The sequence below is a fragment of the Phalacrocorax aristotelis genome, chromosome 1 (assembly GCF_949628215.1).
Source record: "Phalacrocorax aristotelis chromosome 1, bGulAri2.1, whole genome shotgun sequence".
Taxonomy (NCBI): Eukaryota; Metazoa; Chordata; class Aves; order Suliformes; family Phalacrocoracidae; genus Phalacrocorax; species Phalacrocorax aristotelis.
Window position 1 is genome coordinate 36,861,422 of NC_134276.1, and position 72,089 is coordinate 36,933,510.

Here is a 72,089-nt window from a genome sequence, read left to right on the forward strand (position 1 = left end):
GGAGAAGAGCCACTTAATCTGGTAATGAAACAGTTCAGAGGGAATCATGCATCGAAACAGTGGGGAAGTGATTCAGTTGAGGAGTAAAGAAGGTATCTCCATGATTTAATAATTTTTTGCATCATTACAACTGAAGGAGCAATGATGGAAGAAAAAGGAAGATAGTCAACTTAAGGCAGCACCAAGACCTAAAAAACCAAAATTATATTTCTTAAACCAGTTCCTAAGTTAGCCAGATTGTATTATCTGTCAGTCCTCAAAGACACCAGACTTATTTGGATCACTTTTTTGGTGGCCAAGCACTAAAAGTTTTAGACAGTAAAATTTCAGTGCAATGTTATCCGAATGGGTGGGACTGTAATATATACTCTGAATTTCTGTCCAATGTGTGACTTCAATTTTATGTGTTCAGTCCAAGAAATAACTTCCCCTTCTTGAAGCGACTGCACTCATTTTTGATAAATATATGGCTATATGATAGAAAAAGATTCAGAAAACACAGAGACAGAGACTTTTGGGCTAAAACTGCAGACTGTTTTTCAATCATGTTCATAAAGTTTCCTTTCCTATTATCTGAACTTCTTCTGGGGGTTTCCCTGCAAGAAGTAGTGAGCAAATCCACTGCTTTCTGTATACATTCCACTTAAATAGAATCATGGACTCATAGAATCATAAAGGTTGGAAAAGATCTCTAGCATCAAGTTCAACCATCAACCTAATAGCATGTCTCCTAAACCATGCCCCAAAGTCCCATGTCTACACATTTTTTGAACACCTCCAGGGATGATGATTCTACTGCCTTTCTGGGCAGCCTGTTCCAATGCCTGACCACTCCTTCAGTAAAGAAATTTTTCCTAATATCCAATCTAAACCTCCCCTGACACAGCTTGAGGACATTTCCTCTTTTCCTATCGCTAGTTACTTGGGAGAAGAGACCAACACCCACCTCACTACAACCTCCTTTCAGGTAGCTGTAGAGAGCAATAAGGTCTCCTCTCAGCCTCCTCTCTCCCAGGCTAAACAACCCCAGATCCCTCAACCTCTTCTCATAAGACCTGCTCTCCAGACGCTTCACCAGCTTCGTTGCCCTTCTCTGGGCATGCTCCAGCAACTCTACGTCCCTCTTACAGGAGCCAAGTGCAAGGGCGTGATCACTTCCCTACTCCTGCTGGCCACACTATGCCTGATACAAGGCAGGATGCTGTTGGCCTTCTTGGCCACCTGGGCACGCTGCTGGCTCATGTTCTGCCGGTTATTGACCAACACCTCTAGGTCCTTTTCTGCCAGGCATCTTTCCAGCCACTGCTTCCCAAGCCTGTAGCATTGCATGGGGCTGTTGTGACCCAAGTGCAGGACCTGGCACTTGGCCTTGTTAAACCTCATACAATTGGCCTCGGCCCATTGATTCAGCCTGTCCAGGTGCCTCTGCAGAGCCATCCTACCCTTGAGCAGATCAACACTCCCACCCAATCTATCTAAATCTATCCTTAAATTTCATTCTTTAAGTATACAGCTGTTTTAATATAAGCTTACAATAGAAGTTGAAAACGTTATTGAGTATCAATAATTAAGTGAAAAACAATTGGAATTACATGGTTATTTTATTAATTTGTGTCTGGAATAAAATATTTTAAGCCTTTTGATACTGTAAGTCAGCAAATTTAAGAACCTGAACCCTCTAAAACTCAATTTGTAGTTTTAGAAAGCAGGCATTCTTTATTGCAGCACTGGGCGCACAGGGGATCGCTCCACCTAGTGTGTGTGCCAAGTTGCTCTACTACAGGAGTTCTATGCAATCAAAATATACATTCATTAATTTTCTAGGAAATAATTACCATATCCATACAATTCTTGGCATTCATTAACATATGCAAATGTCCATAACGCATGTGCACTCATGTTCATTAGTGGTCTTCCAGGGTCCTATGGTGGTCATCGATAGTCTTCCTCACTGTGTCCACTGGTTGAACTCAGTTTTTGGGCATGCTCAGTTCATTTTTGGCTTGGTTACACAATTCTTACTGGTACTAAACTAGCTTATTCTAGTACATTTTCCTTATTTATTCTATCCAAGGCTATAGCTTCTCCAGATTCCCTTCTATTTAATCACATATAGTGAATTCTAAGACTATCTTATTTGTAAAGTATTCCAAGTATTTCAAAACTTACCTATGTCCCTCCAATTAGAGGGGGCCATGTGTTCTTTTGAAGCCGGTACCAGGTTTCACTTTTTCAAATATACCAGCTTGTACTTCTGAAAAGGACCTCTTCTTTATTGGCAGCTATATTTGGTGCTAGAAACTGGATTCCTAAGGAAAAAAAAATCTAGCATGAATTCTTGTAGCAGCTGCAGCTGCACAGGTGTGCCTGGATGGAAACAACCCATTCCAACTGGTTCTAATGGACCCACCAGAGGACACTGCTGAGCTCCTCAGCCAAGATGGTGGTCCCTCAGAGAAAATGTATTTAAGAAAGGGCAAAATGCTGCATGGCAGTGAGAAATGAGGAAAAAAATATGAGAGAAGCAGCCCTGTGAGAACCAAGGTGAAAGAAGAAAGAGAGGAAGGATGTGTTTCAAGTACCAGAGCAGAGTTTCTCCTGAAGCCTGTGGAGGACCCCATACCAAAGTGTCTCTATCTTGACCCATGAGCATTCTGATTCTACTTTATACCCCTGGACTGTTGAGGAGGAGGAATAATTGAGCAGCTGGTTGGGACTCTGGCTGTTGACAAGGGCTAACCCACCATAACTCATCTTATTTGTCTTTTGCCACATTGAAGTAGAAAAGGAATACCAGCTATCCTTTTTTTTTTTTTTTTTTTTTTTTTCCACTTTGCTATTAATTTTAAATTCTCTTAGGCATGTTTTTGTGTTTTCTTTTATGTTATTTACATTCATTTTCAAGTTATGATCCTTCTCTAAACTTAATTCTACATTGTATGTGCATACAAATCCTTACAGTGTTAGATAAATGTAAATTGGAAACATATGAAGAGTTTTAGAACAGTTCTTGAAGGATCGGATAGCCCTTATATTTATAGGAAACTGACAGCACAGCACTAATTCTAAAACAAAACAGCTTTCCAAGCTCCTCTTCGTATAACTGTATATAAAGATATATTCATCTGAACTTAACAGTCTAGAATTACTTTATTGCTTTCAAGTTGGTAATAATTGCACAAATTATCCCTGAGCTGAAAGCTGTACACTCACTATACAAACAAGAGTATAATTCATACTTTGCTGCATAACAACGCCCTCAAAGTACATTTGTAACATCATAATACACTGAAAGATCTATTTTATATCCAATTCCTATTCTAAAACTGTAAAAAAAAATGCTTACCAGAAGGTGAAAAATAACACTCCACTTCCTAATCACTTGAAACCTGAAGAAGCATAAAAAAAGGGTTACCAGATTGATCAGGGAATGGAGAACATTTCATGCAATAAAAAGGAGGTTAAACAAGGTAGGCTGAAAGCTAATATGAACTCTTCAAGGGGACTGCTGTATAAACACTTCAAAGGAAGGGAACAGACATAGGCAAGAGCTTTTTTTTTTTTTTAAACTACAGGAGACAATGTCACCATGAGATCAGCCTGAGTATAGGAATCTGGAAAATCATAAAACTACCAGAGTAGTGAGGTTAAGTAGTTTTCTACTATAAATAAAATTAAAAATATAATAATTAGCATGTTATCTGGATAGTATATGAAAAGATCTATATAAAATAAGATGTCTATTCAAGTTAGCAAATCTTCAACTCCACAGTTTAAAAGTTTCTTTCTTTTCAACTCCTTTTGGGTTTGTAAATTTTTTTTAAAATCAGTAGTTCTTAATGTACACTGGCACATGTTCAGTCCCAGTGAATATGACACCCAAGAGAAGGGGTTCACAATCTGCCCTTAATTAATTTTTAAAACAGATTATTCCATCCTTAACAAAGGTTGCTCTCCATTCAGTCTCAGATCAGTATGCAAATTGTATCACACTTTTCTTTTTTTCCTTTAAACTACAATGCCTTAATTTAGCTGAACGTCAAACAAATAGATTTATTCTCCTGGAAGGAAGATGGATAATTAAATCTTCCATGAAAATGATTAAGTCTTATTAAAAAAAAATCTAGTGAGAAACATTTAATTGTAATTGACTGAAAGAGTGTTGCCTTAAGAGAATATAGATCAAAACATTTGGCATGCACAACTAAGATGGGCCAAAACAGAAAAATCTAGTACTTGGATAAGAGGTAGACGCCCACACAGAGTAAGTCACCTCTACTCTGCTGTGTGTTTTCAAGTGCATGACAGCAAATATTGCTAGGAATGACACTGCAAAATCACCATGATCCTATAATTCCAGTTCTCATGACGTGTGCCTTCTATTACCATTTCCCTTGAAACAGATTTATAAACAGAAGAAACAAAACAATACAAATTCTTATTGTCATGATTTCACTTATAATTTCTATTAAAATGCCCTTCTGTTTCTATGGCATAATAATAATATACTGAATCTCCTACACTCATTTTTATCCCCTTCTTCGCCTTTGCTGTTGGGCAGTGTCAGGCTACTGCTGCCCTGGGAATTAGCTTACAAAGGCTGCTTTATTGCTCTTCACTGAGCACCTTCCCACAGGGACCTTTAGTGTCACCTCAGTAATGCAACTAGCTGCCTCCAGTCCAGTGCCTGGAATCCAAGATTTATTTTTACCTTTGACTGGATTTCATTTTCTCATGATGTCACAAAACATTTTCAAAAGCTTGGTTGAATTCTAATTTTTATAGTGTTGCATATTCTGACTGGCATCAGTTAAAGTTTTGGTTTAGGGGAAGAAGCAAAGACGGGGAGTCTTTGAAAAAAAAAGATAAAAAGGGTAAATACTCATGTGCTGTCAAAAAAACCCCGGTATGTTTACTTTTAAATTGAACACGTATATAAAGTAATAGTGTGCAGACTGGTTCTAAATAAAGCAACAAGTTATAATGCCCAAGGCAAAAAGCATATCAGTTCCCTTCTCATTGCACATTGAGAGGGAAGCAGATCTAAGTAAGGGGAGCATAGAGGGATCCTTTTTAATTTAATTCTGAGTACAATCTGCATCAATTTTAAACCATTGAATTTAAACAACAGACATGGGAACCCAGCATTGGATTGAAACTGGGTATTTATTCCATAATACAGATGAGCATGCATATCCTTAGACAAGTTTTTGGATCAGTTACAATTAGTCTCTTGATCATGCCAGAAAGCAGATATTGGATTTGATTTTGATTTGGATACTGATATTTACACAAATCCACATTTGAATTAAAGATGACAAAACACTTCTATTTATCATGCAAGCTATTAATTTGAGACTTACTAATGGAAGATGCTGCACTGTAGGGAGAAGCTAGATCAATCTTGACAAGGCTGAGTCAGGATCAGGAAAGGTAAAGGCTTTGTGACCTTACAGTGTTGCTGGTTTTGGTTTTTCCCCCCTTTGGGTTGTTCATTTGCTAGATTTGGATTCATCTGATTTCAAATCACTTTTTAATGGGATTTGCATTATACAGGATGACAGATATCTATACACATATTATTCACTCCCAATGGTCCATAAAAGATAGTGACCATTAAAGAAATACTTCACTGCAACATTTACTTCATCATGGCATTTCTGATATTTAGAATACGTGAGGCAGAACTACACTTTTGTTCCTGAATAGGGATCAGATTTTTTGCCCCTTCCTCAGTTTGAAGGCACCTTAATATGGCCATAACTTCAGTAAGACTGTGACAGCTGCACAGTCACTTACCTTATTTCAGGGTCCTTTGTTTCAGAGGAGCAAATCAGCAAATATTTTCATAGCTTTTTTGGAACTGCTTCATTCTACCCTGAATACTAAGATTCAGGGCTTTCCTTACACTTTCCATAACCTTTACCCACTCTGTTTCCAGGTATGCAATACAGAGAATCATGCAATGTCCTGGTTTTCTCTCTATTTGCTACAGCTGAAATCAGAATTAAGAGGGCAGGGGAATGATACTAATTCTTCCACATGTCCAAGTCAAGGTGGAGACAAGTTAAGCATCTCTCTTTATATTCAGAATACTCCCAGAGTAAGCTCCTACTTCTAGTATACCTGAGGGTAGAATTCATCTCACTTAAATTTAAACACCTACTGTATGGAGACAGTGTGTGTGATCTTGATATGCAGCCTCCTCTTACAGTTAATGAAGAGGAACAGGCAGTTCTAGGGTGCAGTTCATCTCATTCAAAAGTAGTTGACTAAAATAGGACAGATAAACCATGCCTTAGAGTAACCTGTTTGTTTCTTTATTTTTGACTATAAAAAAGTTTAAATACCATCTCAGATGAGGACTTCTACATCTAAATAATTCCAGTGTTAGGGCACCTTTTTCTTTTGATCATAATTTTCTTCACTAAAGCCAAAAGGAAATTTGTCATAATTTCTCAAATGTATACATACTGCATCCTTTTGTTTCCATGAAGCATAGTTCACGTGCCTTTCCATAATGAAATGGTACCTACATAGTAATGAGTTTTGTTAAGCACATAGTTACTGACCATTTTGGTGTTTGACAAAAACAAAACCAATACGTTTATATTTTTACTGTTGTCCTTAATGCAGACACTACAGCATCATAGCCCTACTCTATAAATCTGTTTTAGACTTTTTCATTCTTTTTGTGGTAACAACAGTTGAACGGTCTACAAGAATGTTTATTATTCTATTTTAGTATGACCGAAAATGCCCGTCTTTTATATTTAGCCTGAAAAGTACCGCTGTGGAGTTATAGTCAATATAAAAAAGGGAATAATTTACAGAGGTGTTTTGTTCCTGTGTGGTAAAGAACATGTCACTTCAGCCCCTGATATGTGAAGGTCTAAAAGGTCACTTCTTTCCTTACACATGCAAGTTCCTCATAAAGCTAACATTTTTTTTCTGAATTCCATTAGCTTTTTTATCAAAGGCCTGCAGGTGTTTTGATGTATTCAACAAAAGATCTATTTAGCAGGCATAGTGGCTGAAAACATTAGGAGGGATTGAGAACAAAATTACTGAAGATGTGCTTCAATGCATTCTTTTGCTTCAATATATTCAATGCTTAACTGTGTATATGTTGTTTTTCCAATCCACAGACATCTTAATTAACATCTAATGGATCTTTCATGTTACATGGAAACCTCACATATGCTTGTTGTACAATTTTACTTGCACAATAATTCATGAATTCATTTTACATTAACCTCAGCAATATCCAAAATGTGATTGCTCATTTCCATTAAGTCAAACCACCTTGTTACAAAAGAAGTCTAATGCTACAGACTTATTTTATATGTTTTATTAATGAGATATTTATAGTACCAGGGGGGTTCTTTCTTAGGAGCAGTTTCCCCAGTCTATGAAGCTGGGTCAGCCTGATACTAGTGTAATGTTTGTGATTTCCTTGGTAAACAACCTATATTTTCTGAGCAGCATTATCAAGTTACATATTTATGCAAAATTTCAAGACATCTAAACTCATAATTTTTTCTCCTGATTGCTTTCAAGAAAACATCAAATAAATTTAGTATACATGAGGAACGCATTTATCTAAGTACTCCATAAAGATCAATACCTGAAACATGGCCATTTAGAGCCATCTCTTCTTCTTAGGCTCATATAAATCTGCTTATTACAGGGGAGTTCTTTCTAATAACTCCTGAAAAGAATCAAAACCTTAATGTACACGTTAAAAAGGAATGCACTAATAATGAATAATCTGCAATCCGTTTACACTACGCCTATTAACTTTTTTGCAAAATCATAAGATATACTCACTTATGTAAGGTGTACACATGTAAAAATTATTATTTAAAACATAATTCTGTCAAGTTTAAAACAAATTTTATAAATGTGGGTAGCATGTATTATGGCTCAGTTCTATGTTTTACCAAGTTCCTCTCTGACAACATTTCTGAAGCACTAGATATAAGGGATAGGACTTCATACGTTTAATGGCTAAAAGGACTGGGTAATAAAAATTAGTTTAACTTTTCTAACAGCCAGCTTTCCTGTAATAAGTGTAACAGGCTTTAGTTTGAAATAGAGAATATCTACTGGACATGGAGCTTATGCCATGTTTCCTCACAATCTGCTATAATGACTAATTAACCAGTTTAAAAATCTACAACTATTGCCGTTCATATTCTTTTGTTTAATTTTCTTCTGCTTCAGCTGCCAGCACTGGTTCTAGTTATGCTTTCTCTGCTTCATTAAAAGGCTTCTTGTACCAGATATCATCTTCCTCAAATAATATGCGTATGTCATATTTTCATATGCCTTTAAAATAATATATATATTTATATCACATTTTTGTTGTTTCCAACATCAGCATTTTAGAAGCTTGTCTAGATTACCTTAAAAATTGAACAAGGAAGTTAATGATCACTGTAGAAACACCAGTGACAGAAACATCATACAGAAAAATATGGGAAGTAATTTGGTTCTGAAGGAACTGAATTTGAGATTCCAAGTTGTTTGTAGAATAGATCAGACTTCTCAAATTATTTTTTTTAAGAAATACTTCTATCATTCTTAGCAAAAGAAGTAAAGGATCTGATTTTCAAATTATTTTGTTTGTCAGTATTTTCATGGTATTTAGTAGGTGGTATGTTTTTATTTGATTGTTGAGCCCTATATTTTCTGTCTAATTGGATTATGCTTTGTAGAAGTATTATTAATCTTGACAGAGCTTAACTGGAGATGATTCTAAAAGCTTATGCAGGAAATGTGTGGAAACAAAAGTTTGGAAGACAAAGACTCTTGATTCGGGTGATTACTATAGGTGTTTAAAGCTATTTAAGATTATTACTCTCCTCTGCTACTACAGATGGGTACTAGTATTCTGTCGATTTTGTGTAGTATCTTCTAATCCCACATAATATCTCAGATTCATCTAAAATGGATTAGATACCTATATGAAGGTAAACAAAGTGTTGAACTTCTAGATGGCTATAGATTGTTAAGAAGATTCCAAACACCTTTGATACATACTGCAGTATTTTGTATTTAATAGGCTAGAAATCTCAGAATGTTAAGATGATACTCTAAATGTGGATTTGACAGCATTCTAATACAAAGAAAAACACTGCTTAGAGTAGTTATAAATATGCTACATCACCTCAATTTTTAACATCACTGGGAAAACCACTGTGAACTACTGCGCTTTGAAAGTGAGTCAACAGACTAGCAACAATGAAAAATACATCAGAACCTCACCTTTGTACATTGTCATTTGGTATTTAGTGTTCATGATAATAGCCTTTAATTATGCTTCAAGGTATTTCACATGAAGGGTCAAGCATTAGTAATAAGAAGCCTTGCTTGCTGTGTTTGTTACTACCTTTTTGCTGATTTGAAGGATGACATTTACAGGTTTGTCAGATTTTAAGAGACATGAATTAACATTGCCGTCATGAAGAAAATAGCTTTGTTTGTTTGTTTCCAACATGATAATGGAATGTTCCATTATATAGAGTATTTCAGAAAACTAAATTATTCTTCTGAGGGGAAACAAATAAGTACCCAATCTATAGATACAGAACAGTGAAAAAACCACAGGTTTTCCCATTTCCAATTATGAGTGAGCAAGACAGGAATAGATGGGTAGGAATTAAGATCCGTATCATTTTGAGTGTTTTGGATAAAAGGCTTCATTTCAATACATCTCTGTCTTCATAGAATCATAGAATAGTTTAGGTTGGAAAAGATCTTTAAGGTCGTCGAGTCCAACTGTTAACTTTGCACTGCCAAGTCCACTGCTAAATCACGTCCCTAAGCACCACATCTACATGTGTTTTAAATACCTCCATGGACGATGACTCAACCACTTCACTTGGCAGACTGTTCCAATGCTTCACAACCCTTTAAGCGAAGAAATTTTTCCTAATAGCCAATCTAAACCTCCCCTCATGCAACTTGAGGTCATTTGCTCTATAGCTTGTTATTTGGGAGAAGAGACCAACACCTACCTCACAACCTCCTTTCAGGTAGCTGTAGAGAGCAATAAGGTCTCTCCTCAACCTCCTTTTCTCCTTTTCTCACTAAACAACCTTAGCTCCCTCAGCCACTCCTCACAAGACTTGTTCTCCAGACCCTTCACCAGCTTCGTTGCCCTTCTCTGGACACATTCCAGTACCTCAATGTCTTTCTTGTTCTGAGGGACCCAAAACTAAACACAGTATTCAAGGTGTGGCCTCGCCAGTTCTGACTAGAGGGGGACAGTGTTCCCCTGTTCTTCATACAAGCCAGGATGCTGTTGGCCTTCTTGGCCACCTGGGCACACTGCTGGCTCATGTTCTGCTGGTGTCTTCCTGCCGGTCCTTTTCTGCCAGGCATCTTTCCAGCCACTCCTCCCCAAGCCTGTACCATTGCATGGGGCTGTTGTGACCAAAGTGCAGGACTTGGCACTTGGCCTTGTTGAACCTCTTAGAACTGGCCTCAGCCCATCAACCCAGCCTATTCAGATCCCTCTGCAGAGCGTTCCTGCCCTTCAGCAGATCAACACTCCCCCCAGCTTGGTGTCTTCAACAAACTTACTGAGGGTACACTTGATCCCCTCATCCAGATCATTGAGAAAGATATTAAACAGAAATAGCCCCATTACTGAGCCCTGGGGAACACCGCTTGTGACCAGCTGTAAACTGGATTTAACTACATTCACTACCACTCTTTGGGCTTGGCCATCCCGATCATTTTTCACCCAGCAAAGAGTACACCTGTCTACTCCATGAGCAGCCAATTTCTACAGAAGAATACTGTGGGAAATGGTATCAAAGGCTTTACTGAAGTCCAAGTAAAAACATCCACAGCCTTTCCCTCATCCACTAAGCAGGTCACCTCATTACAGAAGGAGATAAAGTTAGCCAAGCAGGACCCACCTTTCATGAACCCATGCTGACTGGGCCTGATTACCTGCTTCTCCTTTACATGCCTTTTGATGGCCCTTCTTGAGCAAATGTAAGACTCACCCACAAGAAGGGCCAGGAGGAACATGCAAGGAACTACAGGCCTGTCAGTCTGACGTCAGTGCCAGGGAAGGTTATGGAGCAGGTCATCCTGAGTGCCATCACAATTTCTCACCACTCACCTACCAATGACCAGCCAGTCCCTGAGCAGCAGTCGCTGCCCCCGACCAACTCCTCCCAGTTTATATATTGAACATGTCTTCATATGGTATGGAATGTCCCTTTAGCTAGTTTGGATCAGCTGTCCTGGCTGTGTCCCCTCCCAGCTTCTTGTACACCTGGCAGGGTATGGGAAGCTGGAAAACTCTTTGACTAGTGTAATCACTGCTTAACAATAACTAAAACATCAGTGTGTTATCAACATTATTCTCATACTAAATCCAAACCATAGCACTATACCAGCTCCTAGGAAGAAAACTAATTCTATCCCAGCCAAAACCAGGACACGTACAGACCAACACATGTTCCAAAGACCCAAAATTCTGCCAGTGACACCAGGGTCAGAGTCAGGTATTGATCTGTTGGCTCTTCCTATTTCTTCCCTCATCATTCCCTGCAACTGGAAGGACAGAGGACAACATTACTTGCGCTCCTGATCCCCTAACCAGTCATTGCAAGGTTCTGAAGTCTCTCTTGATGCAATTTCATTGTTACCTACCTGAAAAATCAATAATGGATAATAAACTGAGGACCATACCAGGGTTGGAGGTTTCCTCATCACATCTGTAATCTGGGCCCCTGGGAGGCAGCAGACTTCTTGAAGAAGTGGGTCTGCTTGCATATTGGGCTTTCTGTTCCCTTCAGAAAGCAGTTTCCTATGGCAATAACTCATCTTTTTTTTTCTTTATGGAAGCACTTTTGACGCAGGGCATAGGCCAACTTAACCTCAATGACAACTGATGAACAATCATCCTTGTTATTGTTTGGTTCCACTTGCAGAGCCTTGTACCTGTTATGCAAGGGCACCTGAGAAGGTGGGGTAGTCACAAAGGAGATGCACCTGCTGTGCCAGGCAGGAACTTGTCACCATCGCCCCCTATCCCTTGAGTCACTGCATTCTCTTGGGTGAAGAGAGGATAGGGGACCCTCTGTATCATGTGTCCTGTCTGCCTGTTGGGTCTGTCCCAGGGAAGGTATGGTTCAGTTCCAGTAATATCTCTCTCTCTCAGAGTCCCTGATACTCCTCCACCTACTCACCTCCTCCAAGGGCTCTGTCAGTAAGCGGAATAGCTCCCCTACCTGGGTGCAGCTCCCACAGGTGCGCTCACTGCTGCCCTCTGATACTGTGTATGAGTGGGGCACACCCTGCAGCCTGACACCTAACACCTTCTGCCTTACCAAGTGTAGATCTTGACAGTAGTTTAATGCGAATGTTGTGGATGTTGCTACTTCTCATCATACATACTAGGAATGAAGTAGCTACTGTAATTTTATGATTGGCTTATATGCACAACTATATATGTATGTATGTATACATATATATGGGAAAGAAGGGGAAGTAAGGGGAAGCTTATGGTGTTTCTGGTCTATGTAAACTCAGAGTAAAATTCCAGATCATTTTTTCCATGCATGTTGGATCAGGCTTCTAACTTATCTTCCATAGCTACAGGGAAAACCTATATACTAAAAGGAAAATTAATGTAGGACTTCTTAAACTGAATATTGCTAATGTTGTTCAATGTTGCAATGTAGAAAAGGGATGACAGAAATAAAATTTGGACTATAATTCCATTGAGTCAAAAAGTGAATATTAGTTTAGAAATTAAAATAAAATATTACGTTTCTGGGTTTTTATGTTTCTGTAAAAATATAAATGTAACAAATATTTCCCCTGAACACCATAGGGTAAAAAACTTGAGGTTTTTTCCTTTTGGTTCATAATGTACAGAAAGGAGAGGAAGCTACCCAGTCACATCAAGCAATATATTGCTATTAAAACACAAACACTGAACAGGTTTATAAAACTTTTCCTGTGGCTGCTACAAAGTTGCTTTTTTTTTTTTTTTAAAAGAGATCTTTTACTCTGACAAATAAACCCCAATACACCCATGAACCCAGGAAAAAATATGAAGGTGTTAAAAAGAAAATCATTGTTCAAACAGGATGAGAAGTACCAGCTGTAGGTCATGCAAAATGACTGAGAGTTCATGAAATCTTATTAAGCAGAAAAGCTCATTACAAATAAGGCATTTTGTAATGCACCTCCAAGCTTGCTAAACAGTGAAAGGATTGACTGGGTGAAGCCCACTGTATCAAAAGCTGTTGCTTTACTTTTTCTCAAGGCTAATTAGTTTTTCCAAAACTGAGTAAATTCTGCTTTCCAGTTCAATTGCCTTGAAAGAATATTGAACAGAACATCCAAGAACCCAACTATCTCAATAAAATGTGGTGTTTCTCAAGATCAAGGTTGAAATAGAGTGTAAATCGATCATTCCCAAATTTAACCCTATAAAAATACTTGATCTGGTTTCCAATTAGAATAATTAAAACTCAAAAATCACATCTAGGCATCCTAAAGAAGCTTCAAACAGATATAAGAAAAATACCTTTAGCAGTTTTCTAACAGTCTTGGACAAGGAATTTCTAGAAGAACATGCACTTGAGTGAAAAAAAAAAAAACAACACCAAAAGAAAAGAACAAAGAACAACAGGAATATAGTATTTCATCATGAATATGTATGTGCTTTAGACTAAACAATTTTCTGCAATTTCACTGGAACAGAATTTCATACACACATAATTTTAAGTTCCGCAGAGTCATGAGTCTGTTACCGGAAAAAAGATTCAAAAAAGATTGGTTGTCTTTCTCAAAAATTCTAATGGTTTCTACAATGGAAAAAAGGTGTATGATGGAATATAAGAACTATTTTAAAAAAATCTTATTTCCCCCCCAAAAAAACCAGAAAAAACCCCAAAGAACTGCTATGCACAGTAGATGTAGTTCTAGAGATGAAGGGGTTATTGACTACTAATAGTAACAAGTGTATTGTTTGTTTCACAGTAGTACCACCGTTCATTTTCAAAGCACCCACAGACAGTTTGACCTTTTTATTCCAATGACCATTTGAGTTTAAAAAAAAAAACAAAACACTTTGAAATAGTCAGAAAGTATTATCACCAAAAGCACATCTTTTCTCACTGAGAAAAGTGATTTAAAATGTGACTAATTAAAAGCATTTATCTTTCTGCTCTCTTCTTTTTTTTTGTCCTTAACTACAATGCAATCATTTTAGTGACTGATGTCTTCAAATTCATGTGTTTAACTTAGTCATATGACTACAAATGGGTTAAGTACTTACTGGATAAAAACACTTCGCTGAATGTTAGAATATTATCATGTCACATATATGCATTCTTTTAACTCTTGTAGTGTTCGTCAAAAGATGTATTAAATTTTCCCTTGAAATACATCTGTAAAATATTTTCAAATATACTAACCTATACAGAATACCTGCAATCAGTGTATGTAAAATACTATTTCAGTATCATCATAAGTAAAGGTTTAAACAATTTAAGGTTTTAAAATACTGGTGAAATGGTTAATGCCCGCATGACTCTCTTAGCCTCTATGAGGACTCAATGGTATAAGCAACTTCCAGAGAACAGCTTTGTCTCCTGTGTATTTCTTTGGGTTTTTTTCTTATTATGAATCCCTTTATAGTCATAGCACATTTGGTATCCAGGAAAAATCTTAGCTTTCCCTTATTTAGCCATTGCTGAAAAAAAAATATAGGACTAGGAACTCTCTTAGTGAATCATAAAGTCTAATCAAGAGTCGTTATCAACATGTGAATATAACAGGATGTGGACAATGAAAGCATTATCTTGTTAAAAGTTACAGAAAAGGAGTTGGAATTTGCAATTTGGTCTAAAACCAAAACAGATATTTGATCTTGACCAAATCTTTTTCTAGGGGTCACTTTCATGGAGGAGTGGAAATTAGGCATGCATTTTAAGAGGATCTGTTTAGAATGTAAACAAAATTGAGAAGCAATTTATATGGACTGGATGCCAGATTTAATTAGTATTATTTTGCAGAAGATACAGGAATTCCAATTTGATGCAACAGAAGACAGAAATTAATACACAGAACTGAAATAATTTATTTTAAAAGGAATAAATAAGTAACACAAGAAGTTTCCCAGGGAAAGAGGTCACTGAAGGTACAATTACCAACTCTTACAAAAACTATGGTTATTCAAATGAACTTATCCTACTGCAGATTTTAAACAGATAAAGAGAATCTCTTTCCAGTGGGTAGCTCTTACTGAAGAATATTGAACATAAAAATAAGTTTATTTTCAAAAAAGAACTAGAAAAGTTCATAGAAGAATAATTCAAGGAAGACTATTAATTACATAGAAATCATATTAAGAAGCCCTTGAGACAAAACCTGTTTGACCTTGGAGAACACTCTAAGCATTATCACTACACATTTGTTGTATTCGTACGTACATGTAGGTGTGGCATTTAGGGACATGGTTTAGTGGTGCACTTGGCAGTGTTAGATTTGCAGTTGGACTTGATGATCTAAAAGTCTTTTTCACCCAAATTATTCCATTATTCTATTATTCTTCTGGCCACTGTAAGAAACAGGATATAAACCTACATGGACCTGCTGTTTAGTGTCGTTTAGTTGTAGCGTTAGCAGCAGCGTTAGCAGCAGTGGCAAAGCAAAGTACATCTATTACTTGTTTTCCAGCTCATACTACATTAATCCAGTCAGTTAATGCTAGGAAGATGTAATCAAGGTCTTTGTTCAGGGGAGTGCTTTACTGAAGGCATCACCCACAACACTAATTCAACCTGAATTCATTCAGACTTTCAAAATGATCATACAAGAAGTTAAACCAAAATAACTGGTATGATTTTATGTCAGAGTTTAATCAATTTATTTAAAAAGTTCAAGTACACTACATTTATTTCTTCAGGGTGTTCTTTCTAATCATATGTTCCTGACATGCTTCCATTTTTAAAAAGAGAGTTTTAAATTTTATCTTTTAATTATATTGCTTTTATTTTGTTATAAAACAAATATATTGAGGAAAGGATTAGTGGGAGCTATGGAACTTGTGGTGCTCCATAGTGTGATCAATCCTATACTCTCATCATTCAGAGGTACATATTAGAGACAATGTTCAATTACATGGAAATATTTATTTTTAAATGTATGGATTTACCACCAAGAACTAAAGAGACTTTGACCTTCAAAAAATATAGTGATGACACTCTGAATTCTGTAATGCAGTCTACACTCTAGAGTGCCCCCTTTTTGGTTTGCCTTTATAGTATTCCAGCGTCAGGATTTCATCTCATAACAACCATACCCAGTCAATCAGTTGAGATAACTTTTTTATCTTGTTAAGAAGTGTAAGAAATCTCGAGTGCAAAACTCCCAGCAGAGGCATATAAAGTTCATCCATATAGCACTGAGTGATCATAGTTCTGCCAAAAATAGCATAATATATTTGTCTATATTATGCTAATTATCATTAACTCCATAATTCCAAATGTTTAATTTTGATTGTTTAGTAGACCAGAAAATTATTTAATCAAATAATTAATGTCTTCTTAACAAGTTTTATTATTAGGTTAAAGCCTTCATCTGATCTGAATTATTATCAGGGTCTCTGGAAGTTTATCTGTTTGTAGAGTGACAAGAGTGCCTAAACCACCAAGCACTAATAACCATAGCTGTACTGTGCATTCAAGTATGCCAATAAGCTGTTTGTTTTTGATCAAGTACTCAGTATTCAGAAATACATTCCCTCTGGTATTTATGCCTGTTACCTCCATTCTGCTCTCGCTAAGATGAGCAGATTCCCATTATTTCTGCTGTAGGATGCCAGGTTCTAATTGCTCGTGTTGAGAAGGTAGGTAAAACAACCACTTCTCCCTAATGAGTTGCCCATGTCCATTTTTCCCAAGGCTGTGTTCAAGCGAGTTCTCTATTACTGATAGTAACAAGTAATAATATTAATACAATCAAACCAGGAACTTCTCACCTGGCAATTCTTCATAGTTGTAGGGAAGTAATTCTGGAAGGTTTATTAGCACTGATTATGAAATGTGGAAAGGAAGAGCAATCTCTTATGAGAGACAGATGTATCTATATTATTTTTCTTCATAAAGTGGACTAGCTCATCTTATTTTGTTCATGCTCAGATATTGATTATGTTGAACTAAATGACAATGGAAGAATTCAAAGAGGTATAATGGTAGAAGGTATTAAAAACTTAACTGAAGAAAGGTAGAGGGATTTGTATTGGTTTGGATTTTTTTTAAAAAAAGAGCTAGATCTGTTCAATAAAAAAATCGGTTTGTCCTCCGGAGATGGAAGCTGACAATACTAAGTCCATCAGCAACTCATTAAAAATATAAAAAGTATAAAATAAATAGTCTAATTCATATAATATATCATATAATAAATAGTCCAATGCATCAAGCATTGTAATTTTAAAGTGTAAATAAAATATAATTTTTTCCATTAATTTCTAGAAACCAATAAAAATACATTAATGTACATATATGCAAAATGAAATATCTTCCATTTACTATACAAATCAAGAAAGTGACATTTTATATGGTGAAGATCCTTTAAAAGATAGAAAACTGAAATCACAGAAAAAAGAACTATTCAGCTTTTCTTGTTCTTGCTTTTATTGTAAGTATTTGTATACTTATTGCATTTCATTCGGATGGCATTCATATCATACACAATTTTGACACTCCAGTCTCTAACTACCTACATTTTTAACACCTCTGGCACTACAGTGAAAAATCTGCAGTCATTCTCTTGTCCAAGATAGGCCATTTCAGGTTGAAACAAGAGAGTAGTTATAATAATATGCCATAATAATAAATGATTAACAACTCTACTCCTTCTAAAAGCTGGACGCCAAACCTGAGCTCTTCAATTTCACCATAGTTCCTGGCTGACTTTTATTTGACAATTTTGTGGGGGTGGATGGGACTTTTTGTTGTTTGGCTTTTTTCCATAAAACATTTCCTGTTGAATTTTGGAAATAACAGCTCAGGAATAAAAGTAATAACTATGAAATTATTTTGTGAACTTTCTTGAATGATTTCTAATCTTTTATACATCATAAGAGAAAGCAGAGCATTCCATATATATAAGTCCATCTTTCAAAGTTTAGTACTTTCAGTTCAATATTTTCCTATAGAAGATTATTTAAAGGTGTTTAATCAAAAAAGTAGAAGTCTGAGTTTTGCTTTCACAGTGACATTTTTTCCAACAAAATCTTATTGAAGATTATAAGTTCTCCTGGGATATTAAATAAATTCACTTAATTTGTAACTGAAGCAGATCTTTAATAAACTTACTTGCATCATCCTCTCTCTTCCTCACTCTTCTCTCCCCACTGAGATCTTATTCAGTATGTGTAAAAAAATTTTAAATTCCCCGAGCAAGACAAGCACATTAAACAATATGGAATCCATGTGGAAAAAATATTGTTTTTTTTTTCAATTGATACATAGACAATTACATAGGTTATTTAATTCAATTACATAGGTTATTTAATTCTAGCAGAACAAGTAAAAAATATTATTTAATCACTGGAAAAGCAGAGAAAAATTATTTCTGAAAAATAGGTTTTCTTTAAATTCTGCATCCTGATAACAAGCACAGAAAATGTATAAAGTGACCAGGATAAACCAAAATGCTTTATTGTTTTTTCACAGTTGGAGTTAATTTGCTTTCTTTTATTATTTTCATATGGATTAATTAATTACTTTTAGTAGCTAGATCTATATAGTATAACTTGGAAAAACAAATCTTGAAATTTTTTGCCAATTATTCCTGTAAATTGGTAAAGAAATACATATAATATGATCATCATATACAAAATACAGCAACTTAGCAAATTATCTCAGAAATCTGGATTTAATGAGACACAGATCTTCTGTAAAACTGAAAATATTCACAAATTCTGTGCAAAATCAGTGAAAAGCCTTGGTAGAAACAAAAGAGAAAGACACTATAATAATGTCTATTTTATTTTGACATTTTCAAATTAAATACATGAAATACAGAATTCCAGAAATATCAAAGAAGCTCCTTCAGCTTTTTCAAAATTTATTTTTTCCAAGAATATTTTTCCAAATATTTACAGAATCAGTGAATCACAGAATAGTAGGTGTTGGAAGGGACCTTTGGAGATCATCTCATCCAACCCCCCTGCTTGAGCAGGCACACCTAGAGCAGGGGGCACAGGACTGCATCAAGCTGGGTTTTGAATGTTTCCAAGGAAGGTTCCACAACCTCCCTGGGCAGCCTGTGCCACTGCTCTGGCACCCTCACAGGGAAGAAGTTTTTTCTCATGTTTAGCTGGAATGTCCTGTGTTTCAACTTGAGCCCACTGCCCCTTGTCCTAGCATTGAACACCGCTGGAAAGAGTCTGGCCCCATCCTCTAGACACCCACCCTTCAAATACTTATAAGCATGGATAAGATCCCCCTCAGTCTTCTCTTCTCCAGGCTGAACAAACCCAAGCCACTCAGCCTTTCCCCATAAGGGAGATGCTCCAGTCCCTTGATCATCTTGGTAGCTCTCTGCTGGAATTGCGCAAGCAGTTCCCTGCCCTTCTTAAACTGGGGGGCCCAAAACTGGACACAGTACTCCACATGTGGCCTCACTAGGGCAGAGTAGAGGGGGAAGATAACCTCTTTTCATCTGCTGTCAAAACTATTTTTAATGCAGCCCAGGATACCATCGGCCTTCTTGGCCACAAGGGCACATTGTTGGCACATGGTCAACTTGTCCACCAGCACTCCCAGGTCCTTCTCAACAGAGCTGCTTTCTAGTAGTCCAGCCCCCAGCCTGTACTGGCGCATGGGGTTGTTCCTGCCCAGGTGCAGGACCTTGCACTTGCTTTTGTTGAATTTCATGAGGTTCCCCTCGGCCCAGCTCTCCAGCCTGTCCAGGTCTCATTGGATGGCAGCACAGTCTTCTGGTGTATCAGCCACTCCTCCCAGCTTGGTATCATCAGCAAACTTGCTGAGGTTACACTCTACCCCTTCGTCCAGGTCATTAATGAATAATTTTGAACAGGACTGGACCCAGCATAGACCCCTGGGGAACACCACTAGTGATAGGCCTCCATCCAGACTCTGCTGCATTGATCATGAAGGTTTAAGCTCTGCCGTTCAGCCAGTTCTCTATCCACCTCACTGTTCACTCATCCAGCCCGCACTTCCTTAGCTTGCCTGTGAGGATGCTATGGGAGACAGTCTTGAATGACTTACTGAAGTCAAGATGGACAACATCCACTGCTCTCCCTTCATCAGCTCAGCCAGTCATGCCATCATAAGAAGGCTATCACATTGGTCAAGCATGATCTTCCTTTGGTGAATCCATGTTGACTACTTCTGATAACCTTCTTTTCCTCTACATGCCTGGAGATGACCTCCAGGATGAACTGCTCCACCACCTTTCCAGGGATGGAGGTGAGACTGACTGGCCTATAGTTTCCCAGGTCCTCCTTCTTGCCCTTTTTGAAGATTGGAGTGACATTTGCTTTCCTCCAGTCCTCGGGCACCTCTCCTGTCCTCATGGCCTTGCAAAGATGATGAGGAGTGGCTCAGCAAGAACATCTGCCAGCTCCCTCAACACTGGCGGGTATATCCCACCCATGGATTTGTGAAGATCCAATTTGCACAGGTGATCTCTGACCCAGTCCTTCTCAACCGATGGTAAGTCTTCCTTTCTCCAGAAGTTTCCTCTCTCTTCTGGGGGCTGAGATGCCTGAGGGCCAGCCTTAGCAGTAAAGACCAAGGCAAAGAAGGCATTGAGTAACTCTGCCTTCTCTGCATCCTGTGTCGCCAGGGCCCGCTCCTTGTTCAGCAGTGGGCCCACTGTATCCCCAGTCTTCCTTTTACTACTGATATATTTAAAGAAGCCCTTCTTGTTACCTTTGACATGCATTGCCAGATTTAGTTGCAAGTGGGCCTTGGCCTTCCTCGTCACATCTCTGCACATCCTGACAACATTCCTATATTCCTCCCAAGTGGCCAGTCCCTTTTTCCACATACTGTGAACCTCCTTCTTCCATTTGAGTTTCTCTAGAAGCTCTTTGCTCATCCATGCATGTCTCCTGGCTCCTCTGCCTGACTTCTTCCTCCTGGGGATGCACCAATCTTGAGCTCAGAGGAAGTAGTCCTTGAATACTGTCCAGCTCTCTTGTGCCCCCCTGCCTGCCAGAGCCCTATCCATGGGATTCCTCATAGCAGGTCTTTGAAGAGGCCAAAGTTGGCCCTGTTGAAGTCCAAGGTTGTAGCCCGAGTCATAGCCCTGCTTCTACCATGCAGGTTCCTAAATTCAACCATCTCACGGTCACTGCAGCCAAGGCTACCCCCAAGTCTCACATTCTCAACCAGCCCTTCCTTGTTTGTTAGGACAAAGTCGAGCAGCACATCTCACCTCGTTGGCTCCTCCACCACCTGCATCAAAATGTTGTCCTCGATGCTCTGCAGGAACCTTCTGGCTCATGCATGGCTCGCCGAGTTGCTTTTCTAGCAAATATCAGGGCGGTTGATGCTGGTGTACAGGCATTTCAGATAGGTAATTGAGCACACAGGTTTCCCCGGTGGGGTGTACGAGGACCCACCATAGCCATGCAAACCCTTGAGGTGGTTGGTCTCTTGGTTGCCATCGCATGAGGCTGCTACGGCACATTTATCACTGCGCAGGTTGTCCTGTCTTATTCCCCCATTGTGTGTGATGGCTTTAGCATTGCTAGTTTGCCTCCCTCCCCCCGAGTTCCTCAGTTTAAAGCCCTCCTCACCAAGTTTACCAGCCTGCTGCCAAAGATTCCCTTGCCCCTCCCAGACAGGTCGAGATCATCCCTCCCTAGCAGCCTAATGATGTTGAAGAACGTCCCATTGTGATAAAAGCCAAAACTCTCATGTGACACCAACCACGTAACCAGGAGTTGATTTTCATTATTTGCCTATTTCTCGTTGCCCATTTCTCTCCATCAGGTAGTATGGAGGAGAAGATAACTGGGCACCAATATTTTTCACTTGCTTTCCCAGAGCTTTCTAGTCTTGTCTAGTTCTGCCCAGACTCTGGCTTGCAGCGTCATTTGTGCCTACACGGAAGAGTAGCATAGGACAGTAATCTATGCTTTATGGCAAGTTGTGGCATTCTCTCAGCCACGCCTCGGATCTTGGCTCCTGGAAGACAGCAAACCTCTCGTGACTCCCTGTCAGAACGGCAGATGGGCCCCTCAGTGCCTTTTAAGAGAGTCACCCACTACAAGAACTCATCTCTTCTTTTTACGGTATCCACTCTGTGCCGATGGTACAGTTGCACCTTGTGGACCTTGCTCGTGGGTGGCTGCAGGCACTAAACCTACAAATCTGTTGTTGGCGGTGATACTGGGAGGTGGGGGCTGAGGCAGAGCCCTGCTTCTGCGGGTCACCAGGGTCCAAGGTGCCGCCTCCTTCTCAGCGGTGTCTGCTACAGGAGAGTGGTTCTGAAACCACCTATCCGTCTCTGCCTCAGTTCTACCAATACTGTGCAGCCTTCTAACTGCCTCCTGCAACTCAGCCACCTGGCACAACAGGTCTTCAACCTGTGCACACCTTGTGCAGGTACTTACCTTCACATCAGGAGAAGGGTCAGGGCACTCGTTGCAACCTACCGCCTGTACTGAAGCCTCCTTCCTTACCAGCTCCCTCTGGGTGGGTGCGTCAGACCTCCCTGGAGCTTTTGCCGTAATAACACTGGTATTCGCTCTGCGGCGAGCGCTCACCAACCCGGCAGAGGCCTAGAGAGCTTCGCCCTCCCTGCTCGCCCTGCCTGCGCGAACCGCCGCGCCGCGCCGCGCCCTGGCCGCCCGTCCCGTTCGAGCGCTCGTGGTCGCTCGCGCTCCCTGGGGCCGTTTAAACCTCCCGCGGTTGCTCGTGGCAACGGCCAGGCCGCGTCAGCCTCCCTCGCGAGAGCTGCCGGGCCGCCCCGCGCTTCCTCGGGCTGCCCTTGTCCCGGGAGCCCCCTCGCCCGCCCCGACCCAGCGCCCGGCCGCGGCGCTGACCGTGGCCGCAGCTGCGTTCGTCGCCGGCAATTCTAATGGATTATTTTTCAAAGGGAGTAATAAGAGTTTAAACTGCCAGTAAAACTATACAAGCAGACTGGAGTGTGTGTTCATATATTTCATATGAATGTATGTTCATATTATTCATTCGTATAATCTAAGAAATTAGAAAAAAAAAGTCAAAACGTAATTTTTATACGTTTGTCTCCAGTATTTCATTTTGGTCATAAAATTGAAATGTATATTATTTGAGCAGATTGGACCTGAAATGGAATTGTAGCATTGATATGGTTAGCCATGCTACTAAGAAATTTTTTTTATCCTTCTTATTGAGTACACACCTGTGGTGACATTAGTAGTCTCAGAAAATAAAAAAAAAAATAGTGTTACGTTATCATCCAATCCTTAACAATTAATTGCATGCATCAACTCTATGAATAGATTATTAAACTAATTCATAGGGTGTGCAGTGTAAAAACCAAGAAACGTGTGTGGTTATTCACATGTGTGGTTATTGACATAAAAATAATTAATGGTTTTAAAATAGCACTGTGAAATCTAACTTTTTTCTACTTTATTAATGCTACATTCATATACTATACCTGTTTCTCTCACCCTACTTAATCACCCACTCAATTTTTTTTCATATATAGCTGATGTAAATACTATATTTTGTGTGTATATGTGCTGTCTTTAGACACGTGTATTTATACAAATGACAAAATTTTATCAATGTATTGCATATAGATTTTTTATACTCTATATAAGACATAAGAGGACATAAGAGGAATGACTGCATAAGCATCCAATATACAGTCATACTGTGCAAGTAATTTTGCAAGAGAGAATGCTAACATTTAACTATCTATCTCATGTTTTACAAGGATCAACCCAATGAGAATTTTATTATACACATGTAGAAATCATGGAAAATAAGGAAAGACAATGAAAATACAGGAAGACCTTTAACACAAAAGTGAAGTTTGATTTTAGCTAACATTTGCTTCCAAATATAGGAAACGGCTTGACTCCATTCCAGAATAGGTGACATGTTTATCTTACCTTGTGCCCTCCTGTTCCCCAGTAGTCTTTGACTTACCATATTGTGACCTTTATAATAGCTTTATAGAGGATCAATCAGGCCAAGACAGAACTGTAATACAAAGAAGTATGCATTATTTTATATTGGCTTAAACTAATAGGCATGACAAGTAAAACACGGGTGATTGATTTCCTGACCTTTAAAGTGTTTTATATGTAAAGTGCATAAGTTCCAGCCATACAGGATATTTAATGTTAAAAATGAATTTTAATGTTTAACTGTATTTGTTATGTGCTGCCAGTGGAACTCACGTTTCATGACAGCAAACTTTACTATGTAATCTTTTTGCAATGGCTCTTATTATAAACTTCTCTGATACCTTTCCGGTTCTTTATAGTATGAATATCCAAAGAATAAGATATGTTTTAATAGCTATTCATTTTATGTGATTGTGTACTGAGTTGGAATCAAGCCAAAATCAAGTTCAGGAATTTTTCAGAGGCTAACTTTCCAAACAGGTACATAAACTGCTAACGTATCTTTGGGACTGAATATAAAATGACAGCACTAGAATTTGTGTGGGAGTAGGAAAAGTAGGTGAAAAATATATGTTTTCTTGTTTTGACAAAAATCAGAACCTGTTTCAGAAAGAAATTAATGATGTAACTAATATAAAGAATTCCTTGAATCATTATGTGTTTGTTCACTGCAGAAAGTAAGTTTTGAGCACCCACTTGTAACTTGTTTATAGGAGACTTGGCTAAGATTGTCTAGAGTCCACTATGGCTTGAAGTATGTAAAATGCTTGAGATCAATTTTGAAGTGTGAATTAAGGCATCTAATTTTCAATTACAATAAAAAGGTACTGACCTTCTTAAAATCAAACCTATTTATAGGATGTCCTGTCAGACGCTCTCAAGTTCAGATGCCTCTTCTATAAGTGTCTTCTGTTTGAAGATATCAAGTCCAAAGATGGTATCAACCTAAAATCACAATGAATGGAACCATCTATTTCAAGTCTGTATTTCAATGCTCTTTGCATGTCCTTCTTTTACTTACTTCTATATCCCATGAATCTTAACTGTCATGATGTTAAGTGCTTGAAAAATCTGTAATTGGCCCAACATGTAGCTACCTTGATTCTGCCTAGAGATAAAAATTTAGATCTCGTTATCAAGCAATTAACAAATAACTATCCTAATTTGCCTTTTTTTTTTTTTTACTAGCTAGTGTCATCAACTATTTATCCTTTATCCATTAAACCAGAGGAGTCTTCCTTTTGCTGAAAATACAGCAGCAGATCTTAAGAAGAGCTTTGGTGGATCATTTAAAACACATCTTATATAACAACAGCAAAAATAAATTACATTTACACACCTGAATTGTAGGGTTTTTAGCCACTAAGGCAAGCTGTGGATGCAGAATAAGATTGCATTTATATTTGAAAATAAAAACCGTTGGCATTTATGCAAAAGGGAAAAAAAACCTGATCAACATAAATATTTGGGAGACTGGATTTAAGTGTATTTCCTGAACTTTCTTGTCATTACTTTGTGCCAATATTCTCATTTTTTATAAAGGTGTATTACCATGTCAAGCTATAGGGATTAGCCTTACTGCATAATTATACAATATAAACATACAGTTAACAGTTCTGATATTTAATTGGTGACTAATTCTTAAATCATAAATGCTAGAAATTGTGTTAAATTAGTTGATTGAGCACCCCTTCCTAGGAGTAATTGACATGTCTCCCTCCTACACAATGGTGAAAGAATATACAAATAGCATGTGAAACCTTAGAGTTCCTGTGCTCATTCTGCTGGATGACTAGATGCAGAAAAATAAATCCCTGCAGGAAGCAGGGTGAAATTATCATTATTTTCTTCTTTCTGAACCTTTTGCAACTTTCTTTCTCCTTTGCTTTCTCTATTTTCTTGTTTTTGTTATTTGAAGCATGTTCTAGTAAAAACAAACAAACAAAATCAATAACTCCCTTCCTGAAGTCTTGCAGGATTTGATCAGAAAAATTATTTCAATTATTATTCCTTTAGAAGTGGAGAAGACATGGGGATTTCTTACTTTGACATGCATTTTCTACTCCCTACTTGGAAAAATGAGACCTCCTAAAATTTCCTGTTGCAACTGTTAAGTTGTCCTGTCCAAGCTATCTTGTCCTCTCTAAGATCCTGGTCTCTTTCAAGACATCATCACTCTTCTCATAGCAACTGAATGCTACCTTTCCAAAGATGAATGTGTAGTTGATATACTTGTACATTGCCAGACCTTCTAACAGGATATTGAGTTAACTGAGTATCCCTTATCATCGTTAACTGAGTTTATTGCTATCTATAACTTTCACATCTTACTAATAAGAGTCATGGCAGCGATTTTATTTCTAGAACAGTTAACCTGAAGGATGGTACTCCTCAAAATGACGTAGTTGGGTGTAGTTTTGATTTGAGATTAATACAAGATCAGAATGCCCAGCTGTAAGCATCTGAACAATGCAAGTCTTACAGTTAACCACATTTTTCTTAGCATTTCTGTCTCTGTTAAATTAAATTCTTTAACCAATTCACACTTGAGTGTACGCTACAGGATAGGATCTTTGATTTTACCATCTTTAAAGAAATATCATGAAAAGCACTTTAAAAATTACTATCATTAGGTCACAAAATGTATGATTGGGCAGGGCAAATCTTTAGTGCCTCTAACCATAAGTGACAGTAAATAATGCATAAAAGGACTGATGTGTGAGGAAAAACTTTAAAAAAAAAAAAAAACAAAGAAAAAAAGAACAAAAAACTATAAGGGATCATATCTGTTGTTAAAAGATCTAAGTCTTTAGAAGGATATGAAATCTTGTACCTATTCAAACATTCGAGATTACTGTCATATAACTGATACTTCTCCACACATGATGTGGTTTCATAAAAGAACAAAGAAAACAGTCATGAAAGAATGATGAAGACATTCAGTGTTTCCTCCACTGTCATTAAGATTCAAAAACCAAATCAACCTGACACTGCCAATCATTATCAAACACAAGATTCAAATCACACTAATAATAAATCTTTAGTTTTACATTTATATGTATATATTTATATAGCTGTAACACGTCTTTCCCTTAATACAAGATTTTGGGCAAAATAACTCTAAGGAATTATTGTGTGTTTCTTTGTTTTAGTTGAAATTCTTAATGAAGAAACTCAATTTCAGGAAACTGTATGGTAGTACTTATTCACTTTACTAGTGCTGTTCAACACAACATTTTCTGAAAAATTAGAATTGACTCAGACATTTGTTTTGCTGCCTCATCAGAAGACTTCTAGGTCATGCTGTCATGAGCTTTAAAAGAAAGGTTGAATATTTATGACATATACACATACGTCATGTGTAGTACATGACATGAAGTATGTGGTGTATGCTAACCTTCTTATCATCCATGTACACCTACATATGCTCGTATATATACATGTGTATATATATGCATGTGTAAATGTATGTGTGTATATATACAATATATACCTATATATATATGTCTATATAAGTGTGTGTGTGTGCATGCAAGCTGGTGTGGTACATGCACACATAGTCACACTTATTACATATATCTTTTTATATCCTTCCACAATTCTTATTTTTATCTATTGTCAAAGCCTAGCTGCGAAAAATATCACAGAAGATATTTTAAAAATATTTTTCGTAGCCCAGCTTCTTCAGATTCAAATGCCTCATTTAAGAGTCTTAGACTTTACCTTCTTTGTAGTATTAGGTTTTTTAGTTGTCATTCTACAGATTCTAGCACTGCATTTCTCTCTTTATGAGGTTTATTATTATTTTTACTTGAATATATTTTAAGTCATGCAAAATGAATTTTACAACCCTGGAAAAATTCACTCGTTATTGATTACAAATATTACTACCAGGTACTATTGGAGAATAATAATTCTGAGGAAAAGCTGGAGAATAACCTCAGCCAGTGAATTTTTAAAATAGTTTTCTTCAACATGTCATGTGAGAAATACCTATTCACTATATCTAAAACATGTTTTCTGTAACAAGACTTACATTTGAAATACAGCTTATTTCATGACTTTAAAAGTTAGCATGCACCAACTGTGCAGTTTATGGCAATCAAGCCATTGAAAATAAATACTGGATTTCTTGAAGGTTTTTCACCTCTCTTTCTCTAAAACTTTAACTACAATAAAAAATTAAACAAAGTAACTATATCTAAGCAATAAAGATAAAGCTAAAATCAAAGTTCATCTTTGTGCTAACAGTATTACAGTTGAGAAAATTTAAGATGAATGAGCTAGTCATTCAAGAAAAAGAAAGAAATAAGTACAGAATAATGCAGTATTGGAACAGAATGATCTACCCAAAATCATGTAAAAGGGTGACATTGATCTGATTAAAAGGGGAAAAAAAAGAGTTTTAGTGGTTAGCTATGCCTGAGCTAATTATGATAGGCTCCATTCACAGTCAATGGAGAGAAATAGACACTTCCAGGTATGATTCATTTCACCCCAAATGAAATGTCTAAAATTGATCAGATTAGCTGTGCCCTAAAAGAGCCTTCTCTACTAATCAGAAAGGGCACACACAGAGACTGGCTTAGCTGGCAGTATGACAATGTGGATGGTCAAATATAACTAAAATGTAACTTGTCAAATTTCTGTAATACGTTTGCACTGTTTTCCATATATCTGGTTAGATCCTATTTTCAAGAATGTTTTAATAGGAGTAACAATATAGAACAATTTAAATGGAGTTGAATGGACCTGGATGAACAAATCCTATTGAAGTTTGCAAAGATGAGAGTCTGTCTCCTTAGGAAATCTCAACTTCAAAAGTAAAAGACATCCTACAGACACAGTAATTTTGAGTATTTTCATCTAATTCTCATCCCTTGTAAAAAGGTAAACACAACAATAAGAGGTTTAAGCAATTGAATACTAATTTAACACTGATTAAGTCTCTCCAGCTGAATAAAATGGCATTTAAAATTTAGAAAGTTGTGCCCAAGACACTATGTTAAGAATATGCCATATGTTTAGTCACATAATGTAACTGACATTTACAATAAGCGCAGTTATACTGATTTCAGCAGATACTCTTGTAAACTACATTTAAGAACACTCAGTGTGCCACAGTTTGATAGAGAATTGAGTCCTTTTGTTAATTGCTTTGGGGTGGGGTGGTGTTTTTGTTTTGTTCTTTTTTTTCTGCTGTTATCAAGATGCTATCCTTTTCAGTGTCTGTGTCTATCTAGAAGTTATCACCATGAGATGTGAGTGTACTAGAATAATAAGAAACCATTGATTTGTAGCACAGTGTGGATATTAAAAAAAAAATAATAAAAAATCATCTTCAAAACTGAGTTTACCATCAACATGCCTAAAATTTGCAGTCCTTGAAACTGGATGTATACAGACGCTGTCCTTCAAACATTCAGGGCACAAAGGAAAATTAGAGTAGCTGTAGAAAATATTATGTTAATTTAAAGTCTTGCTTAACTCCAGGTGTTCGAGAATGTCAATGTATTAGAAAATGCTGGTGAAAAAAAGAAAAAAAAAAGCCTTTTCAGGTACTAACTAGGTGCTGCTTTGTTCATCTTTAAAGTTTACCAATTTTTTTTAGCTTGGTTATCACAGTGAATACCAGGTGGGCTGGTTTCAGTCACGTAAACATAAGTTAATAGGGCCATTAATGACTGCTTAGAAATTCTTGTGGCTTCCAGCTTCTGCTGCTGAAATATGTGGGCTTGCTTAATTCACACTTGCCATATTTGCCAGCCCCATGTCTTAGATCACTGTAAATGTCTGTGAATGAAGCTGATGATAGGAAAAAATCTGTTTTACCTAAAGGTTACCATCTAAAGTCAGGCACCTAGTCTAAATTTGTCAACAGGAAGAGAATTTAATTGTGCAAACTGTTAACAGTCAAAATCTCATTTATGGGCAAGGAGGAATCACCTTAGGAATATAATAAATAATTTATTGTTAGTATAACTGAAATTTTAACAGTCTAATCCAAGAATCATTATTACTACAGATCTAATTGTTACAGAGACAGAAAGAACAGTTCTATTAAAAAAAAATCTCAATAAATGCCCATGGTTTACAGTTGTGGGGTCTCCAGTGTTAGCCTATACCCCATCCCTTGTCATCCTATAGCTGTGTTCCTTTATGGCACATCCTGTGTCACCACTGCTCAAGGCCTCTGCTGTAGTACCAGGCCTCTATTTCTCCATGCTATCATTAGGTTAGAATCGTGAAATGTTGGTGGGACTGCTTATAAGATATGCAAAAGCAAACCAAATTGTCTGGTCAATTAGAAAAATTACTGTCACAGATAAACCAAGAGAAACAAATCTGCGCAGGTCAAGAGAAGATCAGGCAGAGAAGGTCCAACAAGCCTGAGACCCATGCCTTTGTACAAAGCACGTGTCCTATTACTAGCAGCATCAATAACCATATTTCAAGCTACAGGGTAACAAAACAGGTTTCTGGTGCTATTTCAGGTACCAAAGAACATACTGCTTCCCTCCAGCTGTCCATTTTAGATGCCTAAGGATCTCTGAAAATGGAGATTTGGAGGCCAGTTAGAATACTGGTGATGACAGATAAGACACAATCTGCGCAAGAGCCATGTTCTGGAGATGCAGTTCCCTAACACAGCCAGGATGGCATAATGTGCTTATGTTAATCCTTTTATATATACAATCAATGAAGAGAGAAAGCTCTTCTGAGATACCAATTAATCCCAACCAGAGATAAATTTAATGTGAGGAAGTGACTTATGACAGTCTGCTCTCTTATAATTATGATGGGAGAATACACAGCTAACTTAGACTTGGAAACCTAAATTTAAGCCAGACAAATTAAAAGTGAAAAAAATAATCATTCATGCTGCAATAGCACCAAACATTTCTGAGTTCTCCTTGATTACATGTTTGTCCACCCCTATTCCAACCCTTCAGGATAAGATATTTCTCTGTTTCTGAAGTCAGATATCCATGCTAAACTGGCAAGAGTTGATAGCACAGCACAGTGCCATGCTAGTAAGTCTACTGGTCTTCAATTTGTTCCAGAAATAGTCTTAATGTCTTGTTGGCTACTGTCTGTATAAGTGTACCCTCTCTTTTTAAATATAAAAAAACCCTCACGTGGTTACATTTTTCTTTTAAACAGAAACCAAAAGTGTGAAATACAGACTTTAACTATCACACCTCTTAATTAATTTTCCTTTTTCGTGCTCTGTGAAGCAACTGTTTCAGTTCTAATTCCCTCCTGTTCCTCACTTCAAAGATCTTAGAAAATAAAACAAGTTCTTAGGCAGGTGGGTAGTTAAACTAAAGCATACTATATGGGTTGCAGATAATGACATTCAAAGAATTTCCTCTATAATCCTAAATGGCTGATCAGGGAGTATATATGGAGGGGAACTGATTAAATAATGAAAGATATCCTTCAGCTAGTATGGTTAGAAGAACTGAATTAATCATAAGTTATTCTTTTTGAGTTCAGCAAAGGTACTGGTCTAGAGAGCTTGCATCAAAGATCAGCACTCTTTTTGGGCTCTCTGAAGTCCCTTTATTGCGTTATGGTTCTGAATTGCTTGCTAACTCTCTTTTAACTATAATGACGATAAATTCTGGTTGCTCTAAAGTGGGTTTTGGGTCAGTTCTTAAACTATTGTTATGGGATTGTGGATTGCCATCACCAGGGACACATACAAGCTTAAAAAACAAAGAGATCTGATGACTGCAAGACATATTTTGAGTGCCTTGAAGATTCTCACTGCAATAATTAGTTGTATTTGATATAATAAGCCAAGTGGCTAGTTGCTTTTCTGCACTAATTTTTTGTAGCTTTAAAACCTGAAGACAGCCTGAGAGATTTAACTTAGAGAAATTTTACCTTAAAGAGCTTTTTTTTTAATCTGAGCAACCAGCATTATATTATGATCTTGGTAGCACCTCTAGAAAATGGATTAATACTCCCCAATTTATTAAACAACTCATGCTTATCCTTTGTTTTATTCATCTGATACCTAAAAGAATCACTCCTAGATATGCTGACTCACTCTTTCCCATCTAGCATTGGATCCAGTACACCTAATTCTTGCCCAATTTAGGGTTTACATGTGGAAATTCATTTATGCCTCCAGTAAAATCTAAACTAGTAAGTAGGCCCTTCTAGGATTTACTGACACTGGTACTTAAGTTCTAAAGGTGTCTCCCAGCCTCTCTTGGAAGTTTCCTGAGAACGTAACTTCATATGCTCATATGCTTTATTATGTGGAGAAAGGCACAGGAATAATCATTTGCATACTAACCTAGCAGTAGGTATTGCCCAGAAAGTCAGAGAAACTGGTTGTGCATCTGCTTTAATCTAAAGGAGCATGAAAACATTTTTTATGTCCTAAGAAAGTACCACACCCACCTTACCGTAGGATACTCTTGGTGGCAACATTCTTTATTCCTCCTTCAGAAAGCAAATAATTGTGAAGCTAAGAATGCAAAAATTTAGATAGAGAACAAATACTTTTAGGACAACTAATTGGAAAGGGACAATGAGATTTTGTTTCTACTCTTAAAGTTTGGAGGTGGGGTGTGTTTGTTTTGTTTGTTTGATTGTTTAATTTAGGAATATTGTAATATTTAACATATATTACCATAAAATAGTTAAATGATACTTAAAGTAAGTAGATAGGGTATTGTCTTGAGGCTGAGGTGATCATGGTATTGGCTTATCAGAAAGTGCATATTTCAGTGAAAAGGAGTGGTTAAAACAGAAAGGAAAAGGAGAGAAAGAGTTAAAATTCAGCATGATAATAGAGGTTTCAGATGAATAAGGACTTTGTGTAACTGGGTGATCTTTTAAAGACTGATAACTGAATTCTGAAGGCTTTGTAATTCTAAAAGATTTGCCTTGCAGAAAGAAGCAGGGAGTAATGCCTGGATTATATATGCCAACTGACTGTATCAGGTATCGAGGAAGGCAAGGTCTACAACAGAAAATAAGAGTCTATCTTAACGGAAGTTACTCAATCACTAGAAAACAATGTTAATTGGTCATACGGCTTTTATTTTTTTTGAAATATATTTTGACATTTGTCTAATTTTTTTTTTTTTTTTTTTGAAAGCTGTTACATAACACTTGGAGAAAAGGGGAACTGAGAGGAGAAGTATTGAAGAAGGTATTCTATTCAGGACATTGATGAAAGCCAACTTAATTTCCTTTTTGAAATTTCCTTTTCTTTCTTAATTTCCTTTCCTTTCATCTTCCACATCTTTCACTGTGAATTTGCATTCCATGTAATACAAAAGTACTTTCTGTCATATTTCAGAATAGGATAAATATATTACAAATTGTAAAAGTCACAAAATCATACATAAATATTTTTTGTGAAAAAAAAAAAAACAACAACCAAAAACATTGTACCTCTGAATTATTTTTTTTAAAGTATAATGCTTTCTGAAGTACATACTTTTTGTGATCAGTTTTGTCTTAATTGTCTAATGTAAAAGAAGACACCAGGTTTCCTGGAAAACCAATAATGTTGAGACTGTTGCTAATTATTTTCTTAAACATCACAAAAGAGTGAGATGAGCCTTATTCTTATGCGAATTAACTTTCCGAAGTAAGACTTTTGGAGCCAATTATTTTTTTTTTTTTTTCACATTTTCCAGCAGGAAGGACAAAGCACGATCCATGGTTACCAAAACACCCAATAGAAAAAAAAAGGTTTGTGGAGTTCATACAACACATAAATACTTTACAAAACTATTTTGTTGAAAAAATAGACCTTCAGAGATATTCATCCGTTCAGACAGGGACTTGACTCAAACACTTTATTAACAAAAAATATTTTTTGCATGAAAAAGCATTCTCAAAAATAGTATATGTCCTATTTCAGAAACAAAGGTTAAACTCACAAAGCAAATCAAGCATTAAGAGGTCAAAATGTTAGAGACAGATGCTCATCTCCTGTGGCAATCTCTGTGGGAGGCAGGGAGAAATAAATCCTTCTCCAGGAGTTTAACAGCTCTGGAGTTTCTTTCTGGCCATTACTTCAGTGGTGAGAGTGAATCCTTGCTCTTACCTTCAAGCTCCTGGTTTTATCATATGTGGATCTTTTCTTCTGCTTACCTCCAGTAGACTTTGGCAAATTTGTCAGCAATTTCCCCTCTACATAAGGAACTGTTCCAGACCAAAAGTCATGGTCCTGTTCCTTATGTTAGCCTTTAAATTTTCCTCCTCAATCAAGATGATTTACAGTGTTCCAAGGTACATTATGACCTCTCTAATGTGGTGGGAAGGCAAGTCTTTGTCTCATAATCGAAGAACTAAATATTTTTGAATGGGAAAGTATGGGCTGAATTTTTGGGTACAGAAAGATATTGCTAAGAAGTAGCTTTTATTAAGCAACTGTTGTCACATTAGAATACAAGCACAGCATGTAAGAGGAAGGAAAAGAAAACAGAAGAAATGTCACAGAGAAAGATAAAACAAAGGTAATGTACATCAAAACAATGTTTTTAAACATGCAGCGATCTGATTTTTTCACCAGTGTGTCCCCATACAAACTTTACTAGAGATCAAACCTAGAACATACTGTGTATCAATAGTGATGTGTGGGTAGAACCTATGTGCTTCCACTGATTTCAGAGGGGGAAAAATGTGGCTGTGTTTAATGCATTTTACAGAGGTAGAGACCTAATCTTTAGTGAAGTGTATATTGGCTTTTCAGCTGCATGAAAACTGTAAATATTACTGAAGATGCAAAACAATGAGTAGAGAGTGATTTAGATTTATAAAAACAGTTTGAGTTTCTTAAAGAAATTAAGAGCTTTTCTTTCAGTATGAGAGTACATATATACCGCCAAAACTGATCTTCAGCTTAATGGTGTCCAGCTGAATGGTAGTGGCATAAACTCAGAATACATTAGGGTTTGCAACGTAAGAAAGAAATGTGAATTTCCTTCCCTATATTTTGTCTTTAAATGCTATCCCAGAAGCAAAAAAAAAAAGAAAATATGAAGTTTGTAACATATGTAAATGACCAGAAAATACTGGCTGAAATAGACTGCTGACAAATATTTGAACTGGATGCCTGACTTTGTTTTTTTAGATTCTTCATCAACTAAGGCCATTATATTAAAAAATGTATATCACCATCTACTAGCAGAATATGTCATTTCAATGTACTTGAAAGTCTTCTTCTGAGCTAGCTTTGAAAATTTATATCACATAACTAACTCAGGATTTTCCACACCCAGATAGTGTTAAAAAGCCTGAAAACATTTTTAGAAAATAGGACGTGAATTCTGGGCTTAAAACCATAAAATATTCACATTTTAGCCACTACAATCTACTCCCTCAAATGCAAATGCTAATACTGCTGTAAGCAAGACAGTTGAAGGATGTGAGGCAAGGTCTGTAGAGAAAGATAGTATCCTTTGTTAACTGAAATGTTAGGAGTGGAAAAAACACACGTTTTCATATACCATCTCTTATTCATACTTGGTGTTTTCCTTTCCAGCATGTAGTTCTTGTCTCAGTCGAGAGAAAGCTTGGGTTTTTTTTCCCTAAAAGTCTTATGTCTTCTCACAAGCCATATCTCATAAAATACATGAGAGATGGTGGTGGAGGTGTCTCTATTATAGCATGAAAAATTATAATATGTTGATTGTGTACCCTACAGTAATGTTGCAAGATGAAGGATTCAATGTACTCTTTTTAGGTTGCAGAAATCAGTCAGGTTTCATGTCTAGGGACTTAACTGTAGAGTACAATAAGCGCGTGTAGTGTCTACCCCTCTCCCTTCACTGAAGTACAGTTATTGGCAAAGTCCTAGAAGCATCAACCACAATGATTTTCATATACTTCCTGACCATTACGGAGAGATCTAAAATAGCTTAAACACATTATCTAACTACTACCTTCGTTGTGTAACCACATGAATTCTGAATCAGTGCCAGTGAAACAGACAGACAGCAGGCTTGCCAAGCTGTCCATCTCAAGGACCATCTTTTCATTCTGGGTTTAGCTGTACCAGTTGTGTCTTTATCATAAACTCAGGTATCTAGCTTTTGATATTCTAGTTGCTGTGTTGTAAGGTGCCTTTGGAAAGTGAAAAAAACCAAGAGGGGACAAGCTAAGAAATCATAGACTTCAGTATTATGAAATTTAACTGTCCCCAGTGATAGCCTTAATCTTCCATGCATCTGAAGGTCTACTTCCCCTAATATTGCTTGCTATCCAGTTACCACACATGCACGATTTTATTTTATGCACAATTTTCCCTTGATGATTTGGTCTTATTCTTATTAACTTTTTAAAGTTAATGGGAGCCTTTTTATTCACTTCAACAAACCTTCTGCAGATTAGGTTGAGCACAGGCACATAAAGGACAAGGAAGTCATCAGGAGTAGTCAATATGGATTCACCAAGATGAAGTCATACTTGACCAACTTGATAAACTTCTGTGATGAAATGACTGGCCTTATATATGAGAGGAGGGCTGTGGATATTGTCTACCTGGACTGTAGGAAGGCCTTTGACACTCTGTCCTATAAGATCCTTATAGACAAGTATGTTGATGTATGATCAGTAACATAAAGTCTAGCTGGAATCTGGTAACTAGCAGTGTACCCCATGGGTCAGTACTAGGTCCAGCCCTGTTTAGTATCTTCATTAATGATCTGGATGATGGGGCAGAGTGTACCCTTCAGCGAGTTTGGTAATGACACAAAACTGGGAGGAGTGGTTGATATGCCAGAGGGTTATGATGCTGTCCCTCAGAGGGACCTTGACAGACTGGAGAAATTAGTCAACAGGAAGCTCATGGGGTTCAGCAAGGGGAAATGCAAAGTCCTGCACCTGGGAAGGAACAAGCCCATGCACTAAAATTTGCTTGGGGCTCCTCAGCTGGAAAGCAGTTTGGTAGAAAAGGCCCCAGAGGTCCTGGTGGACACCAGCTTGAACAGGAACCAGCAATGTGCCCTTGCTACAAAGAATACAAATAGTATCCTGGGATGCATGAGGCAAAATATTACCAACAGGTAAGGGAGGTGATCCTTCCCTGCTGTTCAGCCCTGGTGAGGCCACACCTTGAGTAGAGTCCAGTTCTGGGATCCTCAGTACAAGAGAAACATGGAAATATTGGAGAGAGTCCAACAAAAGGCACATGGATGATAAGAAGACAAGATCAGCTCAAATATCAGGAAAGGATGAGAAGGCTGGGACAGTTCAGTCTGAAGAAGAGACAAAGGGATCTCATCAATGACTATGAGTACACGAAGGGAGGATCTAAAGAAGACAGAGACAGGCTCTTCTTGGTGGTGCCCAGTGACAAGATGAGAGGCAATGAAGACAAACTCAAACACAGGAGGTTCCTCCTGAACATCAGAAAACACTTTTTTCTTCTGTGAGGATGACCAATCACTGGCACAGGTTGCCCAGGGAGGTTGTGGAGTTGCTGAATATCTGGAGATATTCAGAAACTGTCTGGACAAGGTCTTGGGCAGCCTGGTGTAGGTGGCCATGCTTGAGCAGGGACACTGGACCAGATGACCTCCAGAGGTCCCTTCCACTCTCAACCATTCTGTGACTCTGTGGTCTAAAATCAGGGTAAATACAGGATGTTGCCATACACTTTTTGTTGGCATGAAAGAGATTATGTAAATTTACTGCAAAATACTGTTATGAGTAGTACAAAATGATTTAAGGTTTGAATGTAGACATAAAGAAATACAGGTGTAATTTTATTATTAAAATTTCACCCTTGAAATATATCTGTTCATGACATCATCTCAAAATTCTGTCATCTGTGTTCATTGAAATGGACAGTAATTAAATTCAAGGTATTGTCTGTCTGTCCTTTATATGTGGAATATTTTTGCTCAGGTAAAGTTCAGGAAAACAAAATACTAATATTGCTCACATAGTTCCAGAAGAAGACCATAATGATATTGCTAGATTTTAATTAATCCTTATTATTTCAGAATTTTGCATAAGAAGAAAATAACAGTACTGTTATCTATTCTCATTAGAAGCCTTTCATATGAAATAGATATAATGATTTCCACGTCCATGATACGTAAATTAAATTAATGGGACTCACAACTATACACTGGCCCTGGTAGCTGTCTGCATTTTGATCAGCTGGACATTTCTTGTTTATACCTTGGTAACCTGTTGGGAAAAAACAGAATCAGTTAAGCAATTAAAATTCAAAATAGGTCATACTAGTACAATACATGAACATAGCACCTGATTTCACATAATGGACTAGACACTGAAAATTTCCAATATCTCATTTTTGGACACAGATTTTAATGAGAACAGAAACTAGCACAATATAAATCAGTATGACATGATTTCTTAAATGTAAATGGGATAGAAGTGAAATATTAAAATCTCAAGATGTTCTAATTAGTCTGAAGACTGAAAAACTATGATTGTATTGGGTCTTTATAATAAACCAATCCAAGAGGAAAGAACGCTCTCAAATTGTCAAGCACTTTGAATAATAAAGTAAAATAGTTATTTGCAGAGAAATGCAGAGAGATTTTTACATTACAGAAGTGAGATACAAACATTCCATCTTACCAATTTTCATTTCCAGTGGCCTGACCTAGAATGGGATCTGTGTCCTTAAGCAATGCATCTGGATGCTCTGAGAAATACTTACGGCAAGGCAAGTTATTAATGTTCTTACGTTAGTAGTAAATTCTTTGTTTATTTGAATTTCCTCTACGAAATAGACATAAAACTTTATGACTGATAAAGAATATGAGCATTTAATGCACTTGATTCTTACTGACAAGAGAATTGTCTTCTCTTGTGGTTCTACAAAACAATTTATTCTAAAATATTTTACTATAGCACATGAAAATTTTCTAACTAACATGACATTATGCTTGCAAAAAGCTTGTATATTATATATTGTTATTTATAGTAATATTCATTAATTGGCATGAATGGTTGTATCACGAGGGTTTTGCCAGTGATCTTAATTTAACACCTTAATGGAATAAAATGTAATGAAAGCGAACATAATTTTGAGATGCATATAATTTCTTACGAGCAGTAATTGATGATTTTCAGGCAGAGACTATGTAATGATATCTGAAATTTCTTGTATTAACATTGAGATTCATGTTGCATACCTAAAGTGGTAACAGACCCTCACTAACATTACGCAGTGTTTCCAGGTATTACTATTTATCCTTTCAGTTATATATCCTTTTCAGCTCTTCTTAAGAACTTTTGGTTCTGTGCAATAAGAGATTCTAATGAATCTCTTTTTCAGTTGCTTAAAATTGTTTGGTATTTCGAAACCCAGATGACTTTATGCTGAGTTTGTCTGTTTGTTTTCTGCAAATGTAAAGTCAGGTAAAATATTATGATGTTTGTAGGAAATATATTTTGTCTAGTCCAAATCACCTATTGAAGACATGTATCTCCATTGATAATAAGGAAAAGCTAGCATGGTAACACTGATCAATTTAAGAGCAAAATTTAAATGTTTAAAGTTAGAAGGGATGAAGCCAAACACAAAAGGCTCAGGGAGACAATAAAGTTATTATGTTTTAAATAGATATTGGGTATTAGCTGAACAATCAAATTAAATTTATTTCCTTGGTACTACAACAAAATAGTGTTAAACTGAATTCTGCCAGTTAGAAATTGAATTGACTAAAGAGCAGAAAATAATTATTACGGTTCAGTTCTTATTTGAGACTGTTAACTATTTAAACATACAATGTGGACGGTCTCTGCACTATCTGAGAGTGTAGAGAAGCTTTTGTTTACTGTGTGGTTTCCAACTTTATGGGGTGGATTAACAACACACACCACAAGTGACAGTGAGAGATGGAAGTTGAAATCTTCTGTGCCCTCAATAATGATATTCCAAATGGTACTTAGGAGAATCAAGAAGAGGGAAGGGAAAGGTGAGAAGATGAAACAGTTGGGGAGAGCCCTCAATATACCATTTATATAGTCTTTAAGCATAACATAAATAGCAACAAAATAAGTGTGTGGCAGAATAGCCGGTTGCTTAATTTGGTATTTTAGAATTTCTAAATTACTAGATTAGCCATAACAGATCATCATATTTACTTATCTTTCAAAATGTAATTTATTTTTTAAGGGTAAAGTGATTATATAACCCATTAATTTTTATTAATAATTATTAATACTCTAGGAAAAATATGAAAAAATTAAAACAACCACCAACAATGGAAATAAAAATTTAACAAAAACATTCAACTAATATAGTCTTAAAAAATTTATAGTTGTGCAAGTAATCCACTGACTTGAGCACAATTAAAACAAGTATGTGCAAAAGTAATCCCTAGGTACTTTTTGTATAATTCTGTATCCTGAACAAGAAAATCTGCTTTGAAGGAAAAGGACCCTCAACTGTCACCCATTTTATTTATCCTTTTCAACTCTTAAGATCATTCAGTTCTGTGCAATAGCTTTTTTCATATCAACTTTCCAACCTTTTTTTCCCCCCATTTTCAGATATATAGTTTAAACCTCTATAATGAAGCACAAATATTTCTATACTGCCAAGAGAGGCTGTGGAAATTGTTCTTCTTTAGGCTCATGAAGAGAAGAAATCTGATAGCGTCTTACAGCGACATCAAGAGAAGTTAAAAAGATGAGTGAGCTTTTTTTTATCTCAGTGGCAGACAACTATGGCTACTGATTGTGGTTTGGGTGATTCAGACCATTAAAAAAAAAATTCTTAGCAAACTAGTGCAGAAGTGGAGCAGTTTGCCTGGAAATTTATGGTATCTAAACCCTTGGAGGTTTTAGAATCATAGAATCATTAAGGTTGAAGAAGACCTCTAGGATCATCAAGTCCAACAGTCAACCAAACACTACCATGTCTTCTAAACCATACCCTGAAGTGCCATATCAACGTGTTTTTTTAACACCTCCAGGGATGATGACGCCACCACTTCTCTGGGCAGCCTGTTCCAATGTCTGACCACTCTTTCAGTAAAAAATTTTTCCTAATAGCCTATCTAAACCTCCCCTGATGCATCTTGAAGCCATTTCCTCTTGTCTTATTGCTAGTAACTTGGGAGAAGAGACCAACACCCACCTCGCTACAACCTCCTTTCAGGTAGTTGTATAGAGCGATAAGGTCTTCCCTCAGACACCTTTTCTCCACACTAAACAACCCCAACTCCTTCAGCTGCTCCTCACAAGACTTATTCTCCAGAACCTTCACCAGCTTTCTTGCCTTTCTCTGGACACGCTCCAGCAACTCAGTGTCGTTCTTGTAGTGAGGGGCCCAAAACTGAACACAGTATGTGAGGTGCAGCTTCACCAGTGCCAAGTACAGGGGCACGGTCACTTCCCGGTCCTGCTGGCCACACTATTCCTGATAGAAGCCAGATGCTGTTGGCCTTCTTGGCTGCCTGAGCACACTGCTGGCTCCTGTTCTGACGGCTGTCAACCAGCACCCCTGGGTCTTTTTCTGCTGGGCAGCTTTCCAGCCACTATTCCCCAGGCCTGTAGCATTGCGTAGGGTTGTTGTGACTCAAGTGCAGGACCCGACCCTTGGCCTTGTTGAACCTCACACAATTGGCCTTGCCCATCGATATAGCCTGTCTAGATCCCTCTGTAGAGCCTTCCTACGCTCAAGCAGGTCAACACCCCCACCCAACTTGGTTTCATCTGCAACCTTACTGAGGGTGCACTTGATCCCCTCATCCAGATCATTGATAAGGATACTAAACAAGACTGGCCCCAAAACCAAGCCCTGGTGAACCCCACTCATGGCCAGCCACCTACTGGATTTAGCTTTGTTCACCACAATTCTCTGGGCTCGGCCATCCAGCCATTTTTTTACCCAGCGAAGACTATACCCATCCAAGTCATCAGCCACCAGCTTCTCTAGAGGATGTTGTGGGAGACAGTGTCAAAGGCTTTGCTGAAGTCCTGGTGGACAACATCCACAGCCTTTCCCTCATCCACTAGGTGGGTTACCTTGTTGTAGAAGGAGATCAAGTTGTTCAGGCCTGACCTGCCTTTCATGAGGTTGTGCAGACTGGGCCAGATCCCCTGGTTGTCCTGCACATGCTTGGTGATCTCACTCAAGATCACCTGCTCCATAACTTTCCCATGGCCTGATGTTGTGGAAGACGGAAGTGGGACATAGCTAAGACCCATGTCCCTTCCGGAATTTTAAACAGGTCCTCTTATCTGGACCAACCTGCATACTGTCAGACCATTCGCAATGAATATACCTTAGCTTATTATTTAAATTTGATTTTCTAACAAACCAGCTTATTCCAAAATGAAACTAGCATTCAGCAATGGTGACAGTATGATATTATGAATGCTGGGAATGATACTGCATGAATTCTAACCCCCTTTATTCAATAAAGCTCTTTCAAACTATCTTGTCAGGTTTTGAACCCTCAAGATGCTTCACCTGCAACATTGTAAAGCATCTCTTCAAGAAGTGTAAATCATACTCTTTGTCATCATGTAACACACACAGCATACTGGTATCTGCTACACCTCCCACATATTATTTCAGGAGCTTTAACTGAAAAACGGAGTAGCTACCATTGCCCTAGCTATATAAGAAGGCTAAATGTGTCCCATTAAAGTCTTAGTTCAAGTGATTCTAAGTAGCTGTAATTGAGTTACTTTAGAGGGGATTAGGTTCAAGTTGAGTAGGTGGAAGTAATTCTAAATCAGTTGGTTTAGAAGATAAGAATTACTTTTCTGAATCGATACTATTAACAGGGTAGGTACAGAGTACACCTTACGTTGTATGAAAATATAATTGACTGAGTTTATGGCCATAAAGTAATCAGAAACTTGCACCATCATTCTGCTTGGCAGATAGTTCAAATGCTTGCATATACACATTTCAACTAAAAAAAATGTGCAAGAGTGCTATCAGTAGATGCTTTAAATGATCAGAAAGGGTCTCATCTCAGCTAATCAACTAAGGCACGTATTACCTGGTATATATTTAGAGAACAAGACTAAGAATAACCTTGCTTATTATTTGTCTATTTCTCTCAGATGACAACAATAAAGGGAACTTGGGATGTTTACCATAGAGGAGTATCTAGAGGTAACCACTAAGGTTTTAGTTGCTCCATCTTTGGCATCTAGTGCTGACATACTCCAGAGAACTGTAAAAGGCTGGCTGATACAAAAAGGACCCTTTGGGAGACATAGATGATTTCTTGCTTAGGATTAGCTGAAGGCTAGGTATGATATTTAGGATATGTCAGAGGTCACTAGACGCTGGCCAGCTGAGCTGAACCCCTAAGAGAGGAATTTGTCTTGTTTTTTGTAGGTCACTACAATGTAGATATTTCAATTCTCATTATATTAAATGAAAATCCAGTCAATATAGTCAATGAAATCTGGACAGCAATCGATCTCATCCTAAAGTAGACAGTCATATTTGGTCAGATGAATCAGTTACCTTAGGTGAGATATGAATCACTCTCTAGACTCCATTGAGTGCATTGACTAATTCTCCATTACCTATAAAGAAAGTCTAGACACATTTCTCAGAGGCAGATAGCTATACATAAAGTTAGACATGATGAACTCTACCCCAAATTTAGGTGAGATAAATCCCATCATCAATAACTGAAAGTAAAATTCCTCTTGATAAACATTTGAAACTTAGATATTATCCTTCCTGATGTAGAATATGATTAACAAAAAAACCCCATTGCTTCTGGTGACACACCTTTTTGTACTCTTGCTATTGTCTACACCAGTTTCATAAGAGTATTTCTGAATTGTGACAGCCATCTCCTGAAAAATCCAGAAATTAAAATATAAGCTGTTATCAATCTTTGCCAGTGATAGTTTGGAATATGAACTATGATATTCTGGAATATGAAATAACCTGTAAAATTATATATTCACTGAGAGACAAGAACAGAAATAAATGAAGTACAAGTATATGCCCTATTCTGCCAGCTGTTCTAAAAGGATAGTAATGTCTAAGAGATCAATAGGTATGATGCGAAAAATCAGTAGTGTCTTGAATAGCTAGATTTATCAGATGATATCTGTAAAAGTTCTGAGAGTATAATTCTTGCACTGTTTTCACATAACAAAAGTTCCCGTTAGTGACAACTGAACAACTCATAGTCTTCTGCCTATGCCTACACATCTCTGCTTTTTGTGTTACACTATATTTTGCTGTAAGAACTGTACTTAAAGGCTCAAAGTCCTTATTATTCTCTGAGAGCGAGAGAGAGCATTCAAAAGAGAAAGGGAGAGGAAAAGAACAAGTAGATGAGAAAGGGGAGGGAGGGAGAGATGGAGGGAGAGATGGAGGGAGGAAGGGAGGCAGGGAGGGAGGGAGGAAGGGAGGCAGGAAGGAAGGAAGGAAGGAAGGAAGGAAGGAAGGAAGGAAGGAAGGAAGGAAGGAAGGAAGGAAGGAAGGAAGGAAGGAAGGAAAGAAGGAAGGGAGGGAGGGAGGGAGGAAGGAAGGAAGGAAGGAAGGAAGGAAGGAAGGAAGGAAGGAAGGAAGGAAGGAAGGAAGGAAGGAAGGAAGGAAGGAAGGAAGGAAGGAAGGGAGGGAGGGAGGAAGGAAGGAAGGAAGGAAGGAAGGAAGGAAGGAAGGAAGGAAGGAAGGAAGGAAGGAAGGAAAGAAGGAAGGGAGGGAGGGAGGAAGGAAGGGAGGGAGGAAGGGAGGGAGGGAGGGAGGGAGGGAGGGAGGAAGAAAGAGAGGGAGGGAGGAAGGAAGGGAGAAAGGAAGGAAGGGAGGAAGGAAGGAAGGAAGGAAGGAAGGAAGGAAGGAAGGAAGGAAGGAAGGAAGGAAGGAAGGAAGGAAGGAAGGGAGGAAGGAAGGGAGGGAGGGAGGGAGGAAGGAGGGAGGGAGGGAGGGAGGAAGGAAAGAAGGAAGGAAGGAAAGAAGGAAGGGAGGGAGGGAGGAAGGAAGGAAGGAAGGAAGGAAGGAAGGAAGGAAGGAAGGAAGGAAGGAAGGAAGGAAGGAAGGAAGGAAGGAAAGAAGGAAGGGAGGGAGGGAGGGAGGAAGGAAGGGAGGGAGGAAGGGAGGGAGGGAGGGAGGGAGGGAGGAAGAAAGGGAGGGAGGGAGGAAGAAAGGGAGGGAGGGAGGAAGGAAGGGAGAAAGGAAGGAAGGAAGGGAGGAAGGAAGGAAGGAAGGAAGGAAGGAAGGAAGGAAGGAAGGAAGGAAGGAAGGAAGGAAGGAAGGAAGGAAGGAAGGAAGGAAGGGAGGAAGGAAGGGAGGGAGGGAGGGAGGAAGGAGGGAGGGAGGGAGGGAGGAAGGGAGGGAGGGAGGGAGGGAGGGAGGGAACCTGTGTTATACAGAACATTTTTTAAATGGTTATCAAAATCAAACCTAAGACTAGGGCAGACATTCCATGCTTAGTAGCCTATGCTCCTATTTATTTTCAGGGCATTTAAAAAATGCATACATACATATATGCAGATATTCATTGACATAACATATATACAGTAAATAAACCATAGCTGTCTAGATAGTAGTTTGAATTCTGAAACTTACTTGCATCTAGTGCAATTGGCCTGTTCCAAAAGCCAGAAAAATCTGTGGGGACCTTCCAAAGCTCTTTAAAAGCAGTTTAATAAGGTTTTTAATGCTGAAAATACAAAATATTGTTTCAGTAAACTGTCTGGGAGAAGTCGTTGTACCAGCATTACTTGAAACTAGGTCTATTTGTACCTCAAAGAAATCTGAAAAGCAGAATTGCTTTTCTAATTATCTCAAATTGTTTTTCATCTTTCATGAAAAAAACAAGGTTTTAACAAAAGCCAAAACAATAGCAGTAAGTACATTAATTTCTAGAAGTGAAATATAACTTCAGTTAAAGGTTGATAACACAACATGAAAAGGACAACATAAATTAAAAACAGTATCTTAAGATAGTCTTGAAAAATTTCTAAAACAAAGCATCTGGAGGCCAGGCTTGATAGCCTAGGTTTTTTCAAGTGACATTACATGCATGTGTATCTGAATGATAGGGCAAAAGTTCCACAGGTACATTAGGACTGTGTTTCTGAGTTAATATGCCTAAAATTAATCTCAGCAAGTGTATTCAATGTTTCTTTCAATACTGCCTAATGCTTTTTTCTTATGAGAAAAAAATGTACCTTTTTTCCTTTATAAGTTTGAGAGGTCTTGTTCTCTTGAACTTACGAACACTTACATCTCATGAATTTATAGAAATATAAACCTGAAAATACTATTTATGAAGCCATTTTTAGAACATTCAGGAATTAACTTAGACAGTCAAGATAGGGTTTATTAATGTTTGTTACTGCTTCTTTGTCTTCCAACATTAAATTTAAATATTGCATTACAAATTAAGCTGGATGCTTCTTGTCACCTCAGAACATGTTGAGCAACTTTCTGCTTATTTGTTTGCTTTTAAATGGTGGAATATTGTTTTCCTGTTTTCCAATCTCTATACATCTAAGATCCAGTTCTTTCAAACTGTCTTCACTTAGCCTGTTTTCTGAACCTAAGCATTCTCATTAAACTCTCATGGAATTTCAACAGTGCTTCCACTCCTTTTTCAAGTAAGGCTTTGTCTGGAGGTCTCAACGCTTTTGAGGAGTGTGGAAAAAATACATTCAAAATATTTTAGAATGAGTGCGATAAAAATCACTTTGCAACAAAACATCTAAGACAACAGACTGGGACTTTGGAAATGGCCTAGCGTACCCAAGTTCATTGCTGAAATATATGACACCAGATGTTCTACCAAGGTAACAGCTGAAGGATAGAACAGAATCCCCCACATGTGTCTTACAACTAAATCCCATCTTTACTTCAGCAGGATTAGCTCATCGAGCAACAAAAATTTAGGTGCCCAGTAGAGTTAAACTGAACTTCACCTAAACGCTTCAATGCTTGGATGTACAATTACATGTCTGAAATTAAGGAAGATAACCAAGGCAAAGAGAGTGAGAGTGTCAGTGAAGAGGAAAGAGAACTCTTTTTCTCTGCTGGTTAGAGACATGCAGAGTAGGCATGATCTCTGTCACTCTAAGTAAATCCAGTATTCATCAAACAAAAAAGGAGTTTTGCAGTCCCTGAGTAAATCAGATACTGAGATCTGGATAGATAGATACAAGGAAGGTATTTCCTGGCAGGAAAACCATTGAAAATTTTCTGTGTAAGTTGAGATAAATTTTCTTAGAAGTATTTAAGAAACAAGTAGAAGCAATGTCTAGTAATTAAGAAATTGTTGATGATGGAAGAGGTCCCAGAAGAATAGAGAAAACATAGTACTTATCTATGAAAAGAATAATAGAAAGGACTCATAAAGCTGTAAAACAATGACCCTAACACTGATTTCTAGAAAGATAGTACAAGAAATTATTAAACAAGCAACTGTTACAAGCATGTGTATAAAGTGATACAAAACCATCTGGTTTGGATTTTTGAAGCATAGATTGTGTCAAGCTAGATTTACATCTTTGACAGGGTAACTGGTCTAGTGGATAAGGGCAAGAAGATGATGTGACATATATTAAGTTTATTATGATTTTTTAATGGATATTCCTAACTGACATTTTTGTAAGAAAACCAGAAATTAAGTATCAGACAAAATTACAGAAATATTATTCAAAAACTAGTTTGAAAACAAACTTAGAATATCGCTTAGAAGGAGTATTTCTGTTCCTCATTTTCCAAAGTTATTTAGCAGCAATATAAAAGAATTCTCTTCTACATACTCACTTTATTGATGCTCATTGTGCCTTAGTCAACTTCCCACAGGCATGAGCACATGCTGTAAAACGCAAAATGGACATGTTGAAAAATGTAAAACAGACACCTTTACTGATACCTCAGCTACTGTCATGGTTGTTTATATTTCATTTCTTCTTCCTACTCCTCTTCTTCTTCTTCTTCTTCTTCTACCTCTTATTCTTCTGCTTCTTCTTCTTGTTCTTTTTTTTTCCTTACTTATAATACCAAAAATCATATTTTCTTTGAGGTAAAAAGCTCAAAACCCCTACTCATCCCTACAAAGTGAAATTCACCTTTTTAAGACCCCAGTTCTTTACAGTTAATTTAAAATAAAATATCTATTTTTTTTAAAAGCAAAATAAATGAGCCATTTCCTATTCAGTGACAACACATAAAGCATTGATTCAGGAAACTGCTTAGTTTTTTTCCTCTTTCTCATTTAAAGGATAATCTGTTTTTATTAGTGGTATATTGATGTTTTTCCTATACCATGCCAGCTGTATTACTGACTATTCTCAGGGATGTAGAACTCATGTTCATTCATTTCTTGGACTTTTCTACTATTTTCCACGGTTATCTGTATTGTAACAGGAATACCTGTCAGAAATGTTTTGTTCTTTTATTTATGTTAGATCTAGTTCCTGTCCCTTGGTGTTACTTAGTTTTTTGCTGTTTTGCCTTTCTTCTTCTTCCTGACAGTCATCAAGGCACTCAGCTCCCCAGCTCCAGCAAGTTCCAGGTGTCTTTAAAAAGTCTGATAGGGTCAAAACAGAGAGCTGATCTGACTCTAGCCTTGGCCCACCACCTGTTTTGTCTCTCTGGGCACTTAGACACATCAACTTCTCACTGAGTTTTTTTGTTTCATTTTAGAAAGGAATTGGGGCAAGAGGGATGTTGAGATTTTTTTTCCTCTGAATGTCCTTCAGCAGTAAATTCAGCTGCCATAAGAAAATAAAAGGGATGGTATGAATTGGAGCACATAACTGATGAGGCTGGGTCAAACTCTAGCAGGAATATATTTATTATTTTTTAATATATATAGGAAAAAGAGAGAGATAAGGCATAGAAAAAGGAAAAGTGCTATATGAATGATGACCTAAAAAGCCAGTGTCTGGGTTATTTGATTATAAAACAGCAAAGCTGATATGACAGAATACCTAAGGAGAAAAACCAGGCACTGCAGGGCTCCATAAGCAGACTTAAATGCCCAGAGTGAGGTGGTTAGAACAAGCTCCCATAGAAACCAAACCAAAACCCATACCGCTGAGCATTTTGCAGACATCACAGGCCACCACTGCGCTGTCTTTGATATCTGCATGTTCACCCTGACATGCAAAACACTGGTTATCTGAGCCAGTTCAACTTTCAATACATTTAAGGGCAAAAAGTGACATCTGAATTTTCTTTTTTTTGTTTTTCTCAACTGTAAATAAGGAAGGAAACAATATGTACAATGGGTTAAAAATGAGGGAGTTCGGGGCTGAGTGTGAGCACTAGCCCGGTTTACCACGAAGATAATTGCAAAAGAGATGTTTGAGGGGAATTTTTTTTTCTTTAATTTTCACATTGGAAAATGAACAAAGAAAAACTACCCATCTGATTACCCATTTGGACTGGATAAGTAAATCTGGGGACAGTTCAGGGTCACCTACTTAACTCTTTACCCAACATTGAAAACCTGTTAACAGACTACTTACGTTATAGTTATTGTATATGTTTTTGAGGGAACAGGAAAAAAAAATAAACTCCTTTTCAGCTCTGCTGTCTCTTGGTTGTAATAAGTGATTTAAATTGGCTTCCTGCTATGGGAAGCCTAAATGGAAGTTAATGTGGCTTATACATTTGTTCTTCTTTAACTTTAACCTGAATGGGTGTGTATAACACTCAGCAGGAATGTGTCTTGTTTTTACCAGCAGGCAAAGGCTGTTTATAAAATGACATTTTCAAGTCTGATTAGAAATTAAGGTTTTTAGAAGTAAGAAAAAAACAGTTAAGAGTAAACTGCAGGTAATATTAATGTGGTCATTTAAGAAGTACATTTCTTCACAGAATGTTACTGTTCCTGTTCACAGCAGGCTGGCACACTGGATGTAGAGATAATAATAAAGTTTTTTGTCTATGTTTATGTCCAGTATGTAAGACAGCTAGACTGAATAGAAAGAGAAAATGATGTGCCACTAATCCTCAAGAGAAATGCCAGTACAGATATAAGCTGTCAGGAAATTGTCCCATTTACAACAGAGAACATAAGCTTACTCTTCTAATAATCTACCTGTACTCTACAAGGTACTTGTTCAGGAATCATGGCTATTCCATCTATTGCATTTCATAATGCCTAAAACAGTGGACTCTCTTTTCTCTCTCTTGCTCTCCTTCTAGCCATAGATATTCATACTTTAATTTCTATTTCTGTCGCAAACCCAAGAGTCTCCTACTGTTTAAGATTACAGCTTCTGAGCACGATAAGTAGCATGCTGAGCAGCCCCAGATTCAAAAAGGAGTAACATGGCAAGGATAACCTCTAGGCATCATTTCCTCTCTGTTTACAATGATGCATGCTATAAGCAACCTAGCTTTTGTTTCAAGTCCTGAACGATGTTGAAATTCATGTCTTAGGATCTCTAGTTGAGAATCTACCAATTACTGAGCCATATGCCTGTAAATATCTCCATCTCTCTCTGTCTGTCTATCTGTCTATAAATATATTTGTTATACGTATGCAAACAAGCAAGCATACATAATGTGTGTTTCTATATATGTATGTATTTATATACACAGACATGAAAATATTTGACTCACAAATGATGGTATATGACATGCTGTGTCTTTGTTTCCTGGGATATGTTCATTTCCAGATTGGTGTTTTCTAGCTAACAGGAAAATAGGCATGATTTTCTAGGACATTCGCTGGAAACATGTTTTTCGTTTCTTACTGTCGTGCTTAAGCCCCATTCAGCAAATAAGCACCACACAGTCACTCGCTCACTCCCCCCACCCCAGTGGTTTGGGGAAGATAATTAGAAGAACAAAAGTAAGAAAACTCATGGGTTGAGGTAAGAACAGTTTAATAATTAAAATAAAGTAGTAACAGCAGCAGCAGCAACAGCAGTAGTAGTTGTAGTAGTAATATGAAAAGGAAAACAATGAGAGGGAGAGGTGAAACCCAGGGCAAAAAAACAAGTGAAGCAACTGCTCACCACCCACTGACCGATGCTGCCAGTCCCCAAGCAGCGATCACTGCTTCCCCAGGCCAACTACCCACAGTTAATATACTGGGCATGACGCCATATGGTATGGAATATCCCCTTGGTCAGTTGGGGTCAGCTGTCCTGCCTGTGTCCCCTCCCAGCTTCTTGTGCCCCTTGCAGAGCATGGGAAGCTGAAAAAGTCCTTGACTAGTGTAAACACTTCTTTGCAACAACTAAAACATCTCTGTGTTATCACCACTGTTTCCAGAACAAACCCAAACCACAGCACTATACCAGCCACAGTGAAGAAAATTAACTTTATCCCAAAACCATGACACTTACATTCATTTATTTTGAGCTTATTCAAAGCTGAGATGTTTACAAATGTATGTCTTGTTCTAGGAAGGCATAAAATCATTGCTGGTCCTCATTGCAGTTTCATCTAATAATGAACCATAGTTCTCTCCTACTTGCCATGCTACTGAATGTAGCTGTGTAACAAAGTAATTATTTATTATTATCCCAAATTAACATGTATTTATGATATGCATATATTTTATTACAGCTGGTCTTTTGTCTTATTTAACTGCAGTACAGATACATAGCTAGTAGACCGGAATTCATTTTTCCCAATATCATGATACATTGGTTTGGGTACTGGGACCTTCTCATGGGGAATTTATCTGAATTTACTTCTATAATCTAATACCGCATTAAAATATGTGAATGAAATATTTATACACCTTCCATGAACTTAGCTCATATTTATGAAATAAATAATTTCCCTGTTGTCCATGAAACTTCCCAGTACTGTTAAGTCCTGTAATATAACACCACAGTGTTTATTTTCAGTAATGGCAATGTAGCGGGTAATAGAATTAAAGGTGCTAAGGTCTAAGTTTAGCTTAATGAGTTTAGATCTCTCATAATGAAGCCAGGTATCTAAATTAAAGGTAGAAATTAATAGTAAAGTACTGAACCAATGACTGTACAAGTAAGAGCTGGTCAGATATCTGAAGACACCATATTAACCAGGTGTAAATCCTGCTGCCATGCTAGAACATCCGCCTCAGAGAAGCTAAGCATACTGGTGTGCTGTTAAATGCTTAGTTTTGCGTGAGTTACTGCAACTATATGTAGAACTGAATGTCATTTTATAAATCTATTAAGCGCTTTTTTAGACATGCAGAGGGTATAGCCAGAATTAACTCACAGGGTTCAACCAGAAGAGGTAGTCTATAATTTTAACTGGTTTATATGCTGACAGGACTTGGGTGTGTGTAATCTTTTTACAGGCTACTTTTCCCTGTAGATTGCAGGTAACATTACACTAGCATCTTTCACTACTTTTTAGTGATACAGTTAAATGTTATGTTACATTATGTCACGGAGGTTTATACTATCCTACAAAAGGCTTGTACAACGTGAAACCAGAAGTACTAGTTTTACATATTTTCTTCAAATTAAAATTTTTCAGTTGAGGAGAAGCTCAGTAAAACATGTAATAATAATAAATATAATGTAAAAATATGTTTCTAGTGTAAAAATATTTTTGAAAAATAATTGTTTCCTAAATGTATTTGACACGGTATAATTACAGACTTAATCTCACAGGTCTTACACTCCTGCTCTAATAAAGGTACTCATTTTCAGAGCCATTAAGTTAACCACTTTCCTGCTATAATGAGAAAGTCAAAGTGACCTTATATCAGACAATAGGTGAAGTACATTGATTTATCATTTTCTACTTCAAGACATATCCTATAACGTTTCCTCAGGTTGTATGAATCAACTAAGTTTTTACTGATGGAAGCAGCATCCAGCTGCTGATCTGGACAATGGGAAATATGTTGTCACATGATATTTGTAAAAAATATTTCAGAAATACAGATATGCTTGATAGTATTGTATACTTTTTTTTGTGTGTGTGCCTTGAAATACATTTCTCCTGCCTTGAAAAAAATATCTAATTCATACTGTAAGGATATATGGAACATGTGAGCATTGGCCTCATTCAGGTTATCTGATAAAGTACATTTTCCATTCAACAGGGCATAATAAGTAAAGGGGGAAGTGATAAACAACACACAGAGACAGAAAAAAACAGTAAGAGACAAAAAAACCCCAAAGGTTACCATCACTAACGATGAGCCATCAAGAAACTCCAGGCACCGCATTGGACATGTCCAGACTGGCCTTGGTAACCAATTCAAAGGAGGGAAACAGGAGGAACACGAGGAACTGTGATATCCCAGGGAGGTGCTGTGGGACTATGCCAAATGTATTAAGGATGGTTTAGGGGAAGGAGATCAAGGAGGAACAAACAGGAGGAATAGACAGAAAGGAGTGTAAAAAAGGGGCAGGTCAGGTGTAAAACTGGGCTGGTCAGAACACTTGTCTGGCAGAGCCCTGCACCTGATCACCCCAGTCTGTCCTGTCTTCTTATTAAAACTTCTCTTAATGACCTCTACAAGTAATCTCACTCCCTATCCTGTGTGTGTCAGTGCTGCAAGGGCTTAGTGCCAGTTACTGGGGGGACTGGTGTGAGGGGACTTGGTGCCAGCTCCTGGAGTCAGACTCCCCAGTCTGACTGTGGGTGTCCCTGGCCTGTGGTGTCAGCTACTGGAGCCCATGGGGTCTTTAGCCTCCATCCACTGGGGTGGGAAAAGTGTGTGCCCCAAAAACCAATTACTGAGGGGAGTGGCATGAATCAGGCGAGTGAGGGGCTCAGCACCAGTTGCTGGACTGGGACCATGGGTCACACCCCGTGTGCTGGGTGCTGGCTGCTGGGGGCGAGCGTCTGTACCTGCCCCAAACTAGGTGTGCATGGGGTGTGTATTCACTGGAAAACTCCAAGCTGTACGAGATGGGGAGTAGGAGGCCCTGGGTCCAGCTGGGTCTATCAGGTGGATGGAGGGTCCATGCTGTTACTTGGGGGGACCCACAAGTGTGGGGTGCTTGTGAGATGAGTGTGTGAGTGCTGTCTGTGTGTGGAGAGCACCAAGCTGAACCAGCCAGCAAGTTGGGGACCTGTGGGGTGGGTAAGGAGGGCCATGATCCAGGCAGGGGTGCTGGGCAGGCAGAGGCCTGGGGCACCCGTGAATGTGCATGTGCTTGTGAACCTGGAGAGTGTGGGGTGTGTGCTGCATTAATGCCCTTCTGTCTCTGCCAGCCCAATAGGAGGAGGGGACATGGCTCTGTCTGCCTGTGCCTGGTGTGAGTCCTCAGTGTGGCTGCTGCTGGAGGCAGTGCCTTGTCTGTGACCGTCTGTGTGACCAGTCATGTCTGTGTCCTTTGTGTGCGTGTAGGATAGACTTTCAGTCTCACTGCTGGTTGAACCTGCAAACAGGAAAGTAGCAGATGCATCCACTGACCTTGGACGGAGACCCCAAGGTCTCAGGGCTGGGCACAGTGACTGGGCAGGAGGAATAACCAGTCTGGAGCTGCTGGAGACAGCAGATGCTTCTAACATCCACTAGCATGTACAAATTGAAATTACATTTATATCTATCGTTACCTTATACTAGACTGCTACGAACTGTGTGTCAATGCCATTTTTTGTTGCATCTGTTACGTATTTGCTGATTGCACTCAGGTCACAGGATAGGAAAGTCATGTAGGTATTGAAAAGTTCAGAAAACATTCCACATGCACGAAACTAGATTATAAATGTCACAAAAATCACATGCAATCATAGATTACAAACCAGAAGATTTTTTAATCAACTTGTACTTAATGGAGAATTCCATTTGAATTGATCAAGGGATTTCATTACACAATAATTTGACGTGGAAAAGAAGCATTATCTGCCTTTTTAGAGAGTCATAAGAGAGATTACAAATCATGACTTCCACCTCTTTTCAAAGCTACTGTTAACATTTTCAGTGTTAATAATCTTTTTCTATTATTTTATGCACATCTGAAACATACTTTTACCATTCCACAGCCTAAAACAGATACAGAGCTTTCTATTCTGTTAGGTTAACTGGAATAAATTAATTTTGTATAGAGAAAATCTGTACTAATGGGATTCATCTCCACAACCCTTTTTATTTCTCTATGAGGTTTTACTAAGTGCCAATCACCTTCTCTACCAGTCTATTTTTCAACTATTTTTTTACAAATGCTAAAAATTTTGCAGAGGATTTTGGCTATTTTACTACAGTAGGCTAATCAAGTTATGTGAGGTTCAATCTAAGTAGGCTAAAATAATTTAGTTCTTTCTTTCTGGTCTGTGTGAGCAATTGATACAGACACTTCCATATTGATAAAAATTGACACATTGCTCTTCCAAAAATCAAATTATTTAACATGTGATAAGAAAAGGTCTTATCTGAAGATGTTGCTTCTAAACACACAGCGTCATTGTGTGTAAATAAACTTGAAAATTAAATTCTAATAATATCCCCATTCTGATATTCTCTTAGCCTGTTTCAGAGGTAAATCACATATGTTGTATATGATGAAAAAAGCATTTCACCTTCTGAGGTGACAAACATTTGACAGACGTTGGCGTTGAATAATCATTCACACCACCATGGGAAGTAGAACCAGGAGCCAGTGTCCTGCTGAACCTGCACTGGTTATCATGAAGTTCATTCTTCCCAAGATGAACTCTCTTGATACATAGTCATGCTATTAAACTAATGTTTTCAAAGTGTGTATTTCTGTGCCAACACAACGCTTTCATCCTTTGCTTTCCTAACTTCCTACCCAGCTCCTTAAATGAATCCAGATTAACTTCGTCTAATGTAATTGATTTTATGCTACTAGGACATCCAGAAATTGACTTATATTAATAACTTTAAAATGAATATCATAACTAGTCAATTAATTTTTCAGTCTTGATTTGTTACTTCAAAAGCTGTCTATACTTACTCTGGAAGATGGAGAATTGTATTTTGTGGTGCCTACTGAGTTTACCTGAATCTAAAATAATCTTTTTTTTCCTTTGTTGGGTGGAATTTTTTTCACCTTTTAGGGAAAAATTAAGAAATTAATCTAAGTGAAGCATTGTAATTCCCTTTATCATCAGTGGAGGGAGACAGGCACACAGAAAGGGCAATTAATCCCACCCAGATACATAACTTTCTTTGAGAAATAATCCACTTGGAATTACATCATTTTTACTATGCTCCGTCACAGTTACACAGGTTTTGCTCATGGCACTGGTGTTTACCTTGTTGCAGAAGAGGCTTGTCAAAAAGTGTAGGGTGGTGTAGCCACCAGTGAGAGAAACCAGCTACCTCAAGTTGCTCTGCTGGTATATGTTGTCCCCCTTGCCAGTAGTATCACATCCTTTAGAGCATGCCAGAATTATACATTACTCTCATGTAGTTCATTAGGCACACCAGTGTGTAAAACAGGCCAAAGCATTCAACCCTGTAAAGCTGTGCAGATTTTAGTAACTGTGGGCTGTGAAAAAGAAAAAAAAAAACGAAAAAAATAAAGGGAATGGGGGTTTTGTTTAGATTTTTTTTTTTAATATCAACTCTGAGAATGAATAGAGTTGTGTTATAATTCTCTTGGATGTGAGTAAACAGAATAACTGTTGTGAATGGTGACTGTTCATTTCGGTGTTCAAATCAGTATCTGTCTGAAAAGATTTCATCGTATTGTAAATAATTTTCTCAAGCAGTGTAGATCACTAATTTCCTTTGGAAGCGAATCAGCCAACATGTTATTCAGGACACACCTGGAGGGCAATTTGCTTGACTCAAGTTTTGTGAAACAGAAATGACAAAATGTTAATTTGTTTTTAAACTGCTTGCCATGTCTAAGAATTAAATAAGCAATTGGATGAGACCAAACTGAATTCATTGAGATATCAGCCATGCAGTCCTCTTATTTTGTCTGATTGTGATAGAAAAGCCTTTTATATGAGCAGTTAAGATGTTCACATTTTCCACACTTGGCCTTTTCAGAAATCCCAGTGACAAATTCTTTGCTGATTTATATTCCACTCAGCATTTGAAGAAGGTACGCCCATGGAGTTTAACTTAAAATGTTTCAGATTTTTTTGTCTCTGTATTGTTACTGTTTTTATTACTTTATGTCATGGCTTAGTCTATATGTGGCATCGGGGGAACATGTAGCTCTACAGAGAGATGTATTTGGAAATAAAGTCTATAAGAACACTCAAGCTCAGGATCCAATTAGTTTATGTGTTTACAAACATCTATGCTCCAATATTAACATGTAATTTATTACTATTAACCTATTAATTGATCAATTAATACATGACAGCTATTTGCATAAATAGGATCTAAGTCTCTATCATCAGTAGTGCTAGCAACAACTGTAATGGTAATATTTATTCTACATTTCAGTTAAACTTAACTCAGATAATTCAGGTGATTGGAACAGCCTCTGGAATGGCTTATCTTTCTCCAGTGTTTCATCATAGAGGATGTCAGTGCAAAAGTTAGTTTAAATTTCACTAGGATGTACCCGTACCAGATTGTCTTTCAAAAACCGCTATCTTAATGCTAAAGGATAAATGGCTACTATCAGCATCTCCAGGCCAAGGACTCCTGGCCATCCTGGTGCATGGAGGCCCAGCTTTTCTGCCCAGGCTGAGGGATGTGGTTGCTGCTGTCCCTTCAACTAGTAGAGGCTGACACAGACACATACAAGGACACTGACAGAGCCAGTCACACAAGTGGCCACAGACAAGGTTCTGCCTCCAGCAGCACTCACACTTAAGGCTCACACCAGACACAGGCACAGACAGCCACGTCCCCCCTCCTCTTGGGCTGGCAGAGACAGCATGCACACCACACTCTTCAGGTTCACATGCTCATTTTTGGATCCCCTGAGCACCAGCAAGGTCCCCCTACCTGGCCAGCATCCCTGTTGACACACAAAACATCAATTGAACAGAAAGATATGAGTACAAACCACAACAGGGAAAATGTTTCTGCTAAATTCACTGTAGTATATCCTGTAATGTTCTAACATATGGACCTACTATATACTTCTGTATGACAGACACCCATTGAACAAGCTGGATGATTGAGATGGTGGAGGAAGTATCCTCTGTCTACAAGTTATATAGCAGGCAGGAACAGGCCTAGATGTGTTCATCAATCTGGTGGAGAGGGTAGATCATGATCTGATACTAATTGTCCAGGGACAAAACCAGGATCTTTCTCATGTCTCTTTTAAGATTAAATATAGCCACTTTATACAACAGCTGCCCCCTAATACATCAGGATCTTGGCAGGAGGCAGGATGGAGTAAGTTCATTTGCAGATTAAACAATAGCAATTGAGTTATAAGGTATTTCCTGGGGCTCATTGATCACAAGGAAGGAAATAAATGCAGCTAGTCATTATTCCCAGGAAACTGTTCTGATGATTTTATTCTTTTCTACACATTTCTAAATGCTTCATGACAAGGTCAGCTAACAAGTACATGCATATCAGGATGATAAGCATCTTAGAAATGCTTATGGTAGAGACCCTGAAGGTTGTTATTACTATTATAAGGTGAGAGTGAAAAAATAATCTCTAAGGTTGTGATGGCTATTACTATTTCATTGGTATGTATAAGGCCTTTCTGGAAAATTAATGTACCATTTACTAAGCAACCAGTTTCTGTGAACTATCTGTCTACATTCCATTCAGCATGTAATTAATATTTAAACATCTTTTTCCTCCTCTTTATTTTTGTATTGTTTCTGAATGACAAATATTTTTACAGCTTGAATAAACATTAGCCAGGGTCCTTAAATTAATGTTTGTCTATATTTTCTGTTTAGTTTACATACTGAATGTCTGACTATATCTGTTTCTACCCTTAGGTGCATGCCAAGTACCACATATTATTTCTCCTGCTTGCAGAAACATGATTTATTCATTGATTGAGGCATAACCCAAAATTATCAGTAGTAGCAGGGAAGAACTGAAAGATCATTTCATGATTCTGGGATTTTGAAGACAAAAAAAATTCTTGCACTCTTACCAAGTTCTTGTTCCAAAACCATTGAATGTAATAGAAAATCTTCATCACTGTTAATAGGAAGGACAGCAAACTTAAAATGCTTTACAGGGAGAACAGTACAAAGCAAAGGCAATGTGTTCTACAAAAAAAAAAAAAAAAAAAAGGCATCAAAAATGGAATCTCTTTTCCCATTCAAAACTTAGAAATACTGTACTTCTTTGAAAATAAAACTGAGCATGTGGTTTTGTATATCCATTTTCATATTGGAGCGTGGGATGGGTTGATTCTTTTAAAGTGTAACTTATTCTGTATTACATTTAGCTGAAACAGCCTTGGGAAATACACTGTTCATAAATAAGCTCCAGTAGAGATCATATTTAGGTGTATCTGAGCATAACATTAAAAGTGTATTTGTTCACCATGTCTTTGGGAGATTGGGTTGGGATAATCATATTTAACAGCCATTGACAGAACTTTTTTCTATTAATTTTCTTTTTAAATATATTAATCTTAAACACTGCAAAACTCTGGAAATGGGGTCCATAATTTAATTGTACATTGTTTCAAACATTTTTGATATTTCTATGACTGGATATTCTCTATTTCTTTTTTCTATGACAAATACTGAATAGTCACACCTTATTCATCATCTGTACCATGCCAATCATGATTTAATAGGCCTTTCTCATGGCTCCCCTTAGTCATACCTTTTTCAGACTGGAGGGTTCCTGGGTTGTTTACTCTGTCTTCATATGGAGACCAATATCCAGAAATGGGGAGACAGAGAACAGGATGGATATCATTCATGCTTTAAATGAAGAATATAATTAGAACTTACATAAAGCTGGTCTCAGTGGGAGGAAAGACCTTTCTGCAAAGAACCACACAGAGATCACAACATTCATGGGCTTCACATCGGCAAGCCTCCAGTCATTAACAGGGGAGGTCCCAGAAGACTGGAGGCTCAATGATGTGACACCTACGTCCATGAAGGGCCGGAAGGAGGATCCAGGGAACTACAGGCCTGTCGGCCTGACCTTGGTACCAGGGAAGGTTATGGAGCAGTTAATCTTGAGTGAGCTCACCAAGCACGTGCAGGACAACCAGGGGATGCAGCTCAGCCAGCATGGGTCCATGAAAGGCAGGTCCTGCTTGACCATCCTATGACAAGGTGAGGGAAAGGCTGTACTGGGTGGGAATGTTGATCTGCTTGAGTGTAGGAAGGCTCTACAGAGGGATCTGGACAGGCTATATCGATGGGCCAAGGCCAATTGTGTGAGGTTCAACAAGGCCAAGGGTCGGGTCCTGCACTTGAGTCACAACAACCCTACGCAATGCTACAGGCCTGGGGAATAGTGGCTGGAAAGCTGCCCAGCAGAAAAAGACCCAGGGGTGCTGGCTGACAGCCGTCAGAACAGGAGCCAGCAGTGTGCTCAGGCAGCCAAGAAGGCCAACAGCATCTGGCTTCTATCAGGAATAGTGTGGCCAGCAGGACCGGGAAGTGACCGTGCCCCTGTACTTGGCACTGGTGAAGCTGCACCTCACATACTGTGTTCAGTTTTGGGCCCCTCACTACAGGAACGACACTGAGTTGCTGGAGCGTGTCCAGAGAAAGGCAACGAAGCTGGTGAAGGTTCTGGAGAATAAGTCTTGTGAGGAGCAGCTGAAGGAGTTGGGGTTGTTTAGTGTGGAGAAAAGGTGTCTGAGGGAAGACCTTATCGCTCTATACAACTACCTGAAAGGAGGTTGTAGCGAGGTGGGTGTTGGTCTCTTCTCCCAAGTTACTAGCAATAAGACAAGAGGAAATGGCTTCAAGATGCATCAGGGGAGGTTTAGATAGGCTATTAGGAAAAATTTTTTACTGAAAGAGTGGTCAGACATTGGAACAGGCTGCCCAGAGAAGTGGTGGCGTCATCATCCCTGGAGGTGTTAAAAAAACACGTTGATATGGCACTTCAGGGCATGGTTTAAGAAGACATGGTAGTGTTTGGTTGACTGTTGGACTTGTTGATCCTAGAGGTCTTTTCCAGCCTTAAAGATTATATGATTCTATGATTCATAAATTCGGGAAGACTGCCTATCGGACTTACTTTCTCCAAGACTTTAGTAATCCAGTAAGTACATATGAGTTGGGATAATCAGAAAGGAATGCAGTATTCAAGATGTGGATTTATACTGTAGTACAGTGAAGTTTTCTACTTGTTCCAAAACCCATTGCTAATAATTCTGGTATTCTTTTTGCTTTGTTTTATCTCTACTGAGCAGAGACTATACAATTTTGGAGAATGAACCACAGTTCATAAACATCATTTCACATCTACATGGACTCCAATATCACTTTTTTGAAGGGATAGCAGGTAATTTAAAGTATGTTACTCACCAAGAATGCAGCTATATTTTGCAAAATAAGATATGAAGATCCTCAGGTTAATGGAAATCCAAGACAAGAAATACTAGTGCTGTAGTACCATAGAGACTGTTTTCCCAGTGTTAGATTCAGCACATTTGTATATCCTAGCTGTGGTTGCAGAAGTAATATTTGAGCTGGTCAGCTGGAGCAGGGCATACAGCCAGCCTTATAACCTTAGGTCGGATCTTAAAAATTTTACTCTTTTTCATCTAGATTTGGAGCCTCTGAATGGCACTATCCTTGGCTTACATGAAGTTACCTGCTAAAAATTTTGTAGTCTTGTCTGTGGAGGTGACTTTTAGACCTTTTCACCTATAATCCCACAGAACTCTTGTTTTAACTTCTGAAAAGGAACCAGGCACAATCCTTGGTTTAGGGTTGGCTTATGTGCTGGCTTGTTTGTAAAATACATGAAGCTGAGGAGGAAATGGAGCACTTGTTAGCAAAAGTTGATTTACTGAACTTTAACAATATATTTGTAATGAAGTGCTTTTAATTTGTTTGACTTTGGGTTTTTCCTATTTGTTTGTTTCATATTATTTTATAAAATAAAAATGTTCGTGAAAGTAGTGAAGCTTCCTGTGCTAGTAACTGGCCTTCGAAATGCCATAAAAGCACATTTCTCTGGCACTCAGGGCTAATTTATGAAACCTCAGGCTCACCTAAATTTCCTGCAGATTTCTTGCCATTTGAGCTGTAAAAGGAGGGGTTTGGTCCTGCTCTTATCTTTGGCTTTATACTTTGAATGGGGAGAAATGATCCTAGAGGCTTAGAGGACAGATTAATTAAGAACAGAGTATTGTAAAGCATGCGAGAAAGCAAACCAAAAAAAAGATTTCCATACAGGGATGTATAAATACAGTATATGTGTTTATATATTGTAGTATATGAGTACTAGTGTATAAATACAGTACTATATATTATTGCTATTATGTAAAATATTTATAATTATGAATATATAGAATTATATATACGTATATGAACAGTAATAATTATAATTATAGTATATATTATATAATTAGAGTTGATGTAAGTATTATTATATTATATAATTATATTTATAATAACAATCATCATTATACTGAATTATTGCATCCATTATCGCAAAAAGTCAAAATATTCACAAATTCATCAGTATTCAAATAAAGGTTTTTACTGGTACATGATCCTGTGTGTTAATCTCAAGAAATGTTAAGTGACTTCTGAATTCTGGGTCAAAATGAGAGTTGAATGGTAAGAGGTCAATACTCGTTCTGTCACAGTATGAACTGCAGGATTTTGTTTTTACTGGGTATACTGTAAAAAGCTTGTCTTGGACTTCCATAGTGTATACTGCCAGTGATTTTCACCCTGAGGATTTAATAGTCCTGTGTGGCATTTATGGCCTTTTTACGTCAATTTCTTGATACATAGTGTTTATTCTGTGTATTGCAGACTCAGTGGTAGAGTTTATTGCAGCCATCATTTTACATGTCCTCAAAGTGTTTCAGTTCCTTCTTTCGAAGTATGATAAGAAAATGTATATTTAACATATAGATCCTTGACTCCTGCCATGGGTTTGTTTGGTACAGCCAGCTGTAAAAGATCTTTAGCAATAGAATATTAGCACTGTGCAATTAAATTAATTTGTGTCAATGATAATATCAGGAATATATAATCTATGGAGTCATGCTTTTTTGCTATTGAGAATAAATTACTTACTAAATCATTAACCGTTGAGAAAATACATTGATGTGAAACACTTATTACTAATGTATCTCAACATGAATGTTGACACATTAGTCCATAGCAACAATTGCTGCAAAGGTACATACCTTCCTGAGGCAAATACAAATATTGAATTTCACAGAGAAGTTTTGGTGATTATAATACTCAATTCATGCCCAGTATCTTTTTTTTAAAATGGAATAGCTCATCAGTTTCCTTTTTCTTTCTTTTTTCCAAAATAGTAAAAGCAATTACAGAAGTTGTCATTCTTATAGAATAATTGCCTGTCAAATTTAATTCGAAAACCAAGTTATTTTAACTCATTAAATTTTTACATAGTTTTAAAATCCCAACACTTCCTTTTCATTCTTTTAAAGTAAAAAATAGTGAGATTTTCCTTTTTTTTTTTTTTAATTTGAATGCAAGGTATTGACTTTCACAATTCAGAGATTTGATCTTGAGAAATTAAGATATTCAGAATGTATCACCTCACAATCCCATGTAACTTCTTGTTTTTTCTATACAGATACCTTTCTGTAGCCATGTTGGAAGTGTTTTTCCTAAGACTGCAAGAGTTGAAATAGACAACTGTATAATTCATATTTGTGGTATTGTCACTCTGAGACAGCTGATGATAGGAGATATCCAAAATCTGTACAACAGAGACCTACTGAAACACTTTGTTTTTCCAGAAATAATGGGTTTATGTCTGTGGACTGCCTAAAGTACAAGGAATGGGAACACTATCAATCTGTCATATGACTGCGTTGCAGAATGTTACTACACCAAGATGTTTTCAATTCCCTTTATTCCTTTAAGAATCACCTCTTATTAATGTGTTTTATACGTAACTGAGTGTTGTTTATGCTCTTCTCCATCTTTGTTCTGGTAAGAAAAAACATCAGAACAGATTTACAATGATTAACAGTGGTGGAGCTTGCCTTCCCTGTTTTCTTGAGTGAGAATCTGTATTATTAATCTGGAGGGTTATAGGAAAGAAAGCAGCAATGCCTAGAAAAACATGGGGACTGTGATCTGTATCTTGAAACAGGTGGGAAAATTTGTTTGCTTGGGATTACTTTCTCCTTATCCAAAGATTACTTAGTCTTATACTGTCTAATACTGTCTGTAGTTTCACAACTACTACTCAATGTAACATATATGTTAAGAGTATTTAAATTGAGAGTAAAATGAGCACATACTTGCAGGTACCTCAGCAGTCTCTCTCCAAGAGTAACTTCTCACAAATTCTATAGAACCATATATTAGAAGCTTTATGAAATATTATTATGAATTATGAATTAATTGCTCAAACATCTTCTTAATGATTTTCAGTTTGTTGATGGATTGTGTCCTGAAGCATATAATTCCAGGAGCAAATAATTAAAATATTTTTATTCTCTCTCCCTAGGTATTTTCCCTATCTATGTGTGGTAGGTTGCAGCCAGCCAGCAGCTAAGCACCTATCCAGTTGCTCTTTCACTCCCCTGCCCTGCAGTGGGATGGGGGAAAGAAATGGAAGAGCAAAAGCTGAAAACTCATGGGTTGAGATTAAGACAGCTTAATAGGTGAAGCAAAGTTGCACATGCAAACAAAGCAAAATAAGGCATTCATTCACTACTTCCAATCAGCAGGCAGATGTTTAGCTACTTGCAGGAAATCAAGGCTTCAGCAGGCATAGCAGTTAGTTGGGAGGACAAATGCTGTAACCATAAACATCCTGCTTTCCTCCTCCTTTACCTGGGTTTTTATTGCTGAGCATGACATCGTATGCTGTGGGATATCCCTTTGGTGTGCTGGGGTCTGCTGCCCTGACTGCATCCCCTCACAACTTCTTGTGCACCCCCAGCCTGCTGGCTTGATGGTGGGGTCAGAGTGAGAGAAAGAGAAAGCCTTGACACAAATCCAAACCACAGCCCCATAATTCTGCCCCACCCAGAGCCAGCAGACTGTTAGTGGCTCACTCTTCTTGGAGTCCCACTACACTGCTGACATAGATTCCTGCCTGGGAAAATCCCACTGAAAAAAGAAAAAGAAACCACCACCAAATTGTAACCAAAACAAATGTAAAAATTTTAAGCTTTTTGTTTGTTTTCTTTTATGCATTTTAGTTGTCATGAAGGTATTTGCAGAGAAAGAAAGTCTGGGTCAGCACATCTATGCCTGTCATAACATGAAATCCTGTTTCCAAAGAAAGATTCCCAGACAAGTTACTTGTTAATGTATGCATTCATAGACATACACACATACACATATATATGTATAAATGAACATGTATATATACACAATATATGTATATTTTTATATAACAAATGTTATTTTCTATTAGTTGTGGGCTTGGGGGAATTATTTTTAATCCATTACCTAAGTTAAGTAACTACGGACCAATATATTAAATGGCACCCAAAATTTTCCATTACTCTCATTATTTTAGACTTCCTAGATGTAAGAATTTATATGAACTGAACAGTTTTGAAGCCCACAGACTCTCCCAGCTATAACTGCTTCTCATTCTAAAGAATTTTTTTCTCTCTGTATATTAGTGATGAGCATATTGTGAGTGAAAGAATTCTTTACTTTTATTAAGCAATATAAATAAGCTTTGCAAAATTACCCATAGTCTAAAATTACAAAGCATTTGCATATTACAGCCAAAAAATGTAATGTTAATTGTTTAGTCAGGTATTTCAGACAAATGCTTGAGCAAGATTCGCTAAACCATTTTGCACAGATCTTATATGCACATTTATATGCTTATAAACTTACATTACTGGATAGACTAAGAACATTCTGTGGATTGTCTTCTCTTTACAGTAAAAGTGCGTAGAGTTTCTGTTACACTAGTTAAAATTAACATAAAAGTACGAGAACACAGACTTGTGAGAATATGGGTGTGAAATCCAGGCCTAGATATTAGCCGCAAGTATTTGATATGGTCACCTTCACCTCAGATCTAAGGGCTTTTTTCACCTTATTCTTTTGCTGGAAGTCTATGCTTTCTATGTTCTCTCATAAGGGCTGTCTTTTGAGAAAGCTTGTCTTTGTGGACTTGTCTAACAATAAGTAGTGCTTTGGAGTCATTAATCTTTTATTTATAGTTTGAAATCAAGGTCCATACTATTAAGTTCACTAAAATCTATAAGCTGATAGACCTAAATGGAAACCCTAACCAGGCTAGGGATACAAGCAGCCACACGGCTGTGTTTGTAGTAAGGTGAAATAGTTCCTTGTAAACAAATTGGTTGCACTAAATAAAATAATATAGGTATAAATAATGAAGAAACAAGTAAAATTGTGCAGTAGTCACCAAATGTAGCATATGTTTGAGCTCTGACTTCATAATTAACTGCTTAAAAAGGGTACATGCTTAACATTCTTTTTCAAAAAAAAAAAAAAAAAGATAGCCTTATTTGATTATTGGAAATGGCATTTTTTACATCTTGCATTTGTTCATAATTATTATAATTAGAGTCAGACACTGAAAGAACTTCTGTGGCTCATAATTGATTCCCTGCTCATTCCAGTTGCATCTGTAATTTTTAAAAATTTTACCACAGACATCTGCGGGATAATAGCTGTGTGTTCATTCAAAAGTACAAATCCGAGCTGACTCATTGAGATCGCCATATGAACTTATGAAATTATTCTGTTGGAATATAACATTAGGAAATGTCATAGCAAACTAGCTTGCTCACATGCTAACTATGCTTACATAGTAAAGATGGGTAAGGAGGCAGTGCTTAGATCCAAATGGGGTTTATATTACCACTTGTGGTTCACTGATGCCAAGCTGCTTTAATCAGATTTTACCACCATATGAGAAGCACCAGTTTTATCTAGCAGTAATCTGACCTTCTTGCACCAAAACTACAATGCATACAAATAGAAACTGAAAAAGTGTCATCTGCTTTTTGATCCAAAATAGAACAAAATCAGACTAATGATGAAATTTTACCTTTTTGCTAGTAGGTACTGCATGGCAATTGTTAGAGCAAAATTGATGGTGAAAAAAAGTTACTTGAATCCCAGGCTAGGAAACCTAATAGCTCATATTCCTAGGACAGAACACAAAGTGTCTTAGCCATTGGAGGATTTCTTATAAAGAAGAAGTACTAATCTGCACTGATACCTTTCCAGGGACAAAATCTGGGTTTACATTAAGGTGTGAGATTCTCACCCAAATGCCTGACAGTTTTCCTGCTGTTTTTCCATGTGGGTACTGGCAATGTGCCATACACTGCCATGGTCAGATCAGAAGATGTTGTAACACTTTGGGTAATAAGGGAAGGAATATCAGTGCCTGGCTGTTCTCACATCTCTCAGCTGAAAGTTTAGGCTCAGGCAGTTGCTAATGAACAGGGAACAAATGTACTACTGCAAAAGACAGCACTAACGGTTTCAGACTCTTGGTCACTACAGATTCTATTAAAACTATTTTTTGCTTTATTAAGCGAAGGGGCTGGTATGGAAAATGCCATTTTAGAAATTTTTCTAACCCATATAGAAATACTGACTGAGAATCTACAGGTATAACATGAGTTGCATAAAAATCACTTAAAAGTGAATAACGATGACTTTTCTAAAGAATAAATGGTAGAAGAAAATAATAAGAGTAAAGGTAATACAATTCAGAAAAGCCAACATGGGCAACTCAGGGATCTAAGAGACAAGGTGCTTCAGAGAGACTTTAAGGTATGAAGAAACGTAAGAGAACTGGCAGTATCAGAAAAGGTGAGATTATATTCATAATGGCAGATTATCCCATTGCACAGGAAAGATAGGAAGCATATTAACAGAGCAATACAGGACCAGAAACTCTTCAAGGATGTGAAAATAAATATTAGATAAATAAATGAAGAATAGAAACAGGGTAGATGTCAAAGAATGCCCCTGAAGAAGAGAAGAACATATTGGGCTAAAATCCAAGGCACTAAGGTGCAAAATGGGTTTCCATTAGCAAGGAACAGAAAAACACTAGGAGAAGGAAATTAGAAATAAGTTAAAGAAGAAGCAAAGATACAAAACAAACATTGGATTAGGTAAATATTGAGACAAATGTTGCCTTCCTTGCTTTAAAAAACAAATAAGCAAACACCCCCAAACCTTGTTTTAATTATGTATATGAAGAAATAAAATTTATGAAGTGTTATGAAGTATAGAACAGAATACAGAAAGAACACACTATAGTTGATCTTTTTATAAAGTTGGGTGGGCAAATTCATGTTGTGCAGCTTGCCTAAATTAATCTTTTTACATAAGGAATTAACTTTACAAGATGTTTAGACCCCTAGAAAATTATTCTTAGGAAGTTATGGGATCCAGAGTTCTAACAGGAGTAAGCTTAATATCTAAGCTCAGAAAAGAAGCTGGGAAAAAAGAAGAAAAGGAAGAACCCAGAGGATTATAGCCATGTTAGTCTAACTCCAATTTCTGGCAAGATTCTGTACAAAATTATTAAGAAATCAATTTATAAGTACCTCAAAGATAATAAGGTGATAAAAATGGACAGCATGAGTTTGTCAAGAACTGAACATGTCAAACTAATCTAATTTCTTTCTCTGACAGGCTAACAGGCCAAGTGAATAAAGGAGAAGTGGTAGGTTTGGTACAGCTTGACTTTATTAAATTTTTTGACACTGCCATGCATGACATTCCTATAAGCAATCTAAGAAAATGCAGTTAAGGTATAATCACCCATTTAAAACTTACTCTGAAGAAGTAGTTATTAATGGTTTACCTGTAGCCTAGGAGAATGTTTCAATTGTCATTCCTTGTGGATCTGCCCTGGACCTAGTTGTCTTTAATACTTTCATTAATATTTGGAAAGAATGAAATATGTAAATGTATGACGTTATAGTAGAAGTGGCCGTCATTTTCAAGAACAGGTTAAGACTATAAGGTGATTTTGACAAATTCCTACAAAATTTAACAAATTGAAATTCAAAGAGTTGCAAATTTCAATTTACTTTTCAATATGCACAAAATAAGTCGTTTTACTGCCTAGTATGAGTGAGTTGAAATTCAGAAAATGTCAATCAGAGAATACAGAAAAATGTAATGGTTATCCCAAAACCTAAGGTGCAAATTAAAAATAAGGGGTAAGTGGCTAGGCGCTACCTTTAAAAAAAAAATACGAAAAACAGAAACAAACCACCAAGCATGGATCCTGGCCTTATAATGGATTTGAAACCATATTTGAGTCAGCAATGTGAAACAAAAAGAGGAAAAGAGGAACCCTAATTCTGGAATATATTAAGGCAGTATTTCATGTGTAAGACATTATGGTGGTAGTAATTCTGCTCTCTGCAGCACAGGGGAGGCTCTGGCTGGAATCCTTCTGCTTCTTAATGCCCACAGATAGTCGTCCACAATCTGCAAACCCAAATCTTCAAAACTGTGTACAGACAGAAGACCTTTGATATCCTGTTAATTGGCTGAGGTTTTTTTCACAGCAGTAATAAACAATATCATGTTTACAATATGTATCATGACTCGATAAATGGATTTAGGAGCATCAGTTCTAGTATATTATTTTTTAAAATCTTGGCTAGCATAGTGAGGTGCTTATGAATAATGTTGTTACTTTTCACTGAGCTAGAAACCCTTTCTCCCAGTAAGGGTGCCTAATTTGAGATTCCATAAACTCATAGTAGTCAGTGAGACAATGTGTTTTGTGCATATTGAAAAGTAAAGCTGTGTGCAGGACACATGCTGACTCAGAAAGATCTTCCCACTTATGAAGCCAGAGAAAATGAAACATATCTTCTCCCATTTCTTGGTGCTATCATTCATGTTCTCGCTTACTAAGTCTCAGGCTAAATAGAGGAGTGAGAGCATTATTGTAGAGCATTAAGAAGTTTTAGTGCACAGACATACTTATTTCACTCCAGCTATTTAAAGGGCTGGCTGAGCATTTGCATGATGTTCTATAAATGCTAAAATAACTATAATCAATCCATGCATTCAATGTACTTTGTAATAGCTCATCTGCCATGTTACACTTATATTCCAATAATGAAGTTTATAAATTTTCAAGCAATTCTGCTGCATTTTAAGGATTAGTCCATCCTGGGAATTTAACAGCCACTCAACTTCTAGAGCTCAACTGACAAGGCAAATCCAAGGCATGTAGTCATTTCAATGGCTTATTAAACTTCAGTCATAACCAATTAGTAAGGATTGTACTGTTCCCCACCCCCATTGGTAAATACTCATCTATTTTCTTGTCTCATTTACTTTCTTGTATATCCTTATTAATAAGCTTTCTCCCCTGCATAAAGCAACATGCCTGCAAAAACAGATGAAAGGAAAAAATGAAATTCTTGTAGATTACACATGCCAACATTTAAGATTTTATAAAATTTTGTTCACTGGGGCTCTGGCCTTGCACTGCCTTGTACAGCAGAAAGAGTAAAAAGACTACACACTTTCCAGGTACAGGGAGGAAGATGCAGGGTGGAGAAAAATACTACAGGGACAAAAGTAGTTCCTGCTCTCTGTAAAATGTGAGTTTTGTCTTCACACCCAGCTAGAAAAAGAAAAGGGCATGTGTGCTAAGAACTGAAACAGCAAACAGTAGTCGTCGTTGAAGACATCTGCTCCTGCATGTTGGGAGCAGTCATTGCAGTGGTGCTGAAGGTGATCCTATAAGAAGGACATGCATTAATTCTGACACGCCCTCCAAACATGTCTTAAACCTGGAGCCTACACACAGACAACAATGTCATTTGATTTATTCCGAGGTCTAGCTTCCAAAGTCTGCTCCAGATGTGGGGTTCCTCTAAGGCTTGACAGACCCATATGAATAAATACCTGAGGCACAAAGGGTGTTTGAAATGGTGCTAGATGGCTATGAATATGTCTACGCCTAAGTAACTGAATCACACCTTACTCTTTCTTGTACCAACAAGCAAGTATATTTTCCTGGACGAGGCAAATACATGGCACAATTATGACACCTGAGCTTTGAATCACATCATTGTCTGAAGTTTCATGACAAATTACGTTCTTGTGTAAAAGTTATTTAGGAAAGTTCTGCAAAGAAGGTTCTTTTGTAAATGTGTAATATTTAGGATAGAATAGAATATTTCAGGAATATTTAAGTTTGCCCATTCTTTTCATTGAGGAAATATTCTGTTTTGATAGGAAGGTATTCTATTAAAGTGTTTTCCAAAATCATAGTACAGATTCCAGTAAAAACTCAGACAACTATGGAAAGCAGACTAGGTTGTTAAAAGGTTGTGAATATTTGTTAGACTCAACCTCTTAACCTTATTGATTCGTAAAAGGGCTCAAGTTTCAATGTCCTACTTCAGAAGGAACTGTTCTAGCACCATCTTTAGCCAGGACTTTCCCACTGGTGCCTGTTGGAACAGTTGCACTGTGTATGAATGAACAAACATACTAAGAAACAATTAAATGGTGGTGGTCCTACCAAAATGCCCACTCTGCTAACCACTGACATACAAAATTAGCTGATCATTCTCATAAGCATAACTATTTTTTTTTTTTATATAAATAATCCAGTAGGACAGCCTGATGGCTTGGGTACTGCAACATGACAAGGGAACTTAAGAACAAGGATACTGAGTTACAATAGAGGTCCAGGCTATTGACAAAGGCAACTGCAGTGCATTCCTTCCATGTGTACTTATACACCACCTACAATCTGTGGTTTAGAGCTGGAAGATATATCAGTATTAATATGTTTAAATGCATTTCATAAGCCTTTTTTCTATGCATTCCTTTGATCAGATTTTCAAAGGAAAATACTCTGTCAATGAACATGTGGCTTAAGTAATGTGTTAAAAATCACATCACTTCTTTGTTTGGGATTTGCCATCGTAAAATTTTGATTTGATGAACTCTGGCTCCTGTTTTTTGAGAAAAAAGCATTCTTTATTCACTTAATAGTGTAATTTATGGATCTTCCTTCACTATTTCTTTCATGAA